Consider the following 60,525-nt stretch of genomic DNA (forward strand, 5'->3'; position numbering starts at 1 on the left):
TCCTTCAGTGATAAATTTTTCAGAAGTGAAATCTGTTATTTTGCGAACCTGAAACAAATTACATCCTGTTGCATCTGGCTGAATCAAACCAAACATTTTGAATTCTCACAATTCTTGAAATGCTAATAATGAACTACAAGTCTAACTCTTGTGCCCTCGCTCTGTAGCTGTTTCCCAGATGCCAGTCAGTATTTGCTTTGTCACAGCTTCGTCAAAATGGTAAATGTAACAGCATCAGCTAAACTTTAACTGTTATGGAACGACAATAAAGATGGTTCTGCTTACAATAATGACTAGAAAAGCCTGTTTTTTTCTCACTATACAGTATTGTGGCAGTGTATATCCAAACTCCTCCATAGCCAATCATCACTTCTAATATCAACTGTTATATTCAAGAGGTTGTTGACAGGTGGTGGAGCGTGTTCAAAACTGGGTTTCTGTCATTAATCTTGGTTTCATAATGGAATTACGTGTTTGATATAAGATGTTCCTTTTGTCAAATAGCAGATCCAGAAGTTGAAAACAATCTTTACTCTGCATATTTCTGTCTTTGATAAACATCCCTCTGTGAGATCTCTAAGCCCATTGTGCAGGTAAAAAGAGAGGAATTGCAGCATTTCTCTGAAGGCTGTGAGTCGTGAATGAATATGAGGTGATAGATTGTATTTAGAAGGACAAAATAAAAGAGAAAGGAAAGAAGGTGGTATGTAAGACAGACTTTCAAGGGCTGTTTGAAGGTTAAGACTTAGTTTTAAGGGTTAGGTTGGGGTTGGGGTTAGGCATTTAGTTGTGATGGCTGAGGTCGGCTAGGGCTAGGGATGTATTATGTCAGTGAGGTTCCTCACATGGATAAAAGTACAAATGTGAGTGTACTTGTGTGTGCATGCGTGCGTGCATGTGCGTTTGTGTGTCCAGTCTCTTATTCCACAGAGAAAAACCCCGTCAGTTTAACCTCATCGCCCACTCAGTGTTTTTCAAAACACCACAAAGTAACTCACATTACACTTACATAAAGAGGACTGCCTGGCCTGTTGTCTTCACCAGCATCACATTAACATTTATTATCAGATGCATGTTGCAAGATTGAGGACATGTTGCTCCCTCGAAGGGAAACTCTTCATCTCTTTCGCTGTTGGTGTGGGAGGTGTGCGTATGGCTTTGCTGAAATAACAAAACAATGTGACGAAGCTGCAGGGTTGCAGGTCAGCCATGTTAATCACACTAAGGCTGAAAGATAAAGATTTAAGCATCATATTCCTCACGGTGTCACCTGCACTGTACAGGCTATGTCTGGGTTTAGATCTGCTACATTTAGCTGGTTTTGGAAGGCATTGAGTTTGTGGTTATGCAATCCTGTCCTTTCATTGGTGGTGCTATAGTGATTGTTACCAAGGACGCATTTGAAGCCTGAGACGACTCGAGTAGGATTGTTACATAACGCTGCTTGTTTTTTTTGTGTTCTCTTGTCGCCTTGTTGCCTACTGAACCTGAGGGAGTGTGACGTCTGATTGGATGTTATCTTAACAAGCCCACGTGGGCACAGGTGCTACATAGTCCATTTTTAATGCAAAGACATACAAACTGTGTATCATTGGTGCTTTTGCAACTTAATGTTTATTGGGTAGTTTTTCAAAATACATTCCAAATAATGCATCAAAAACCCTCCTATGTTACTATGGATGCCGCTGCTTTTTTGGCAAGACTCGCCCTGCTCTGATTGGTTACTACTCGCTGCCTTTGTTGGCTGGGTTGGGTAGATTTAGGCATGGGGAGTGAGATTGGTTCAGGTAAGGGTAAGAATATCAGAGTAAGCCAATCACAGGCAGAGCAGGGCAAATCAGGATGAGTCTTGCAGGAAAAGCAACAAATTCACCCACTCGATCAGTATTCTTTTTTTTTTTTTTTTTTTTTTAACTCTGTCTTTGGTCTCCACCAACTCCTGAGTGAAATTTATGGTTCTTTAGTGGCTGATCGCTCTACTGTGCTCACCTGCTTCTCGCTACCTGTGTCTGTCTGTGGTTTGGTGGTAAGCAGGTACAGTACTCTTGGTTTTTTGCAACAGCTGCTGGCTGCAGCCAAAAATGGCACTATGAGAGCAGTTATACTGAATCAAAACAGTAAAGTTGTGGGCTGGACAGCTACACAATGAGTTTAAACTCAATATAAAGTCTGACAAAGCCGGCGGAAGCTGCAGATGCACATTGTGTTCACATTGTCTTTCAAAACACTGTTGTAAACACTGTGATAAAAGTATTAATTACAGCCATTTTAGGGGATTGCTGGACATCAGGAAGCTCACCTCTTGTCTTTCTTGCAACGAGTTAGATGAGAAAGTTGATACCACTGTAATGTTTGTATGCTAAATATGAAGTTTCAGTCAGTTAGCTTAGCTTAGCATTAAGAATGGATTTAGGTGTAAAAACACGTGTGTAACTAAAAATGCAACATGTTGTTTGACGAGGAACAATGTGCCTGTTTACTTTTGTTCTAGGATGGCGAAGGGTTTACTCGCCCTACTCTGCGTCTGCTCGCCTTCCATGTTTGGGTTGGTTAGAGAATGATGATTGGATAGGATAGGGTAAGGATATCAGGTTAACCAATCAGAGGTAGAGTAGGGCGGGTTATTCCCTCGCCCTCTCCTAGAAAAAAAGTTGTCTGTTAGCTGGTCTTGGCCAGGTGCTGTGACTTCCTGGAGTATCTGCTGGTTGCCTGGCAACCTCACCAACGACACCAAAGCACGTCATTAACCCCAACTTGTCATTTTCATATTATGTTTTTTGGTTGGCGGACTTTCTTGCCTGTGGGCGCAGCCATGCTATCTGTTTCCCCTTGTTTGTGGTCTTTGGGCTAAAATAAGCTAAGCTAACCAGCTGCTGGTTGTAGCTTCATATTTAATGAGCGTATATCAGAGCTCGTCTGTATGCATGCTGGTTGTCAGAGTTTTTACAAACAGCAGGAGAAACACTGAGTGCTTCTCATTGTTGAAAGGAGAGATATTTTCAGTCTTAGGATCAGGGATCATCGTGCGAGGTTGGTCAGGATGTTGAGTGGTGGGCGGAGGCTGGCTGCGGGACTGTGGACTTCTGGAGAGGCATCCCCTGCGATGCTGCTGCCGCTGCGGATTCACGACAGCCGTAAGGATGCGTTCAAGTGAAAGGCAGGAGGTGGAGGGTCGGAGAGCAGCAGGTGCACAACGCGCAGTGGGCGGATGCTGGATGATTGACAGCAGGATCAAAGTGGATGTTGTTGTAGTGATGATGAGGAGGGGTGAGACCGGGGTGAGAAGTTGATGTGAGTCAGCCCTCTCAGGCACTTCCGTTGGCATCTTCAGGATGGACGGATGAAAGGCGGAGAGGGAGCCGACTCATCGTGTGGTCAGCTGACTCATCATATAGGAACGGATGCCGGGAAGGGAAGCACGTGCGGGCTGATGGGGGCTGGGCCTATGTGTGCATGTGTGTGTAATCTGCCTTTGGTCTTTGACAGAGGCACAATTATTCCATTTCCCGTCACAGCAGAGGAATGCAGGGTGAGATTCCTGCTCTGTGAGTCCTGCCCTCTCACCTGCCAGCACCATACGGATACTATTTCATCCCTCAGTCACCCCTCGGCCGGGGAATTCCTCAGTTTGTGTGGTTTTGCTCAAGGAGGAAGTTTGTATAAGCTGCGTTGTTCTGCTAATAATTAGATAGTTCAAGTTAAGGCTCATTGTTTTCTTTACACGCAATTAATTTTGCTTATTTGAGGGAGGTCAGGAGTCTAATCCTAAATGAGGGAAACAAAGGAAAAATGCTGCCATGTGCTGCTTTCACAGCATTTCAGTGCCGGTCATGTACAAGCATGGAGGAAATAAATCTGGAGGATTATGTGGGTGAAGTGTGTAAATGGAGTAATTGTTTGTTTGCGTTGGCGAGAGCAAGGATGCTTTGTCATGCTGGGTGTGTAATGTGTGTGTGCGTGTGTGTGTGTGAGCGAGAGTGAGCTGCTACTGTAAATTTGATTTACAGTATGGTTAATTATCTTCAAAGGCTTGCAAACCAGTCATATCTCTGCTGTCTGCATCTTTATAACTTACTGTAAATACAGATTTTGATGGAGTGCATCTGTGTCTATGTGCATGTGTGTTTCTGTGTGTGTGTGTGTGTGGGAGCCCGGGTTGACTCACAGTTACAATAATGACTCTGGCAGAGCAGTAGATGAACAACTCACACTGACTGTAAAGAGCAGAGAGAGAGGAGAGAGAGGAGAGAGGGCTGTGCTCTCCCTGGCATCTCCATCTCATAACTCCTCAGCCGCTCAGTGCGTTCACACACTCACAAACACACACACTCATATAGAGAGAAGACAAGCCTGAGGACTTCAGCACCTACAGCATAATACAGCACGTTTGTGTGCAGCACGGGACGGGACCAGCTTTCAGTCGGAGCAGCCAAGTGTGGAAATTTCTCCAGGGAGGAAATAACGCATCGTGCGGTGAGTGACGGATCATTTGCAACAGGTTAGTGTTAATCACTGGACCCATGTTTTTCAATTATTGTCATAAAGTCAGATGCTGTTTTGCTTACAGTCCTACTGTTTCACAATTTGTGTTTAATTGCACAATTTTATTTTATGGGGAAGTGATGTAGCAGTTTCACTTTCCGTCTATTTTTTCACCACAGTCACCTGTAGCCATGCTGAGTGACTGATTTGTCATGTCTTCTTCTTCCTCTTCGTGTCTTAAATGTATTAACTGAGAAACGAAATAACTCTGCCCAGAACTAGATGAACAGGTTTGTGTTGATGCTTGGAGGAAATTAACCAGTCATCTTTTCAGGAGGGAGATCCAGCATGGAGGCTTCGTATCTAGTGATCTCAAATGCATCAGATGTCGTCCTTCTGTCTCTTAGCCCTCTCAGTCAACACTCTGCCTCTGTACGCTCAGAAAAATGTGCCCCTTGCAAGTGTGCGCAATTGATTTTCAAGGCTCAACTTCCTTTATACTAAATTCTCTTACGTGTATGCATGTCCACGCAGTACTTCCTGTCTTTACGGTGCTCTCTTGGTCTCATATCTAAGTGTTGCATATGTGAGTGCCAGGTGACCACACCTGGATCCTGTCCTACATCGGTGCGGGTATATATAGCTACTGAACACACTCCCTGCAAACCTCATTCTGTCATTTAAATCCTTCGTGTGATGAAGTCTTCCTTTGTCTTCCCAGTCACTGATCTCAGGCAAGGCGATAAAGGTTCAGATTAATTAACGGCAGAGCGGCAAGTCTCTAAAATCCCCTGGTTACTCATCCTCCAACATCAAGTACGGTGACATTTATTTCCATATTTTGACAAAAGTAATTCAATTTCCCTTTCTCTTATGCACTTGCTGTCGTACATAGCCATCACCGTGCTGAGACAGATATATGTTTTGATAAACGGGAGGCTGTCCACTGGTGTTTGTGTTAGCTGCCTCTTCAAAATGAAAAGTCCAGGAAATATGACTCATCTGTCACAAGGTTGATTGCTTTAAGTAAAGGAGGCAGAGTTGTTGTCTTGGCACATGACGCACATCTCGCTTTAAGTGTTGACATCATAGACAGTATATGGACAAGGAGGTGGACTGACTAATCTTAAATCCAGAGTCGTATAGTTTGCAGCAGTTGGGGATGAGTTTCCTCCATCTGGCCGAATGCCCAGAGCCTTACAGGGTTTCTGATCCTAACAGCATCCTGTAGATTCCTATCACACTTCTCTTAAAGCAATAGTTATATGTTGTCTGTCTATTCAATGTGAATCTACAGCCAGCAGCCGGTTAGCTTAGCTTAGCATAAAGAGTGGAACCAGGTGGAAATGGCTAGCATGGCTCTTTGCAGATGTAAAAAAAAATCCACTTTCCAGCACCTCTAAAGCTCACTAAAATCACAACATGCCATTTTTGGATTTTGGCTAGCCAAGCAAGCTGTTTCCCACTGCTTTATGCTAAGCTAAGCTAACTGCTTGCTGGCTATACCTTCATATGTACCAGACAGATGTAAGAGCAGTATCAAACTTTTTATGGAACTCTTGGCAAAAAAGCAAATAAGTGCGAACAATTCCCCTTAATGTTGAACTACGCCTTTAACCCAAAGGAAGCAGGTTGATGATGCTAAGACGTGTCAGCACGTCACATGAGTAACAAAGACATTTCATTGGGTGCAGATCATCTGAGAATGATCCATCTGTGATTTTCTGCTTTGTAGCAACATAAAAGTGCTGTTTTTGCAGAGTAAAAGCTTCAAATAACCAGTTTCAGTCACCCCCAGGTGAGGTTGACGCATGTTCCCCTCACCCGCTGAGCTTCAAACTGACCTGGCTCATCAGTCAATGCTTCAGGAACCTTTGTGTCAGTTCTGCTTTGCCTTTGTGAACAAACCTCCATGTTCATGTCATGATGAATAGGAAACCTTTCTGCTCAAATCACTCCCTCCTTCCTTCCTCATCTCTCTGCCTCATGAGCACATGATTGCACATATTCATGGGGTTATACCTTCCGCCGTTAAGGATAATTGCTCTGCTTGCCCTAGGTGTGAACTCACTTAGGAGCATTCAGTCAGATACGCACATGAAGCTGCAACAAGATACATGCCACCTTCAGGAAGATCTCAAGGGAACAATATGTTACAATCATGATATCCTCTCCCTCCATGAAGCAGAATCTCCTACGACTTCTGCTCCTCATATCCGAGTGATGACTGACTGACTCATGCTCTGAATTCATGGGTGCATGATGACTCCAGACAAAAATATTGGAGTGATGAGAGACAAATTGATGACTGCAGTTTCTTTGGATGCCTCCCGGGGTCTCGCTCGTTTAGCTGTGGCTCAGTCATCATCCCAGTTTGTTGATGCGGAGCATTTACCATCAAACCCAGAGGAGGGTAGAATTTAATTTCCTTTCCCTTAACTCATCCAGGGTTGTTTTTTTTTTTTTTTTTTGTGATGTGGCGAGATTGCGCTGCGACAAATCTCTCCCTTGAATGGAAGCATGTATTATTGTATATCTTTTTGTCTCTGCGTGTTGTATTTATGTCTCTTTAGATGAGATTTGGCCTGTGAACATGATAGAGAGGAAGGGGAAGAGGAGGTGTGATGAAGTGTGCCATATGATAAACCTTCACCCGCTTCAGCTCCCGTTCAAATGCAGCCATCTGGGAACAAACATGAGTCATAGCTCCTGTGGTGGATTAGACCTGCTAGACCTGATACCTTTATGTCGCACATTTAATGTCAACAGTTTCCTGGTTATTTCTACAGCTCAGACCTGATGATACCACTATCCACTGCAGAGTTTTTTTTTTATCCGCCTCTTGCTTTTCTGCCAGCCAACTTGCTGCTGTGTCTGTGTTGTACCTGTTGTTTCACATTTTTGACCAGTTTTAACTTTACAGACTAACCTGAATGGAGGATTTGTAAGATGATGACTGATGTGAAAGGAGCAGCACTGAGGTGTTTACCCTTCTGGATTTATTCATACTTTGGCTTAGTGGACTTAGAGTAGGAGATTGATACCACTCTTATTCATGACCGTTGAATATGAAGCTACAGCCAGCAGCCAGTTAGCTTAGCTTAGCATAAACAACAGCGAGAAACAGAGGTGAGAAAATCCACCTCTAAAGCTCACTGATTAACATATTATATCTCTTTGTTTAATCCATACAAAGCCCAAAGTGTTTTAGTGAGCTTTAGAGGTGGTGGTAGGTGGATATTTTTTACCTTTGGAAATCACCAGACGAGATGTTTTCACCTGTCAGCAGCCGATGAGCTTCTCTTAGCATAAATCCAGCTACCAGCTCTCTAAAGCTCGATGAATAACATATATATCTTGTTTGTTTAACCCCAAAAATCATCATGCATACCTCTCTATAAAACCACAACTCTTGGATGAATTAAATGAGTGAGATATAGCATGTTAATCTGTGAACTTCCGAGATTCTGGCAGGATATTTTTTTTATTTTTTTTGTACCTTAAGGCAGAGCAGGGCAGCTCTTCCCTCTGGTCCCTGTCTTTATGCTAAGCTAAGCTAACCTGCTGCTGACTGTAGCTTGTTTTGCGCACTAGCATCAGAGTGGCATCAATCTCCTCATCTAACTCTGACCAAGAAAGTGAATAAGCACTTTTCACAAATTGTCAAACTGTTCCTTTAAAGACGTCCTTCCCAGCAGCTCCCCAGGTAGAGCGTGAGCTGGCTGCACTGGGCCATTTGCTGCATGTCATCCCTGCTCTCCCTGCCCTGCCTTTCCTGCCTCTCTCCAGGTGTCCCTGTGCCTGTACCAATGCTAAAATATCATCTCAGTCAAAAATAAAATTTTTGAGAGGTATCCTGATGTATGTTGCTCTGACACCTGATGTTGTTGTTTGTGTTGAGTTTGGTCTTCAGTGGAGGACTCTGGTGCTGCCTGCTGACCCAGGTGGGTGGAGTACCAGGAGAAACTGGGGGTTTCCTCCAACCTTTGCTGATGCTGTCGTTGTCAGAATACCCCTTGAACTTCTTGAGGTTCACCTGAAAATGTTCTTCCACCTCTAGGCGACTGGTTTGCCTCTGGCTTTCAGTGTAACCACACCCTCTGCTGTTCGTTTGGAGAATGGGCCACCGTGCAGCAAATACATGACAGCTGCCCTCTTCAAACAACCGCAACTTTTGACCCACATCTGCGCCCGATTAGCCACACATGGCTCAGCAGTCCATATTACACAATATCAAGGATCTGTTTTTCTGTCTTGCATTGCATGTCTCCAGCATAATGCACAGTCTATCGAATCAGAAGACTTGTTAACTGCACTCAGAAACTGATTTCATTTGGTGACGTAGATGTTTGTACCCAGTCTCTAGCACCATATGAAATCAGTGTTTTGGGAGGTGGACGATCAGCATGTACAGACGTTGTACATGAATAGACTGAAATGTGAGATCTTCTTTTAATGCCCAAAAGTAGGTCACATTTGTATACATTACTGTAGTCTCCTGCTTTGTTCACTAACTGGTCACAGCTGCTGTCCTGCTTCATGTTAAGTCTTCTTTCCCTCTCCGTGTCTCCCATTGACTCAAACATGTATTTATCATGAATTTCCTTTGTCGTTTAATGCACTTTGGACATTTAAGCAACTAAAATCCACTATGTCAATAGCCACTTACTATATAACTTTTCCTGAACAGTGGCTATAACCTCCAGTTAAGAAATGATGGTAAATGCAAAGATGTAGTGTAACAGTAGAGAAGAATCACAAAGTCCTGAATTCAGCCTTTTACTTTTTCTCTGGCTGTTACCAAAGGTTGATATACATATTTAGAAAATATGAAATTAACATGTATTTGATGTAATAAAAGTTTAAAATTCTCTTATGGTGTTTGTTGTGTTCTTCATGGATGTCAAAGCACCTCACAGTCAGAAAAAAATAACTCAATTGCAATAAAGCTATTCAGTGCAGCTACACTGCACGTCCCTGGTCTCCTTTCACTCTGTCAACTGGAGATAAGTGCTTTATTTCTCAAGGTTCACTCAAGATTTTCCAGATTCATCTGAAATCAATTGAAATGGTCAATTGTCAAAATAAATGGCATACGAGATGTTGAAAAGACTCAACATGTCATGGACTTAAAGGAGCAAATAAGTAAGATTCATTTCGTTCTTGACCTTGGAAACCGTAGACAAAATAGTCATGGAACTGTAGATGTTCAAATCATTCTTTGTTAGCCACAAGTATGAAGATACAGTACATTTGTTCCATAAGGAGCAATGTCAAAATGGCCTCTCCACCCAGACTTTATGAAGACACTATACAGCAGTGATGTCAGGCACCACATTTCATGTGGCCGACAGGGATGTTGATTAAAGTGGAATGGATGACCCCATTGAGGTGATCATGTGCTCGTGAAGGACAGAGCTATAGGGTCCACGGAGCTCATCGTGTCCTGTTTGACTGATGGTCAGGTTGCCCTATAGGGGACGGTGAAACAGGCACACAGTGTATCTATAAAATCTAACCCTTAAATGGAGCATAAGAAGAGGTTGATTGCATATCACCAGTCTTGAGATGATATCTTATGTTGATGAAATGCCAATAAATTTGGAAGGTATTAATGACATCATAGTTTTCATCCAGTGTTTGACTTTATAGTGAAATGAAAATTTGTAGAGTTGTAGAGTATACATCAAACATGAGAGCAGTTAGAGGCAAACACCCTGATGCAATATTTATATGATAACATTCATTTTCATAATATTTACATCCCTGTCTCTGCACACAAACGAGTATTCAAATGAGACATTTTCCAAACTACTCTTTTGTTTTCTCTGTAATGTTGTAAGTCTATGCTTTCTCTTACTTCAGGCCCCCAGCTGAGCTCACACACACACTGACGGGTGTGGCAAAATTCACAAGGAACGCCCCCAAAACACCTGTTTGGATCATTCCACAGGTAAACAGGTTTATTGGTAACAGGTGATGGTATCATGATTGGGTATGAAGGGTCAGTCATTCACAAGCGAGGATGGAGCGATGTCCACAACACATGATGGATATTACTACGTGGGCTCGGGAACACGTCGTAAAACCGATGTTGGTAAACCCAGTTTGTCTGCACATGATTGCATTTTGTTTTTTCATTTCACACAGCATCCCGACTTTTTTGGAATCTGGGTTGTATTTCTATTTTTCCACGCTGAATTGATAGTTTCTGTTTTATGCAATCCACTCTTGTTTAATTCATTGATAACAGAGAATGTATTTATACACGATATCTTTTGCAGTTTGTTTATTTCCCGTTATTCCCCGCTGGTAAAAAAACAAAACAAAACATGAGGCTGCATTCACGGTCGTTTTACGGAAGTCTCCTTGGCCCCTCCCACCTCAGAGTATCCTAGCAGCCGAGCTCTGAGACCTCTCCTGATTGGTCAGTTTTTAAGAATCCGCCATATTCAAACTTCCGCCGTGGTGTGTGTTCTGTTGTCATCGATCTTCTGCTTTCTTTATACACATCGGGCCAGTTTTCGTACGTCTGGACTTTGTCGTTTGTTCGCTTCCCCATAACTACGTCTCGGTAAAATTGATTTACAAACGAAGCCTCCTGCAAAATGGAAGAAAATGAAGAAGTAAGTGGAGGGGCGGTGGAAGACAAAAGGCATAAACTGCGCAGGATGTCATCGAGGACGTCCACGACCAGTATTATCAGCGCTGCAGAGCCCTCTCCTCAAACACTCCGGAGAAACAACTCCAAGAAGTGAGTAAATCATGTGAAAACAAAAGGGATATTGTTATATAGAATTATGGATTTAGAAGCCCTGTATAAAATGCAATGTGCGTTTGGCACACTTCGAGCTAACGTGTTAGTCGACTGTGACGGGTAGGGCTGGTATTGTAACTGGCAAACGATGCTTTCAAGTGCGCCTCGGAGGCCATAATGTCGAATATTGTGACCACGATTTGCCTGCATGAAACTGCGTTTGGTTTAAGTACATGTGCCATAACAGAAACTAAAAGTAAGTTAACGTATTACATAATGAACGTCTGCAGTTAGCTGGCTGGTTAGTGGATTAATATTTTATAATTCATTATTCATTATTGGTGAATCTATTAGCCGATCGATTAATAAAGTGGATTCTGAGTTATTGTTTAATGTATATGGTTTTAAAAAGCGTCCATCACAATCTCTGAAAGCCCCCAAAAGATGTCTTCATATGTCTTCTATTGTTTTACCAACAGTCTAAAACCCTAAAATATGCTTTTGATAATAATGTGAAAAAGCAAGTAGAAGCAAACCTTTGTTAATTGGCTGCATTTATAGATTAATCAGCAGCACCTGATGGAATGGTTTTATCTATATAGATAAAGTTGAACTTACTTAGTTTCTTTTAATATCTGCAGATCAGGTTAGTATTGTTTAGACTGAGCAAAAGTGGAGTGATTTTGATATCTCTGCCTGTATTTTACTTAAATTTAACAGGCTCTTGAATAGCAACACAATAAAATGTCATCGTCTTCTTTAAACTCAGTTTCCATTAGAAAGTTATGTCTGCTTAGTTAAACCAGGACTTACCTAGAAACACATAGACTTGTGAAAATGCAACCTGCAGATAAAGTTGAAAAAAAAATACTTCAAATACATCCCTGCATTCCCAGAAAGTAGTAATTTACAAAGTTCAAAAAATCTCAGAATATTTTAACAAACCAGTTGTTTCGCTTGTAATTCTTATTCTGTTTATATGTTGACATGCTTTTTTGTCCCCTACCAGTCGCATGTCAGTGACTTGGCCGTTATTTCCAACATGACTTGAGGGCAGGATTACAAGAAGTAGGCTGTGTAGCAGAGCGTTCAGCTGACTTTGGCCTTGACAGCACCCTCAGGGCATCATTCACTAAGAAGACGACATTGTAACTCTCTGTAGCGGCTTTGTTTTGTCACCATAACTAACCTTTTTTCCTCAGCAGCAGAGAGCACTCCAGCTCCTTAGATGGTTTTGAATATTAACACCGCTCAGTCATCCTCCACAGCGTTGGACATATTTGGAACATAACAGTGACTGGAACAAAAATGACCTCCAAAAGGCATCCATCATATTAACAGAGCTGAAATGCACTCTATAAAAACAATGATTCTGTCTGTCTTCTCCTGGATAAATTTCTTTGACCCTTGTCATAGACGCACTACCTCAAATTAACCAGACTGTTGTTTTTGGTATGGAGGTGAAGTTCAGTCACGATTGCGTGCCTTGACTCGCCGTTTGTGGTGTGTCTCAGCAGCCATTGTGTGCACGTATGATTAGATTCTGTCCCTTTTGTCAATAGAAGACAAAGAAACATCGTCAGCAGAGCTTTCGTCACCATACAGACAGTTAAATAAATACACGAGCCAAGCTGTCACTCTGCAATAGCAGATTTGATAGATATAACTTCCTTTCACTGTGCTTGACCGTTGCTTATTTGTCTCATTTCCTGCAGACCTCCACTGCAGAGAGGAAGCTCCTTCACCTTTCTCACTCCTGGGACTCCGTGGGACTTCAGTCTCGTGAGTCAATGTTGAAAACGTAACACCATCACGTTGGACTGCAGCGATCACGTTCTCGTACTACGATCAGTTAAAATAGAAGCATGGCTGTCATATATAGAGCCATCTGTGTGACTCTTGATTCATATCTTGTACTTGTATCACGAACACATGGAACTCCATATTATAGATTAAGTATTTCGGGCTGTGAGCTTTACATTTATGTTGCAGATGTTGCTGCTTGCTGATCTTACATGTGAAAGTAACCAGTGTGTATTCTTAATGTTGCTGCAGAAGAGAAAACGCAAAGAAAAGGAGGATGACACAGTCAGTCTGTCCAGCTTCGACCTCAAGGTGAGATTCAGGGCAGCCTCCTGTCTGTGTGTTATGTAGCACCCTTGAACGTGTCCTCACAATAAACTTTAATCCTCCTGCATGACTCAGGTACTCGCCACAGACGGCCATGAATGCTCTTGTGTGTTATAAGCTCGGGATAATCCCACTATCCCTTCGACTGGCACAAGTGTCTGTCTGAGGAAATGATAATGGTGAAAGAAAATCCGAGCCGTTGTCCCTTGGCATGATCAGTCTCTTGGCTTTGTGAAAGTGGTTTAATGCACTTTCCATACAACATCATTGACTTACATTTCCAGTTTGACACCATCATATTAAACTTTGATAAAAGTTAGCAATAATATTTGAGAGCGAAATAACACAGTGGACTTTTTAGAATCGTTTCTGAGCTGCATAAATCACACTAAACAAGAGCAGTGCTTTAGAATATCACACATTATATTGTAAGTAATGAAGTAAAAGGTAGATGTTACAGAAACAGGAAATATCTCCTTTCTGCTGCAAAATAGCATTTTTTTAAAATCAGGTGTTGAACAAAATCACTACATTCTACGCCTCAGTGCCATCAAGTGGAGCTGAAAAGTTTCCGTGATTCGCAGGAACCCAGTAACAAGCGTGTGCGACCGCTGGTCAAAGTTTCCTCCCTCGTCAACTTGATATCTCCTTCAAAGAATGGAGCAGTGCGGCGCTTTGGCCAAACCATCCAGGTAAATGTCACACTCCTGTGTCAATCTGCAAAATTACCAAGTACAAATTGAAATGAGTAGAATTCGTGTATGACTTTATTATTATTTTTTTCCTAGTCAATGTCATTACGTGGTGATACCAAGTCGCCAGGGATATCTCTGAAAGGCAGCAGCAAGACGGCGGGTCCCACTCCGACTAAACGCAGAAACAGCACGCTGTGGTCGGAGACGCTGGACGTCCATCAGAAGAGCACATTCTCCACCAAGGAGATCAAGAGACAAGAGGTTCTGCATCTCAATCTTTGTGAAGTTTAGAGCACGGTCATGTTAAAAGTACAGAGCAGGAAAAAGTAACTCCTCCTGACGCGGTTTCTCTTGTTTCTTCTCCAGGCGATTTATGAGCTTTACAGGGGAGAGCAGGATCTTATCGAAGATCTCCAACTTGCACGAAAGGTTCGAGCATTTTTAATTAATTTAATTATCAAATGAAAACATTTAAGCTCAAGTTGTGCTCATAATGCTGCGTGTTTCCTTTAGGCATACCACGATCCCATGCTGAAACTCTCCATCATGACAGAGGAGGAACTGGCTCACATATTTGGGGATCTGGATGCATACATCCCCTTACATGAGGGTAAGTGACCTCTAACCATTCCTGGTCTTGGCCTGCTTTAACTGATGTCTCCCCTTAATAACAAGTGTTTCTGACTATGTGTGCTTTTTTTGTATCTGCAGACTTACTGATGAAACTGACGCAGGGAACTGGCCCTGATGGAACAGTAGCTCAGATTGGACAGATAGTCATAGACTGGGTATGTATGGCAGCATAATGACCCTTACCTAGACTGTTTGTTGATGTTAAATTACACCAATTCTCTTCAAATCTGATCAGTTTCAACATGCAAAAAGATGGTACCTGTTATTGTATCTTCTCAGCTGCCTGGTCTGAACGCATACAGAGACTACTGCAGCAACCAGCTTGCAGCCAAAGCCCTGCTGGACCAGAAAAAGCAGGACAGGCGGGTGCAGGATTTCCTGCAGCGCTGCCTAGAGTCACCGTTCAGCAGGAAGCTGGATCTCTGGAGCTTCTTGGACATCCCACGTTCACGCCTGGTGAAATATCCACTGCTGCTGCGAGAGATCCTCAGACACACTCCTTCTGATCACCCAGATGTAGCCAGTCTGGAGAGAGCTGTATGTTACCCACATTACATACTGTTGCAATCACAGACAGATGTGATAAATAACACAGCTGTTAATTCACTGATTATTTAGTCTTGTGTGTTTGCCAAATAGCACAACTGAAAAGTCCTTCTTTAATTATCCAGATCACCATAATCCAGGAAATTCTGTCTGATATCAACATGAGAAAAGGGGAATCTGAGTGTCAGTATTATATAGACAAACTGGAGTATCTGGATGATAAGCAGCGGGACCCTCTCATAGACAACTGTAAGACCCTACTTTGTCACGGAGAGCTGCGGAACAAGAGTGGCTCGGTGAGAATCTCTTTATCATGACCATCCACACGCCATAACATTATCTACATGTTGTTTGTCTTGTATTAAAATACGTTTCTTTCTCTTTTGCTGTGTTACTTCACAGAGGCTGCATGTCTTCCTCTTCTCTGAGCTCTTGGTTCTGACCCGGCCGGTGACCCGGAACGACAGGAGCTGCTTCCAGGTGTATCGACAGCCCATCCCAGTTCGGGACTTGGCTCTAGAGGACCTGCAGGATGGAGAGATCCGCATGGGGGGGTCCTTCAGAGGAGCTTTCACCAATGGAGAGAAAGGTGGGTTGAGTTGTGCTCCACCTGCTCATTGATTGTGTGCAGTGGCTCATTTGTGCTGAGGCATTTTCTCTTTCTATTTATTTTTATATGCGAGAAGACATATCATGAACGAAATATGCAATCAACACCATGGCTGAGCAGTTCTGCCAAACACAGATTCACACAGCCAGTGTTGCATATGTCACCTACCTCAGGCTATGGTGAAACAAGGGGTATCAGGGGAGATACCAGGTGTAGCTATGTGTTGGTGTTTAGCAAGTTTCACTATTTGGCAGACGTGTTCTGTTTTCGGTTGCAAGAGGAGAAATGGTGAGTCCTTGTGTGTTGCTAAAGGATCTGAAAATCATAGAGCCAAACTGTAGCCTGCAGCAGCCTTTTTCCAGAGCACTGTGGTGCTTACTTATAGTGAAGTCCAAAGCTGTTCCATCCATTTATCCCGGGGACACAGTGAGTACAAGCCAACATGTTGGTCAGCCAGTAAGCTACTACTTAGATCCACACATATTACTTGATGGCAAAGGTGTAGAGTTGCATCTAAGCACGTGACTGATTTTTTTTTTTTTTTTTTGGCAAAGTTTACACCCCCTAAAAACTATATGAGCAGGTGAATGCAAATACTCTTGCATAGGCCCAAGAACTGTAGAGATCCCACCTAAATAAGCTGCAAGAAGAACCTCAGCAGTAGTGACATTAGCATACTGTTAAATAAACTTAAAGTAAACATACACATTATCCAGTGTCAGTACTGGCATTACAGGAAAATGAAAAAAACCCAGTTATGGCACAACATTTGTGATGCAGGAAATGCTGTGTCAGCAGATGGATGCACAGTGACTGAAACTAAAAGAAAATGGTGTGACATGAAAATGGAAGCAATAAAAAACACATTGCCCAAGCCAAGCACTCCATGGTGACAACTGGAGGAGGACAGAAGGAGGAGGAGGGGGCAGTCTCACAAGTAGACCTAAGAATTCAAGAAGTAATTGGAGAGGTGGCACTGACAGATGTCACAGACGCTCCACTTGACAGCGATGCCTCTCCAGGCACATCCGTTTCTGAAGCCCCAGACACAGTGATCCATGGCCAGTCGCGTCTGGGACTCTCTGTTCTTGGCGAGTGTGCTTTCAACCACTAAAAGTTTCTCATACCCAAGAGGAGAGCAAAAATGAGAAAACACTGGTGAATACCAGAATTTAGTGGGTGCTAACAAAATAAGAACAAACCATGGATACTAACAAAAATAAGAGGAAACTTGTTTCTATTGTATATCGCTTCCTGCATGAGGCTCATTGAATACTCTCACTACATGAGACCCCTTTCACATTACATAATCCTTTGATCCATGAAAATATTAATTACAGTGGTCTTAAATTGTATTTACTGTGCTGACAAGTGGCCTTGAACAATAAGGAGGAATCCGACTAAATACTATATAGAGAGTACAGTATTTTGGGTGGAGTATGACAGTTAGTTGGTTCCTGCAGGATTGGAGTTCACAATCCTGATCACATGGGGAAAGAAACGCTTGAAGGAATTTTTTTTTTCTTTCTGTCCCTCTAGCTAAGAACGTTTTTCGCGTCAGCTCTGTGGATCCATCCCATGGCCAATCCCACACCCTGCACGTCAACGACGTCTACCACAAGCAGCAGTGGCTCAACTGTCTACGCACTGCGATGGCCCAACAGCAGGGGGCTCCACCAAGACTTCAGCAGAGAGAAGCTGTCAGAGCCAAGCGTCACTCCTCCACGATCTCAGCCAGCATTTGTGACGAGGAGACAGACGAGAACTGCCCACCTGTCTCTGGCCCTAAACTCAGGCCTCAGACACTCTCCAAAACCAGACTGGACCAGAAGTTACAAGGCTCAGTAAAGAGGAAGGAGACTGGAGTGTAGACATTTAACCTGACGCAAGGGTAAACAAAGGGTTCCTCTCAGACAGGCGCATGAGCGCAACATGCGTCCTGTTTGGTCACGTGTCTGTCGGAGAATTTTCATACAACCACTGTTTTTGTGCTTTTGCTTTGTCCTTGTAGCTGCACTGAAAAATCCTTTGCAATCATTTCCGTCCAAATGTGTATCAAATTTTAGTCTTTAAAAATTGTGATTTAGTCTACAAAAAAGTGCCATGGGACAGTGTGACTGTATGAAAGGTATGTTATAGAGGTTGACCCATTGTGGATTTTTAAAGGCTGATATAACAATAGTTTGGAGCAGGTGTATGGAGCCTTCATGCAAAACGCTGATGTATGCCACCACGTACTGATGGAGGCAGCCATCGGCCACTCTCAGAGCCAAGGTCATCCAATACGGATAGTTTGTAAAATGTCTTATTGCTGGCAATTAGTTGGTTGACCTCTAATATGTTTACACCCTCTAAATGTGTGTGGAATTAGGTTTTTATGTGTCTGCTTAAGTTAAAACAACTTTGTACCACTTGTAGCTCATGAAATGCAGCTTCATCAGTCATTCCAGTGTCGACACATTTAAACTTCTCACTTTTTTTTGCTAGAATTTAAATGTCAGTGCATCTATATTGTAGGCATCGTGTGTGCTGTTGTAAGTCTTATCTGTGCCAAGATAAGGTGTCAAGAACCTGAGAAATCATGATAGCCACCAGAGCAGGAAGCCATTTGGGGAGACGAGTCTAAAAATGTCAGCGATTAGATAGAAGATAATGAGCAGAGCGTGACACTGGCCGCTGAGATTAGGTAAAAACATTTCTTGGGGGAAAAAAATAATGAATCTAGATGTTTTCAGTGAAAAGTTGTTTATAGAAAAACAAAACAAAAAAAATAAAACATTTAGTTTGTATATTTTAAAAGAGTCCTGAGTGTGATTGACTGTGCGATTATGTTACAACACACCAACATCTTGGTTGTACTTTGACCCCTCAGTCACTTCCTTTTTAATGTTGACACTGAAGTGTGTTGCAACGTTTGTCAGACACACAGAAGCTGGGATAAAAGTTTGCTCCTTTCCTCTTAGCGGGGTGAAAACTGATCCTTGATGTAGTTTTATGAATTTTTCAGTTCAGAATGAAGCAATTATGAGCTTTTAAAAAAGGTCTCGAGTTTTCCACTTGATATACAACCTTGAAACATTTAAAAAGCTATTCAAGAAAATTACTTGCAACCGTGAATTATTTTCTTCTTCATATCAAATCCTGATGACTGCTTGGTGAGACTTGTGGCTATGCAGTTGACACTTAGGTTGGAGTCATTAAAACTCATTTTTTAACATACATAAAAACAATTTATGTAAAATAAGATGGAGAATAGAACCTACAAAAATAAGATAAAACTAAGTATGGAAAGGTCTCCAAACTCTTAATCCTTTAACACAATGGCAGTCAGCAATTTGGGGTGAGACTTAATAGGCGAGAAGGCGAGTATTTCGCCTTGTATCCACACTCCAATCATTGCCTCTGAAGCAAACAAGCATAACAGAGTCTCCCACTTTCCTGCGATGTTATTTGCATTAACATTGCTGCATTTACATACCTGCAAAAGTAGAGTTACAAGTACATAAACTATGGCTAAAAACATGTGCTGTTATGCTTGTCTTGGTTGATTATACTCACCCTTCAAAAAAAAAAGAAGATGTGCTTTATTATACTGGACTTAAACAGACTTGTTTATGCTAAAAATGACAGCATTAATGTGTTTAAAATCCATGGAAACAGCTAAATGATTGCAGAGTTTCATTAGGAAACACTTGCGGAACGACAGACTTCAGTGATGATGATGATGATGACTTCCTCCAGCATCAATAGCTCTTAGAGTTAAAGAGATGGGCTCCCAGGATAGTTTGACTCATCAGGTTCACTAGATTGTAATTTGGGTGCAGTGCAAGTCCTTCTAAAACCACAGCTTCACACCAAATCACTTATCCATTTGACTACAGGGACCTCTCACACTGTCAGCCATTAAACCTGCAGCATTTAGAGCTCATGGTGAGCTACCAACACCAGCAGCTTCTCAACAACCTTCCTGAAATCAGCATTCTCAAAACGTGTGTTTCTGCTGAAGTAACACACTGTTGGATGTGCAGTTTACAGCTGCTTATGTTGGATGTCCATGCAGTGTCTCTGGTAGGGTTCACTGGTGAGGAGAGCATTGAGAATCTATAAAGTAAAAGTACTTCAATAGAAAACAACTCAAGTAAAAGTGAAAATTACAATTATTACAATTACAGCAAGCAGCTCATCATGTAGCTGTTGTTATATTTTGGAGTGATTTACAGTGATAACAAACTGAGGGTGTTTGCTCTTTACCACAACTTCTCTTTGAGATCACATATCTGGTTAAACACTGTTTCTGTTGCTGTAATTAATGATCACTATCACACATTTTTCACCTGATACCTGTCAGGCTCTGGAGCAGCGGCTCATGTTCAGACATGTTTTTGTGGAAGTCATACTGAATGGATGCATTTGTTACCTGCTCGTGGGTGCGTCTCATTTCCATTTCAGCTTGTGGCTGCAGATTGCTCTCATCTAATCTTCGGTAGGTAATGTTGCTCTCTGACCGACCACCCTGATATCTCTGCCCTGGATGTCAGTCCAGTGACAACCTTTTATTTGCCTCTCAGCAGCCTGTGTATGCCTGACCGCTTTGCAAATGGGATTTGTCTGGGAGGCCTGTTCAAAGGGTTGTTGTCCAACCATTTACAGACTCCCTACTGAATATTCATCAGGTTTTGGTGAGCTCTCTTCTCACCCAGTTCTGTATAGAAAACCTACTGTTATTACTTACTCACTTACTGCTCAATGGTCCATTATTATGGGTGGCAATGCAATATTTTCATGCAGACTTGTTTGAAAAGTCTAGACTGAATTACTTCATAATGCTACTGTAGTTTTGACATGTACCCCCCTTTAGTGCATTAATTTCCTGAAAGGAAAAACAAACAAAAAAATGTGATTTTTCTTGTTGTTCAGACAAAATAGAAGAGACAACACTGACAGGATCCGTTTTTAAAATAGTCCAGTAGTGCTCTATGTATTTACACAAATTTAATAGAGATAGAACCATCTGCATTATTTACAAATTTACATTAAAAATACAGTTACAGAATATATACAAATAAATACAGTGATATAATCCTGTAATTAAAACTACTTCATGTTCCACCTGGGTTCAATAAGGTATTAAAGCATTTCTATGATGAAATCACTTACTTGGTAACGATGAATCAGCCAAGTTCATGTTCAAGCTGCATTAAATAATACTTATTAACACTGACTCAAATGACTCCAAGTAATGTTAGTGTTGCGAGAGCCTCTGGGAGCTAATTGTTAAGGCCATCCCACACAGGTGTGCTCAGTCATTGTGGCTTATCTGACCTCTGCTCAGGCTGCAGGTTGGCTGGTCCGATCCTCAGATGACACCGCTGTCCCAGAGTGCTCTATAACTCAAGGACAGCGCCCACACAGTCCTGAAGGAAGTCCGATCTGCCAAAATAACTAACATCACCTGTGTGGGTTTACCATGGGTGTGCGTGGCCTTTAATAGCTAGTTGTTTTAATCTTTTGGCCTTCATGCAGACCATCTGTTTGAGTCTCATCTCTCTTAACAAGCTAATGACAAACCAGCTGTGCATCACCTGCTGAGTGACTTTCAATCATTCCCGTCCACTCTCAGATAACAGGTAAAACTGGAGACCATCTTACAATGGGATCGCAAGGTGAGTGTGAGGCTGTCCACAATGCACAAGGATGGCTGCACAAATGTGTGCGTGGGGTATGACAACAGAGTAAAGGAACAAAACAGAATAATGTGATGGCGTCGCAACCATGCTTGCATGGCACGTTACAGAGTAAAGATCAAAATGAAACAGACTTCCAAGATGAGTGTGGTCTGACCCATGCGTACTGAGTACTCATGACAAGCGTCGTGGCTGGTGTGATCCAATCAGAAGATGGTCTTCAAGTTAGGAAATCTCTGTGCATCCTAGTGTGCAACAATAATTAGTCTGGCATTGTTGAGACATTTCAGCTGTGCTGCATTTCTGTCGATTTCAGCATCATGTGACTGTCCAGAGAGCGAACCAGCAGAGAGACAGTAGACATAACTGGTCTAGATTTAAACTTCTAAGTGCTGCATCTTAAAGTTTCCCACAGGTGATTAAATTTCAATAACCGGAGGTGGAATGTATAAAAGAAAACTTATGATGCGATTGGGCAAACCCAGCTTGGACACAACTTCACGTGCTCTTGTGCCGAGAGCCCCTCTCACAGCCACTCTGCTGATCTGCTGTAGACTGAGGGGGGTATCTAAGGAAGAGAAAACAACAGAGCTCACATTTTACCTCTTAGATGATCTATATCCTGACAGGAAACTTTAAATAACCTAACTTACTCTCATAGAACTCAAGGCAGAGATACGAGGGAGATCCCAGACTGGTGTAGTGGATGGGTTTCTTGTTCAGGTTATCTCTGGCGTACACACTCCCCCCAAACTCCACAAGTAGCTCAATCAAGTCGACGTGTTTTGTTTTGGCTGCGTGATGAAGGGCCGTCTCATGTAGCTTGGCAGCATTCACGTTTGCCCCTTTGGCAAAGAAAAGACAAAACTGCATGAGACAAAACTCCTTGTCTGTTGCATTTGTGTTTATACACTAAATTTAAATGCAACCATAAATCACTATATAAAGGAATATCATTAGCAGTAAGCATAAAAACAAACAAGTGGTCACACCGCTCCATCCCTGATGAGGAAGGAGCAGTGTGGCAAACTCGAAGTAATGCAGCACAGTGGGAATAACTGTGTTATTTACGTTTTACACCGTGTTCCAACTTTTTTGGAATCAGGGTTGCACTTTAAGAGTTTGCAGAAAAGCTGGGAGATAAGTCAGTGTAATGCAACGCCGGTTCCTATTAGCTTTAACTGTTAACAGCATTAGAACTATTTTCAGGTCTGTGCACAGGGACAGCTTCTTCTTTAACTTCCACTTTAATGACTTCTTCAACCTCTAGACAAAAGATCACTGGCAACAAATGTGCACATTAAAATAGCAAATTATCCATATCATTTTTTTTTACCCCAAAATATTATGCCAAACTAGTTCTAGCAAGCTCTGACAAACATTAACTCACCTGCACTGAGGAGAACTTTGGCGCAGTCATAATGTTGCCTTGCACAGGCCACATGAAGCGGTGTCCCGTAGTGGCAGTCATGGGCCTCCATGAAAGCTCCTTGATCAATCATGAGCTGAACACAATCTGAATTGCCTATTATAAGAGAGAGGCAGAGTCTGAACACTCCACAGCAGAGCGGCTTTGCAACCATGGCTGGGAAATAAATCCCAGGAGGACGAGAGTCACATAAAAGTAAATTAAAGAAATGCCAGTTAATAGAAATACAGCCGGGTCTGTCGTTTGAATATCAAACACTGTCGACTTTCAAGGAAGCCGTAAAATGTTTGTGATTTCATCCTTCATCGATCACAGAGGCTGTTGTTCAGCTTGAATAGATTTTGACTGGAGTTTCACTTTAAAGCTTTCTCCTTGGTAGTAATTTCTGTTTTTAAATCAATGCTGCAATCATCCGAGAGTGTTTCAGCACCTTAGCATGCACGGCCAGAACGACCGTGTCCTACAGTCTTACTGGTAATTGAGTAATTAGGTTTCTGTGTTTTTGCTACATCTTGACAGGCTTTTTTAAGTAAATCAATAACTCAATATCTAAGAGCTCTAGTGCTGCATTCTGCGTTCCTAGTTCTGCTCTCTCTCTTCCTTTTTTGTCTTCCAAAGCCTCTGAGAGACATTTTCAAAGTTTGCTACGACAGTAATGTTGGCTAATATTTTCCAACTGGTTACAACATGAGGCAAATTAGTGAAAAATGCGCTCTCAGCACTATTTAGGAAGGTCGCTGAGGAACTTAGTGTACTTATGGCCTGCCTTGGTGACTCATTTATTCACTGTTTTGGAAAAGTAACTGGGTCTCCAAGACTTTAACACAAACGCTGTGTGGAATCAGGTCCAGGAATACAGGACTGGTGAAACAAAGACATCTTAATGGACAAATAATGGCTCAAAATACATTCCTGTGTGACATATGTAATGAGACGCACCTCCCATGCAAGCCTCATGAAGAGGTGAGAAGGTAAACAGCGGAGGATTCACTGTTGCTCCGTACTCCAGCAGCAGCTTCACACATTCGAGGCTACCGGCTGCACAGGCATCACACAGCGGAGTGCTGCCATCGATGTTACGAGCATCCACCTGGAGGGCAGAGAGCAACGATTAAGTCAAAAATACACCGGTCAATCGGGCACTGATAAAGAAAGCTTTCCACTTGGCTTGAATCTCCAGAGGAGCCCTTCTCTCGGTGCACATCACTGGCACCATCTCACCTGTGCACCAGCGTCCAGCAGCAGTCTGACGCACTGGGTCTGTCCCTGTATGCACGCCTCATGCAGGGGAGTGATGGAGTCAACCGCCACGATGTTCACTGCTGCTCCTCCCTCGATCAGCTGCTGCAGCTGGAGGGCCTTGCCCTGCGCAGCAGCCTCATGCACTGCTGACCGGTCCGTCCAGAATCCAAGACCATGAGCTGTAAATATGTGAAGCCAGATGAGACTAAACCTTTCTATTCATGATGGTCTTTGAGTGTTGACTTGTGAGTGACTGCATTCTTTCTTCAAGTTCAGATTTATTTTGTCATTCCAGCCATAGCACAAATATTTTTCTCTTTTGTTTGGCCTCAACCATAAAGTGGGGTAAAAAATCCACAGTAAGCTTTAGTTCCAATTCCTCATGCAACAGAGATGAAAGTACACATTTAGGTCTTCATCCTGTAATAAATGTACTTCTACGAATTTCCACGGTTTAAAAACTTCACTAGAAACTCAGGGAACGACGATCTTGACCATCTACATCAGCTGGCACAGAAAGAGGCTCCATAAAACCACTTACAGTGTGATGCAAATCATCACACCTGAACCAGTGTAATGGCCTGCATTACACTGTGAAGTGCAGAATCAGGTCCACTGACCTGTACATTCAGTCAATATTTTATCATTTAATGTGTAAAGTAGGTTAATCTAGCTCTTTTTAGTGAGCCAGATCATTAGTCTCAGCTCAGTCAAATGTAGGCATGTTTTGACCTATGATTGGTATCTGTGCTCATATCATTTAAATTAGTCTAAGTCTTATAACTTCCAGCAGATCGTGCTTTTACATTATGCTCAGTATAAAAACATATTTATAATGTTAAAACATCAAAAACTATTACACACGTGCATTGAACATTTTATTTATGTTGCACTATGCATACAAAAGTCTCACCGTGCCTGGTTATAGGATCATCCTGTTATTCTGACTTGTACTCATTTAGTAAAAAGGGAAAGAAGAGAAGAGGATATCCGCTTTCAGACAGGAGCCGGATAACACATCCCTTCAGTATGTCACATACAGAGCAGAGCTAACGCTGCTGGCCTCTCCCACCGGCTTGCTGTCACACTAATGTCAGCCACCTCAGCAGCGCGTGCTGGCTCACCTTAACCCAGCTGAGTGTCTGACACAGCCTGACAGCTTGACACCTTGAAATGAAAAGCAATAAAAGCGATTCATTGTCGCTGCCGACCCCGTCCGGTGCCTCGCTTAGCTTATTTCTGTTTCAGACTTGGGTTACTGTTGGTCATCACTCTAAGCTACTTACCGATTTCCCCATACAAGGACGGTCTGGCCCGAGTGATCTCCATGTCATGTTACCGTTTTACTCTGCGTTAAGCCCGTTTATTCAGCCAAACGTGTTATTCTTTTCGAAGCAAACGAATAAAGCCTGAAAGGGCAGCATTATTCTACAAAACACTTCGAGCTGCCGGGTGCTCGGCGAGAGCGGCTGACGTCCAGGCCAGATAAACAAAGGCTTGGAATTCTGGGATATGTAGGCGATTAAACCACAAGGGACGGAGAGCAGCGCTGTGCAAAAGGACAGTGAAGATAAAATAAAATAACACTTTATTAACATTTACAAGAGAGTACAATGTTTTTCAGTATTGCACATTGGATAAAAAAGTATGTAGCGGTACGTAAAACATTATTGCTAATGGAAAAAATGTAAAAATTGTACAGGGAATGGAGAATTGCACATGGGTTTAGACTTACACATGGTTCAAGTAGTGTTTTTCACTATTGCACATGGGTTTAAAAAATGTGTAGCAGTATATAGAGGAAAAAATATATATGCATAGACTTGATTCAAGAAGACAGGAATGTAATATTGAAGAAAAAATGCAATATTGCACTAGATATTGCATGAGATGTAATGGCATGATGACACAATAGTGCAAAACGGTGCAGGACAGTATGTAAACACAGTGCTGCATTAGACAGAACTAGAGTTAAACAGTCTGATCGCAGTTCGATTGAAGGACCTGCGGTAGCATTCCTTCTTGAAGAATGGATTCAGCAGTCTGATCCTGAAGGAGCTGCTTTGGGCCCCCTACCGTCTCATGCAGGGGGTGGGATGGGTTGTCCATGATTGATGTCAGCTTGGCTAACATCCTCCTCTCACCCACCTCCTCGATGGTGTCCAGAGGACAGTCCAGGACAGAGAGGGATCAAACCTGGGATAACCTGCCACCTAAATTACAGCTAAGCTCCACAGTGATGGACACATAACATGCAGAATAGTTTGTTTCTGTGCTGTTACTTTTGTTATGGGGGGGTTGCTTGTCATTAGTGATCAGGTGTGGATGGAACTGCTGACATGTTGCTGAGGTTGACCCCTGATTCCTGATGGTGAGGAATACACCACAGGTCCACATTTTTTTGGGGTTATTTTTGGCTGTGTCCTTCAACATGTTAGGACTGAAATGAAACAATAATCAGGAGTTTAAAGTGCAGACTTCCAGCTTTAGTATAAGCATATTTCTTATTTTGTCATCATGTTATTTTGTCTGAATTTAGGGTTATAGGAACCTGTCTAATAACTTGTCCAGTCTGTCAAATGACTATAATTACTACACGGTTCACTTGATGTATCTGAAAATACAAATTTAAGAAGTCCAGAGTCATTGTTTAATTTCAGATGCTGTGCTGGAGTTGAGAGACAAAATAACAAATCATGCCCGTGTACAAAAACATGCGGATCTAACTGTAGCCGTCTGCTCTCACTTCTGCAATCTCAACCTCATGAAAATGTTTGGCTAACACTGGCTTCGATGTGTATTTATGTTAGTTTAGTTTCATGTTCCTTAACCTTAGGGTTAGGGTTCTCACTCTCCAGCTGCAACAGGCTCGACTCACCTCAGGACCCAGTCTCCTCTGGGGCCTATGACGTGGCCCTTCTTCTGGCGGTGGACTGTTGTCACCAGAAAATTCAAGTAAATGCATTCTCATTTGTGTGTCTGGACAGTGATCATCCTGTGAACTTTATTGAGCGCTCATGGGCAGGTGTCCAGATCTCCTTTTCTTTCTACAGGTGGAAGAACACAGTGGCTATTTTGAACACTTGGATGCCTTTTCTGGTCTGCTTTCAGCCATCTTTCTCTCCTTGTGGGCAGTTAAATGGGTTTCTTTGAAGACTGCCCATTCAAGGAAAAACTTAATGACATTCTCCCTGGATATATTGTTTAATAAAATGTTTTGCTGAATGTCATTGGTTGCCTTGTTTATTTTGCACTATTGACCAAACTCCTTTCTTGGCTTGAATCGAGCAGTTGCTGCTGGCATTCATTGATATTCATTTGTGCATGTTAATGTGAATGTCTGAACTTTAGGATTTGAATAATTCTAATCACAGAAGCATAAGAAAAATATGAACGCATGCATACTGTGAATCAGTGGTGGAAGAAGTACTCAGATCTTTTACTTAATTAAAAGTAACAACACCACAAAGTAGAAATACTCTGTAACAAGTAAAATCCTGCATTCCACATTTTACTTCAGTAAAATTTTACTTGGTCAAAGTTGTGAGAACTCAAAGCTCTTCGGGTGCCCAAACTTCTGCTGCTCTTGCTTCATTTGTTTTTCATTGTAAAATGGTACGAAACACAAACAATACACTAATCTTGCTGAAAATGTTAAAAATAAATAAATAAATAAATAAATAATTCGTGTTTAAAATTATGACTTTTGGAAATCTGATCATCTTTTACTGACCTAGTTATGAAGACTAACAGAAGTTTTGACCATGAGTGTCCCAACTTGTGTGTACATGGAGAGATTAATGCTGACGACATCAAAACTATGAAAGAACACAGGTGGAAGCATGTATTAAACATTGTTAAACAAAGCAAAATATGTTTTATATTTTGGGATTCTTTGAAATTGCCACCGTCTGCCTTGATGACAGCTCTGCACACTGACATTATCGTAAACAGCTGACACACCTGGAGTGGTTTTCAGCAAACAGGTGTGACTTGTCAAAAGTTAATTACTGGAGCTTCTCGCCCTTTTAATGCTTTGACACGTTGTGTTGTGTTATGCCGAGGTAGTGTTGGTATAAAGTAAACAGCCTTATTCATCTACTGTAGTGATCCATATTATGGCAAGAACTGCTGAACAAAGTGAAGAGAGACAACAGTCCATCGTTACGTCAAAGCATGAAGGTCAGTCTATCTTCAAAAGCAGGACATATTACTGTGCCAGAAGAATGTCATGTTTTTTATCTTAAATATCTTAATAAGACTGTATTGATCCCACACTGGGGAAATTAAGTCCTGACAGCCAGCCAAGTATTACAAAAAGCAAAAACAGTCGCACAAAAGGGTCAGTGTACAGGATACAGAAAAGAAAAACAACTAAGTATTATGTAAATTATGTACAGATTATAAAAATCCTACTGCCCATAAGAAGTGCTATTGCTATACTCTCATGAGAAAGATTTGAGGGGTTTTCCAAGCATGTACTGATCTTTGTGATTGCCTGTATTCAAAGCAGCACATACAGTTTCTATTCCCTGATTGTTTAGTGGAACTTGTGAAGGTCATACCAGGTTTGTGGTTTGTTGACTCTGATAACATGCAGAATTAGCAATCCAGCTTCCATCAGAAATACTGGTTTACACACACAAATACTTCACCTCAAATATAGCCAGCAGCAGAAAAACTTGTACCGAAGGTTTGGTGCTGCTTCAGCGTGACAGCTGACAAACTCTCAGCTGGATTTCATTGATAAATACACCAAACGCACTGATCCCGACCTCCCCTGCAGCCCGTGGGCTTCCACTACGCTGTGTGGCGTTCATGACCTTCCAAAATCGACGAGCTGCATCGCCGGTTGGAGGGTAGATACACAGGTTTTACAATACCAGTTTACCTACATCTAGCAATCATTAATGTGTCACTGGAGGCAGGAAAACGCACGCAGGAGAGGTGAACGGCAGGCGCAAACGAGGCTCGTCGGAGCTTCAGCTACCGCCTCACCACCGCCACAGTTTGGTGTTCACTTTCAAGATGGATGCTTTCGCCTCGATAGGTTTCTGTTTCTTTTTCGCAGCCCACTTTACATGAGTCCATGCTGGCTGGGAGGAGACTGCACACCTTTGATAATTACGCGGATTGATTACCTATGAAACGACAAAAGTGGATTTAGTGGATTTTTTTTTGTTTCTACGCGTTTGGACTGACGGTTTTTTTTTTTTTTTTTTTTCTTAACTTCCTGGTTGTCGCGTGAACATGTCTGTAGAAACGGTGGCTAAAGCCCAAGTTTGTCTGAGAAGGTCGTTGGATTCAGGATACATGAGTCTCAACAACTCTGTCGTAATGTTTAAAACCAGAGACAGCCGTTTTCAGCGAAGGGCGAAGGGAGAACGACAGGTTTCCTAAGTGTTCAGCAATGGAAAGTGGAAATGGTGGCGCTTCGAGTAAAGGTGGTGAGCTTTTTTCCCCCTCCTCGGTTAACTTTCACTTTTAGATGAACAAAAAATGTCGATTCCTCCTCGGCTCACGACACTTGAGGCGTAAACCCACAGTTTATATGTGAGGAGACGGAAAAGGACTCGTAGAAAAGCTGTCCTCTCTCACGGTACAAACAGTCCCAGGCTTGCGAAATAACTCGGAAAACTTTTCCCCCCCAGTTGAAGGCGAGTACGTGTAAATTCACCATGTTGCTAACAGAATTTGCTCATGTTTGTGTTTCTGTCCACTTTTAGGTGTTTTTCTACCATTGTCAGCAACTTCTGACGTGTTTCACAGCAATGTTTTGGTTCCATTGAAAAGTGCGTACTTGTATGAGGAGTCAAAGCAACTCTTCAGTTACGAGTCTGCTGCTTTAATAAATAATCCGGCCCTGGAGAAGAAGGTCAGTCCTGGTCATGTTCCTCATGTGCCACCATTTAAATGTCGTTAAACATTAAGACACACTAATGGTTGAAGGCAAATTTAATCAATAGCTGCGCTTGTTTGATGTCAGAGGTAAATATATTTGTAAAATATCCCCTTCTTTGGATTGCTGTACCTTTTTACTAGATTTATTTAATATATTCCATCCTTATTATATCAGAAAACCAGGACACAGATGAATGCGTAAAAGTAGAACCTGCCCTTTTTACGCTATAAGAACAAACATCTTGCAACTTTCAAGTTGATCTCTTGGCTTTAACTTGTCTTTTGCATCAGTATAACGATTTCCGAGCAAAGAGAAGAGAGTTAGGATACTCAGAAGAGGAGCTGAAGGAGTCGTACGGGTTTTTGCTGTTTGACGACGTTGACAAGGTAAAGATTTGAAAGACAGCACACCTGAGAAAATATTTTTCCAACAAACCCTCAGATCTTACTGATAATGATCTTTATTTAATTAAAGGCTAATGCGCTCGGAGAAACTGGTGTGCTCACTGGAAACAGCACATGCACAGCTCTGGGAGATCCCTCCAATGGTAAATTGAGATGATTTTTTTTCCTTCGCCTCATACAGCTGCTACACCAACCAGTGCTGAGATCACTGTGACATTTTACTCTGTGCAGCCCAGCCTTGAACAAACAAGAGGTCATATTTCTATGCAGAAAACAGCCACTTAAGAGTTTTACACCACATTTGCTGAAACATAATTTGGATATACTTACTGGTTACTTGGTTTAAAAAAAGAAGAAGCAGAGAATTACATTAAGCTCACAAAAGTGTCCACAATACTGTCCGGGCAGGCGGTCTGTCCAAAATATATGGAGTGCAGGTCAATCTAAGGAGCAGTCCGTGCTGAGTGTCTGGTGCTCCTATGCGTTTGAAAGTGAAAGCAAGTTGAAGGTATTGAGCTATACTCAACTCACTTTCAGTTTCATAGTGGAATAATTTCTGCTGTGAAAAGGAAACTGTACATTAGCGCAGTTCAGGATATGAAGTGTGTCGGAGGTCGAAAGGCAATGAATTCAGAGTTTGTCTGTTTCACTGTTCATTCCAACGTGGATCTCCTTTATCTTTAACATGTGTTCCTTTAAATTTCTTTTTCTTTTTCTTTAAAATGTTTGAAATGCTGCCCCTCAAGGGTTTTGTCAGTTATCCCTCAACCCACTCGAGGCTGTGATAAGTGTGGAACTTATCAAGAATAAACAGTGGTCAAAGTCCTTTTTTTATGGAGCTGTTTTTCTGTGAACAGTACTATGAAACCACGATGGAATGGCTCATGAAAACAAGACCTCCACTGTGTCACATGGAATTGGATATAGCAGTGTTGCAGTGTTATCTGTGTTTAGCATCACATGTGTGCTTGTTGTGATCTTTTCCAGTTCCTGTGCAGATTGCAGTAGTTTTCAGAAATATCTAATATGTTGTACCTTTCTTTACTTTGATGGCACACTGGTGATAAGGGAGTTTAAAAGACCCATCTGACCTGCTAAACCAGTTATTGGCTCTTTCCCTTGCCTCAGATTCCCAACCTGTTGTTTTCAGTGACTGAAGGAATTTGAGAGTGTAAGACATTTTTTCAAAACTGGTTCAGATTTCACCTCCCTCATATCCTTCAGCTAGCTGTTGTTAGGGTCCTGTCAATCAAGCAAACAAGTTCACCAATGTCTCGTACTTTAAAGCCTAAAATGAAGCTTTTCCTCACCAGGAAGTATCAGAAGAAGTGAAACTACTACGATCTAAGCATTTAGTGGCCATTACTCAAGTCACTTTTTTATTTTGAGTTAGCTCAAAGTGCTTTCCAGTCAAGGCAGTTAGAATCTGCCTCAGTACTGGTAGACATGATTAAAGGAATGATGCATAAAAAGCAATAGTACATAATATAATGCAGAGAAGGTGAGGCTAAAATGGACAAAGATCTTAAACTTAGAAACCGAGAAATGGGAAGTTAGGAGCCAACAACAGATTAAAACAGTATGAGGATGTTTGGAAATAAAGGTGGAACCACGAGGCACCTTTAGACTGAATTAAAAGCAAGAGGAGAAGATAAATAGAAAAGATTTCTCTTTATTACGGCTTATTGATATAGGCGTGTAACAGAATTGAACGTTGTCTCGGGTCATTCAGATAGTTAAATGTGTGTCCTTGACTCATCCGACGTCAAGGTGTGGCCTTGCTGCTGTAGGAGTGTCAGCTGTTTGGAAAGCCACTGCAAAGTTACGAGTTTAACATTGTGGTGTTATACGATCCTCAAATCTTAGTAAACAACCCTCCCTGTATTTGTTTTAAACTGACTGCACATTTAGTGAGCTTTCTTTGTTTTCTCAGGTGTTTACATTTCAGTGTTCTCCGACTGTTTGGATCTAAATCGCTGGTACCATGAGAAATCTGGATACATCGCCATCATCAGGCTGACAAAGGTACTGAAAAATTCAATCATTAAATATTTGAGTTAGGTGGTCATTGTGTTTTCATGGAAAGAAAATATTTTATGAACAAAATCATTGTCATCTGTTGTTACCAACAGGGGCGGGTTAAAAAAGTTTCTGAGAACTACACCCAGAATTTCACTGCACCCACTGAGGGGTTTGATTGTCACGTGTCAGAAGAGTTGCATTCAGTATCTGCCAAAACCAGCTCCTTTGTTGCCTTTGAGAGGGCCCAGGTAAGAAGAGACATGTGACTGGAGAAGAAAGCTTTTATGTAGAGCTACAAATGCACAACAATGTTGGTGCACATATTTTACATTAACACAAAACAAACTATACTTAGTTCACTGAAATGTTACCAGTATCATTTGTTTTAATGCCCACATGTGGTGTTTGTGCTGTCCTTGTTAACACAATATTGGTGAGCACCTTAATGCATGAGTACATGGTAAGAAGGAAAAATGGCAGCGACACCTGGCAGCTCACATGCCTCTTGTTTGGACCTTGCAGTATTACATGTATGAGCTGCTAAATGATGGAAGCAGTGAGACGGCCCGATCTCCCAGTGCTGCCTGTCCTTTTGCCATTGTATCATTTACTTATAAGGATACCAAAGGATGCCAAACACCTGTAACACCACATGAGAAAAGGTAATGAATCACTACTGCCACACAAGCTCGGCCCTGGTTGTCATACTATTTGCTCGACCAAATGCCATTTCATACATATTGAGAATAGTACGATTTTATATTTTCCCTTTATTTGTCTTTTTCAGTGGGGAGAAAAAACTGGGTAAGTAACTTAGCAATTCTGGTAGGTTTTCTCCATATATGTTTCTGAGGAGCGTTAACTTAATCCAAGAACATTTGTCCTCAGAATTCATCCAGTTTAGCATGTAGTTGTAATGATTCCTGGGATTAGCCTTTGTCATCACTGCAAGTGCATCTGCACAAACTAATTTCTGCTGGTTTAGCTTTTATTTCAGCAAAAAAAAAAATAGATGTTTGTCCATTTCTCTTGGAAAGTGCGACACTGAGCATCTATTTCCATTTTGTTGACAGTCAGCATGATGCGTTGATGTGATACCAACATGTGACCAGAGTTGCACTCAGGGACGTCTCAGAGGAACTTGTTTATCTAGTATTTTATGTTATTTTCTTTAGCAAAAAAGGCAATTGCCTTTTTGCATTTATGAATTTACCTGGCGGACCAGATAAAACAAAGACAAGGTTTTTTTTTGTTTGTTTGTTTTTTTAAGCAATTGTTTTCTTTGCTGTTTTTTTTTTCGTTCCCCAGTTTATCATTACTTTCCGTGGAGAGGTCAGCTTCAAATAGGCACTCTTCTCTATGCTGTTGGCCTGAGGTCTACAGCAGGGGCCTCCATTCCTGCAGAACTGTAAGTTAAATGTTGACATAGAAAATACACACAGTATAATTAAATGGCTACTAAAATCTTAATTATTACTACTAATTTAGATTATATACTGGAACGTATTTGAGGCACTTTGTCTTATTTTTACATTTAAGGCCACCAGTGGTGAAAATTCATGGAGCCATTTCCATGTTAGAGCTGCGACAGCTGTTGCCAAGGGCTGTCTTTGAAACCTGCTTCTCTGGTGAAGGTGTGCTGTTAGAAGAAATATCAGCTTTATTACACAGAAGTTACATTTTCAAGGGATATTTGAACATAATTCCTTGATATACTGAATGTATCATTGATTAATATGTTTGTTTGTTTTGCTGTCTTTCAGTCTTTCTGGATGGGTTTTACTGCAGTCTGTATGAGTTTGTTTCTTCTGAGACAGAACAAACCAACTCACTGTCCCAGCTTCTGTGGGAGATCAAGGAGAAAGATGTTGTGAGTCCCTGTTAATTCGATCAGCCAATAGTTAATGTGCTGAAAGTTTCCCGTCCATCATGACAGTTGGGCTCCTTTTTGTATCAGTTTACAGTGCGTGACAATATGTTGTTGAATTTCACTTTTTTCCAACATCCAAAAACTGGACCTGACGACAAACTTGCTAATCTTTGTACAGGCTCTCACTATCCCCCTGAATGATGGTGGTTTTCTTATCCTGTTGCCCTCCTCCCATTTCCTCACATATGATGGTACGATGAACGAACAGAACTTGCTTAATTTAATCTTCGTTAACAACCATAATTCAACTTCATATCAGCCACATGTCTCTGTTTTTTCCAGATACTGGGTCCAGTGCAGCTGAGGTCCTGCAAGGCATGTTTGTGTTTTCAGATTCACGAGTTATACATGGAGGTAATTGCACAATGTATTTAACAGTGGATATGTTAATTTGCGTTCTCACATTACTTTAATGGAAGGTCATTTGCCCTGCTCAGTGACTATTCTAATTTGTCCTTGTTTAGGATTAATGACATTTCTCTCTTACATGCTCTTTCTTCATCAATCACAGATATAAAATTAGGACAGAGAAACCCTGCCATTTCATCTGAAATCCTGCGGGCCCTACCAGTACTAAGTTACGCAGAGGGTGAAGTTGAGAAAACACCTACTGACCCAAATGAAGAACTGTCTGAAGTATTTGTGCAGCATATGCAAAGTTATGCAGCACTGATAAATCCTGGGTTGGCATTAAGTCCCTCGAGGGATACCAGCAGCTTTCCAGATCAGTATGATGTTCCAGATGCTGACAAGCACCTCTACTTACTCCCAGAATGGACTGACAGGGCATGGCAGAACTTCAGGTCATACCTGAGCAAACCAGTCTCTTTTGAACTGCCAGTGTCAAAGGCTTCAGAAATCCTGGCTGCTGGACAAGAGGAGCGAATAGAAGACCTTGATGATGGTGTCTACATCTGTCTGTCATCTCCTGAGGATGCACCAGCCAGTCATGTTGGTGTGGAATCAGAGGACCAGTTAACAGGCCAGGAAGCTGCTGTAAATGTTGAAGCAACTTTGGACCATTGTATAACAAGTGTTGAAGCACAGGTTGACATAACAACTGCGCCTCAAAATATTGCACCAGATGATTTGCGACCTGGAGATGTTACCAAAGACACTGAAAAATCTGAACTGACTGTGTTTATCAAAACTGATGACATAGGAACAAGAAACCTCCTGACTACCTGTACAGCTGATAACCTTCCTACAGAGATGATTGTCAGCATCACTTCGGCAGAGCGAACTGTCACTGATGGAAGTTTAAGTGTGATCGGTACTGAGTCTGCAACAAAGCATATTGACTTTAAACTTTCTGGTTTTCCAGCAGCCAGGTTACAAATGGCAGGACTGAACTCTATGAGTGATGAGACTGATAAAACCAAACAGGTTTTTAATTGCCCCGAGGTCACCAATCTCTCAAAAACAAAGCATAAGAAACTACACAGGGGACATTCCAAAGGCCAGAGACATGCACCGAAAGTTTGCATTGAGACTCCAGTGCCAGTGGAAGATGACGACTTGAGCCTGAAGGAAGACCAGTCCAAGGTTTCAACAGGCCACCCACAGTTGAGTAATCCTTCAAATGTTGATTGGAGGAAAGCGCGAAGGCGAAAGCGCAAATTTGGAACACTATCATCAAAAAATAAAAAGGTAAGATCTGCCACTGTTGGTCTACCAGTAACGGAAGAGAAAAAAGCAGACCCTGGACAGCAGAACTTTGAAAGCACCATTTTAATGGAACTTGGAGCTTGTCCTTTGAGAAAGAAGACGGAGCGCTGGGACTTAAAACCAGTTATCAGTGAATGTGGACGAATCTTGGTTCCTCACGGCTCTATAGATGTCGCTGATCAGATTAAGAATTTAAAGGTTAAACTTCCTTTGACAAAAGATGAACCGTGCCCTGAAAAACTGTTGGTTGATGCCACCATGAATGCTCATGACACAGTTGAAATGCAACAAGAGTCTAGCACTGCTCCAGAGACAACAGTAGATGAACCAGGGGTGACAACATCTGAGGGTGAAGGGAGTCATCCTCAAAATGTCAGTAATGTCAATCATGAACACATTATTTTGAGAACGTCAGATGGTAATGGTTCATTAACTTTGAATCCAGAGAGTACTGAGCATTCTTCAAAGGATGATGGCACAGACACTCCTCCCTTAAAAACTTTTCAAGAAAAACACATGGATACCCCCTCGCCAAGAAACTGTGCAACAAAGGGTGAATTTCTGTTGAATAAACTGAAATCAGTTCTTCTAAGGGGTAACAGAAAAACAGGTACTCTTGGGTCTGAGAAAATGACTGCAGATACTGCCCCCAACACTGAGCCTTGTCTCAAGAAGGCCAAAGTTGACTCAGACTTTGGGATGCTAAAGACTGATGATGCAGTTAACTTTCTCCAGGACACCAGTTTGGGTGTCAAGGAAGTGTCTAATATGCTTTCAGTTGACCCTCTTTTTGCATATGCCCTAGGCCTGACTCCTAAAGAGACAGGAGATAAGATACAGAAATCTGAGGGTCAGGACACCCAACAAAGAAAAGACTCATCGGAGACAGAAGAAAAAAACAGTTTAGACAAACAACCTCAAATCACACAAAGGCCTCTATCGATTTTTCCAAGAAGGGGTAGGATTAAAACACTCAAAAAACATCAAGGCATCTCTGCAGAATATGTTAAAAGGAACTGTAAGTCATATTTCAAAAATCTGATATTTGGAATTCTTCTTTTTCTGTATGATGTATGAAATCTCTTTAATATTGTGCATGACATTGAATCTGACTAATCCTTTTCTTGGCTCTGTCACTTCTGCAAGTGTCTTCAGCATGCTATCACTGCACTTTGCTCAGTAATTACTAGTCCATAGTTTGCTTTTGCTCTCCTCCTATTTTCGCTGCATTTTGCCAGTCCTATGCTTCTGCACCCAAACACTGGTTTAGTTTCCATGTTGGTGACAAGTTCCTAGTAGCAATAAATTGGTGTATTTCAAATGCTTTGAATGTGCTACTTTTCTATTTTCATGCAGTTTCTCTTTTTTCTTCTCTGTTTTGTCTTTACAGGGTGGTTGCATTTTCAAACCCCGGCTTGTTTGGCCAGTGAAAAACTCAAATACAAAGAGTGTACTAGGGATAAATCTGTCAGGAAGACTGTTAAGGAAAAAAGTAACAGTGCTTGCTCATCTACAGATGCTTTGAACTTACTTGCTGACTTGGCACTCGGTGCCAATAATGACCAGGTTCTACCACAACCAGACCCGGCACTTCAGAGAAAACCTGAGCCAAGTTTGAAGAATTGTGACCTTACAAAAGATGTTACCACGGTTGAACAAGAGTCAGTTCTTCATGCACTGCTTAGACAACCTGCTACTAGATCCATTCAGCCTCTTGAGTCTCCTTCACCAAGTCATCTTGTGGGAGGCAGTGAATTGGTTGGTTTGATCGCTAAAGAACATGCTTACTCATTTCACCCGTCTTCCTCTCTACTGTTGGATTTGTCAGGTACACCTTTCCAGGTACCCCCTTTAAGTGGTTCTACCAGACTGCTGCACCATCATCAGACAATGTCTGGTGAAACTAAAACACCACACCCCTCTGTCATTCAGGAGGACAGAAGGGAACAGAACCACAGGACTCCGGAGTACCTGAAAAAACGCAATGTGTGCAGTAGAAAGTTCAGGCGCTCCCGTACCTTTGTTAACAAGGACGGATCTGTCCAAATCACAAAGCAATGCAAAGAAAACTATGACTTTAATTTAGACAGCAAGTTTACAAGTGACTCGAAGGATAGAGCGATCATCCGAGGCTTACATGGGTATGTACTTTTTTTTAATCTGTCTATTTGAGAAAGGAGTAGATTCAACATTGAGTTAAAATGTATCTTTTCATGTAATTTCATTGCTGTACTTGTTTGTATGTGGTTGATAAATGGGCAGCATGTGATAAAGCTTACTTTAAGTTTGGCTAATGATCATAAATTATTCAATTGAAAGATATTTTTTGTACATTTCATATCTTTGATAGCCCATGGGATTTCTCCATTCAAGACACCAGTGAAGAGGTGCAGCTCATTGTCCACATGTGGATAGGTCTGTTCTACAGCCGGTCAACGGCCCGGTTCTTCCATGTTGACTCAGACTGTACAAACCCAAGTCCAGAAGAAAGTGATTCTTTGGAAATGTCCACTGGAATGATACCAGCCCCAGCTCAGTCTGAGCTCAAGGCCAATTCATCTGCTCCTTGCCTGAATGTAACAGATACTTCAGACAAAGCTTTGGACCTCAGCAAAAAGGATGACTTTGTCTTGGATCAAGGATCTGTGATTTTAGACTTGTCACAAAGAAACTCCAATGCCGAGATTGTTACTTCAGGTTCACAAGTCAACAGAAAAGAGACATCTGTGTCTGGTGAACAGAAAGGGACTAGTGACACATTGAAGACACTCAAGTCATTGGTGGAACTGCAGACAGCAAGCCCATTTCAGGTTTGGGACTAATATGATTACACTACTGACAAACTTATGTATTTCATGTTTTGTCATGATGTCAAGAACAGAAGAGGCCACAACTTCATTATTTGGGCTCAGACTGGCAAAGCCGCATGTGGCCAAGTCCAGATGATCGGCGATCCTGTGTAGTCTCCATTCCAAGGCCTCCTGAAGATGTTGTACTGATGTTTGTCTACTTATTTTCAAGAGCCAAGCGTAGTGTCTTATGTTCATACTGGTCCCGCGTACTCGTAAAGTGCACAATATCCAGGTGGACTTCACATACCACACTGTTGATGTATAATATACTGGGATTTGTATGGTATGTGTACTTGAGATTTTTTTGGACTTTAGCCATAAAACACAATTCTGGGTGATTTCTGACTGATGCACCTGCATGTCAGCCAGCAACAATCTGACCTCTTTATACTTTTGTTAATGTTGACACTCATTTTTGGTTAGAATTCAACTTAACATGGGTAGCTTCCTTTTGTAATCATGATATACTGTATTCATTGTTTGAGTTGCAGATGCATCATGACAATCATGACAAAATTTTCTTTAAAATTATGTATTTCTAATATTCAGTTTCCTCTTTCTTTTTACAGTGTTACAGAAATGCTGTAGACTGCACAGAAATTGTCAGTGAGGTGGATGATGTCAGAAGCACCTATGAAAGTAAAAGGACTTGTACCCCTTTGGAAAAAGCTGGCCCCCCGGAGCACACAGATGTACCTTCTTTAAAAGATTTCATTTCTGTACAGGAAGAAATGCAAAGTGTCTCCGTTCAGCTGGAAAGTCCTCAGACTGCCTCAGACATGTGCCGTGTGTCACATGAATGCAACAATGAGAAGACGGATATGAAAGGTGGTGTTGACCATTCAGAAGCTACGGAGATGAAATTAATGCAAAAACAGCGAAGGGATTCCTCCACAGAGGTAGACTCCAACAAAAAAGCAGCAAATGTGGTTCATACAATTGAGCATGATGAAAGTGAATCTCAAAATGGGGAAAACTGGAAATTGAAAGAAAAGCAGTACCAGGAAGGCCATATGGACTTTTCTCCAAAAGATTTTCATACAGATGATAATTCAACAAACAAAGAATCTCGTGTAATCTGCAATGGAAATCTAGTAGACAGTGTGACACAGGTATCTAGGGAGGAACCTAAAGCTGTCTCTCCAGGCATGGCTGAAAATGTTAATGACGATATGGATTGTTGCGCAGTACGTGATGATGAAGTGATCAAAGATTATCATTTTGGAAAAGAGGATGGACGAGATGAGAAAGACTGTTACATTTCACATGTGGAAGCTGACAGTGATTTGAATGATCAACCATTACCTATTTTGTGTGATGACCCAGACTCTGTAAAGAGGGATTCCAACACAGAGTGTAATGGCCAAGCACCTTTGGATGAGCAACCATCTCAAGCAAATAACGATGCCTGCCGTGATTTGCAGTTGAGAAAGCTGTCTGCGAATGGCCATGCATTGACAGATGAGCATTCCGTTTCAGAGACAGTTCCTCACGCATCATCCAAAATGGAGCCTATTCATAAAGACCCTGCAGTTGAGGGAAATTCAGAAAATTCTGTTTTTGGTGCAGATTTGTCTAATCAACCATTACTTACATATGATGGCCCAGAATCAGTAAAGAAGGATGGCATCGCCGAGTGTAATCTCCAAGCACCATTGGATGAGCAACCATGTCAAGCAGACAACAAAGAAGATGCTTGCTGTGATCTGCAGTTGAGAAATGTGGATGCCAGTGGCAGTGGAGTGACAGATGATCGTGCCTTTTCAGAAACAGCTACTCATCTTTCATTGGAAATGGATCCTACTTATAATGAACCTGTCATTGAGGAAAATTCAGAAAATGATATTTGTTTGGCAGATAAGGCACATTATCAGAGGGCAGCATTAGATGGGTCTTCTGCAGATGGGTCTGTTCCCCAGACAAATGACAGTGTTGAAACAGGAAGCCAAAACAAAGTAATGTCAAACTTCAGCTTAAGAAGTGATGAACATGAAGACCGGGATACCAGATCAATTGAGGGAGAGCAAAATGTTGAAATCACATCTCAAAAAGAGCTTCTTTATCATCAGTCTCATTCACCTCTGTTTGAGACTGTAACAAGGTGTGAATCTGAGATGACATTGACAAAAGGAGTTGATATCAAAAGTGATGAAACAAACAAAGGATTGGAAAAAATCCATGGTCCAGTCGTAATTCCATTTATTGGAATAGACCCCTCAGGAGAAGCTACAGTACAAGCACGTGACTCACATTCACAAGGCAAGGTTGAAGAAGTTCAAGGCCAGAAAGAAATATTAAGCAGTGAAACTACCTACCCTGAAATTGTCCTACCCACAGAGGTATGTAGTACATCTCCTGTGTACGATAAAAAGACAGAACTGTCTGCTGGCACAGTGTCACTATCACTTTTTGATGTGAATGAAGCTAAACAGCCAGAGATCTCAGGAAGTGAGTCTGATGACCGGAGCCCTACTCCAACTATGGATGAGGAACCATATCAGTATGTAACTTGTTCTGCCCCTATTAGTAGTACTAGTAGTTCTACCTTTAAGGATAGTGAAACCCTCAAAAACATGACTAAGCCATGTCTTAGCAGAAGCTCAGTACTTACAAAGGAGGAGATGCCTCTTGAAAGAAAACACAAGCCTACTGTTTACAGTGTTCCCAACCCACATCATGGTCTTCATCCTGATCTTGAACTAAGAACTCTAAGAGTTCTGCAAAGTATAGACAAGCTCCTCTCCAAATCGAGTCACAATGACACATCCAGCCAGATGAAAACGGCCAATACGAAACGCTTTCTTGATCAGACAGATAAACTACAGGAGACGTCCATAGGGCAAGACTGTCATCTCCACACATTATTTCCCTCCACTGAGTGTTTGCAAGTCATTAAATCAAATATTGACCAAGATAATCATAAATCAGCTAAGAATGATGAAATTCACACAGATTGCATCTCTAATGACAGAGTAATTGAAAATTCTGTACTGTCAGATTTGTCTAAAAATAAACAGACTACATCCCCTGTAATCACATACAACAAACCAGCTTCCATGCTCTTGGAGAAAAAGACAGAAAGCCTCAAGGGAATTTCGGGAGGGCTAAATTATGATAAGCAAGAGGCCAGTGAACTTTCTCCAAAGAACACTTGGTTATCAAGTGTTGGTGACAGTACATGTAACTCATCTAAGGCTACATTTGCATGTCAAGATTCCTTATATCAATACAAAGAAACAGACGTTTCAAAGTCCAACAAGATTCCCGCATTTCTTCCCATACAGTCTTTTGAATCTACAAAAAACAAAGTTGATGGAAGCCATAGTTTGTTGACAAATAGTTTAGTTGAGAAAGTTGGGCGAACAACTAAAGAGATAATTGAGATGGACCAGACAGACTGCTCAAACACATCAACTTTCGTTGGGGATTACAAAGATGATAGCATGATAGACGACAGACCTATCCAGGAACCTCAAAGCTCACTCACATGTACAGTCTATAACGTTAGTCAGAAGAGATCTGAGTCTTTTCTGGAGCAGATTTCTAAGAGGTGCCTACAAGATGACCTCACTCAGGCATCAATGGAGCAGGAGTGCCTTATCTTCTCAGAACAAATGAAACAGCTTTTAAAGAGGAGTAAGAGGGGACCTATCCACCAACTGGACGCACATAACAAATTGAATTTGTCTTGCTCCAGTCCTGTGACTGTATGCTTTTCCAGTCTAGAGGAGCAGGACGATTCAGTGGATCACTTGGACATGCTGTCACTTGTTGGACAGAAAATCAAGGTCGACATGTTTGACCAGAAAGACCTGACGGACACCACAGAGGAAGAAAGTTCTTTGCATCTTCAGAAGTTACCTCAACGAAACCCATTGGAACATGCTGGAGTTTCTAGTGTGACTGCTGAATGTGCCAGGCTGTACACTGCAATGATGAATGACGTTTGTGATGTCAAAAAGGTCCCATCTAGACCTAAGCACTCAAGAATGGAGTTACTCAGTTACTCAAGTTATTATAAGAGTGCTCCAAGTAACCATACTGACTTCTGTGATCACATGATGAAAGAGGAAGATGAGAGTAATCTGAATGCCACCGTGAAGAAATCTTGTACAACCAAGTACAGATTCTACATACTTGTGACGTCAGATGATACCTTCTTTGAGGAAACCAAGGTAAGATGAGGTTTCATTAAACTTCCAATGCAATATTTCTATTTCTATCAACTATTATCTTCCACCAAAAATTTCTGTACAAAATATCCCAGTACAAACTTGCTGTTTCCTCCTGAATGAAGTTGTGGTCTGCTTTGAATCAGAGAAAGTTTTCACAGCAGAAAAAAATGATCAAATATCTATGGAAATGTCTGAAGTCCATGTCAAACTTTCTTCAAAATATGGTTAAATACCATTTTTCCTTAAATTATGACCATAGACTTCACTTTCCTCAACTGCAGAAAGGAAGAGGCCTTTATTTGAAGTAGGCTTGTATTAGACGCAGGCCTTTATTTCTAATTTCCTCTGTTTGATAAGTAGAACTGGTCATGTTTTAGTATGCTATTGGGATCACTGTATTATGTAAATACAGTAGTAATTTTGCCACGGGGCATGTCTACCACCACTGGACGTAAAGATCTAATCAAAACAATGCTGAATTCAAAGATACCATAGAGCCCTTTAATAACTCAAATAGTTGAGAAAGTCAAGGAAGCAATTCACTTTTAATGTCAAAGTTGTGTAAGACTTGCTAATAGAAAATGACTTTTAAAGTTTAATTTCTCCTCAATTTCTCAAAAGGCTCAGTTGGAGGCAGAGGGCCATACTGCTGTACAGCCATCTGAGTTCTTCCTTAATGAGGAAAGTTCTTCATCTCTATTCATCATCCTCAGGAATGAAGACATTGCACAGCACATTTGTGAGGTAATTGGTCAGCTGATGAAAAATCATGACAGGATTTTTGCAATAGATAATCATAAATTAATGAATCTGTTCTCTCTCATCTCAGGTCCCACATTTGCTCGAGCTGAAGAAGTCAGCAGGTGTCCAGTTTGCTGGAATTGATGAACCAGATGATATTGTGAATCTCACCCATCAGGAGCTGTTCATGAGGGGTGGTTTTGTTATGGTCGACAGAGCAGCACAGGAGTCCCTCAGCCTTTGTATGTTAACTGAATACCCACGTTTTGCTCTTTGAGGTCTTGTCATGTAAGCATCTTATAAGCTTAACTCATGATTTCAACTTTGTACAAATTTGAAGGCAATATGAAAGAAATGTCCAAAATCTTGCAAGAACTAAGAAGGGAGGGGAAGTGGAAATGGATGTTACACTACAGAGACATCCGTCGGCTGAAAGAAAATGCGAGGTAACCATCTGTGATTTGGGTTTGATTCTTCTTTTTTTTTTTTCTTTTTTAAATTTTTTTTATTACAACTTTTCCACAGCTAAAACACATTATGCAAAATGAGATGAAAATGAACAGGACAACAGAACAAAACTGGGCACATAGAGGGTGACAATACAAGAAAAATAATACAAACTAGTAAATAGAAAGAAAAAATGGCATCAAATATAAATTCAAAAATACAATGTGAATGGGATGGCACATTTTCAACTGGGTAACCACTCACTACTTTCAATTTCCTGTTTTCAAAAAGGAGAAACAAAGAACATTCCCACATCAAATGAAGAAAAGTAGCTGCTTCATTTTTAAACCCCCAGCAGTGATTATTATCCACAAGCCCACTGCAGCTAACTGATCTCATGGCATCAGCTGCTATGTTTTTCCATATATTCTGTATTTGCGTTCAGATCCTTTTCCCAAGTTTCAGTTACAGCAGCAGTGTTTGCCATAATTTCATGAAAGATTGATGCTAATTGTGCACTTTGGAAAAGCATTTCTGTTAAAGTATTGCCTCTCTGAATGCGATGTTTCTCTTCCCTTATACAGGTTGAGTGCAGATGCAAAAGAGAAGAGAAACTTCTTTAACTGGTGCCAAGAAGTTGGAATATTGGAGGTCTTGCCTTACCACAAGTGTGACCTCATGTCAAGAGATCAGCCTGACTATCTCACATGTTTGGTGCATTTGCAGGTCCAGAATATATCAGCCCGCTATCATATTTTTATAACCGGTGAGACACAACAGCACAAATACATTAATTATTTTTTAAGATGTTGTTTGCAAGATTTTATAAACAAATATTATTATTATTATTATTATTATTATTATTATTATTATTATTATTATTATTATTATTCCATGAATTAACAGCAGTTGCTTTTATTGCCTCAGTGGCTCAAAACCAACCATGGTAACTGGACAAATTCCCAAGGTAAAGGTTTCAGTTATTGTACAGTGCAACAGGAATAACATGCTTTTCTTATTTGCACAGATACAACAGCAGATGACGCATTTGGAAAGAAAGGAATTTTGACAATGACCTTGAACTCTTTCCTGACGTCTTCTCCCAGCAAAACATTTTCAGTCTGACCTGAAAAAGTAAGAAGGACAAACTTAAGTTGTGCTTATTCAAGTACACAACCATCAAAAGAGAGCAAGAAAACAGTAGTTGACCAGTAATGGTGATTTCAGATGTACGACATTGTTCGTTTTCTTCAGTGCATCCAGCAATAATTACTGATGTACATATGATTTATTTGTCCATTTGATGGTTACGTTATTTGTACTGTTACTGCTACATGTCAAGCCAAGTTATTTTATTTATCTTATCTCATTGTACAGCACTGTGGTCAACCATTTTTTTTTAAATGTGTTTTATAATGATAATAATTATAATAAAAGTTATTTGTATGTCATTTTTCACAGAGGAAACGCTGCTCAAAGTGCTTTACAACAAAGAAACGACATGCAACAAGTACTTCACATAAAAAAGACAATGAACATAAAAACGGGTACAAAATTATTTCACATATGATGGATATTAAACCCACTTGATAATCAGAAAAATAAGGATGCAAATTCGATAAAGACAATGCATACTATAAGATGGAAAATAAAACCCACTGAAGAAAAAACTAAAGTTAAAAGTGGAGCACAAAGAATGAAAGAAATAAAATGGGAATTTTTTAAAAATGTGCATTAGTGTGACGGAAAACGCAGAAGTTTCAGGCCTGTATCAGGAAAGCTAAGACTAAATTTAAACCTGGGACTGCTTGAAAGCAAATAGTGAACAAGGGATTTAGCAGTTATTCTAATATAAGTCCAGGATGCTGATGAATGGCATCGTTTACTTGTTGTGTAAATTCAAAGTTGTAATTCTTGTTTAATGATCCCTTGTTTGTGGTCAAAAGTCTGTTCAAAGATTTTTTTTCTTTTCTTTTCGTTGGTACAAATTTATTTTAGTACTTAATCCAAGCCTTGCAACAAAGCTACATCAGGCTGTTTTCAAGTGGTCTGCATTAGTATTATGTACATATTTAAGTTAAGTAATGTACATTGGTTGCTGATGATGGTTCGTGTGTTACTCAAGTGTTGAATTGTACCCCAACAATTTAAACAGTTACCAGTAAGTGCTAAACATGCATTTTTCATAACATTTACTGTACAATGCAATGACTGAGAATAAAGAGGTTTATGACATTACTGTAAAACTACAGTCTGTTTTGAAGAATGAGCATTATTAAAATGCCACATCCAGTAAAAGAATAGGCCTACATAAAATAGTTATTTGCATAATATGAATGAAAACAAAATAAAATGCAACTTGGCATGAGATGTGGTTTTATGTATATCCAGTCAAATATCAACAACAGTGTTTTCATGTAAAATGATGCCTTAAAACATGCAGTATAAGTTAACTTCATTTAACCAGGAGAGGGCCTCACTGAGAATAAAAGTGTCTAACAGGAGTGTCCTGGATGAGACAGCAGCAGCACAATAAATGCACAGGTTACCAAACCTTAAAAATCAGACTTGTAATGAATTAGATGCATTTTGAAGAGCAGATGTGATCAGAAGGACAATGTCATATTGATAAACAATGAGTTGAGTACAGTAAAATGGATCACCATTTATCCTTATCCATTGCAACCTAGTAAAATAGACTCAGCACAACGTTCCCAAGATCTACTGAGTTGGTATCTCTTCAGTTTGGTATTTGGAAGTCTAGGTCTTATGTATATATATGAATTTTTCATACAAAGGGCATGAAATTATTCGGTAGAGCCCCCACTCGGTTGTGTCTTGTAAATAATAGATGTTTTGCTGTTTGACCAACAGTAGCTAGAATTAATGGAAATAAAGGAACAGATGGGGTGCAACCCTAAAAAACAAATGTGACGAGTGTCCATGTGAAAATAGCAGTAGCATTTTGTTTGCGCCTTACTTTGCCGCTCGTTTCTATTTGCTCTTTATATACTCCCTCCAGATCTCGGGAGTATTAGGTTGGTGAGCACGACAGATCTCGCGAGAATGTGCTGCTGAGACAGACAGATCTCGAATGAAGTTAATTTTCTCCTTCACGGTTTAAAAATTACTATTTGGCGTCAAAGTGTTCGAAAGATATGTGGCTTGTGTGACCAATATTCACTTCGGTGGCTGTAGGGCGAAAGATTTGGTCCTAATCTACTCACATTCACTTTTCGCATTAAAGTAAAGCTACCGCAGCTCTTCTAAAGGGAAGGAATTAGTGGCGACGCTAAATTGAACAGACACAGGACATAACTCTTAAATGCGCCGTGTCATTTCTGAGCAGTCTGCTGATACATGCTGTGGATTTGTAATGTCACGTAAACCGTTTGTTTTCGTGAACAGCCGAATTATGCGTTGTTTTAACTGCTGCTACCGCAATGGATTGTGGGACGGCATTATCTCCTTTCCTGCCGTAAAGGATGGTTCAGTGTATCCTAAGCCAAAAGGACATGAGAAAGGAAGCACTGAAGTACCTTTCCTTTGCCTTTCGAACGTTCTAACAGCCCTTATCATGGCTGCCACTTAAATACTCCCGAGTCATTTCACTCAGTTAGTTAGTTCCCAATATTAAAAAAACACCAATGATTGTCGGTCTGTTGTGTAGATAAAAAAAAATCTTTCTATGGAAGTCGTTTGAATCCTGTTCTTCACCCAAGACTCCAGTAATCACTTTAGCGGTCCAACAGAGGAACTGCCGCAGTCTGCGTACACTGAAGTGACTTCTGCTTTGACACGCTGAGTTCCTGCGTATCATCACGCAGGGATGAACCGCTCGAACGCAGCAGAGCCGTGTAGGCAGACACTGACATGTGCGCATGTGCGGACCAGATTCCGGGGATGGGTCTATCGATGGAATCAAGATGGCGACTCTGGCGAAAGCGCCAATATATTTACTGAAGTAGATGTCCAAAATTGACCGCGGTAGCGGGTTTTCTCTAGCCCCTAGGGGGTTCCGTGAAACATGAAGACCGGGAGCATGTTTTGGAAGAAGAACTGACCGGAATTAATACCGTAACAAAGTCAGCGAGATGTGCGAGAGCTATGCCCGCTCGCTGCTGCGTGTTTCGGTGGCGCAGATCTGCCAGGCTCTGGGCTGGGATGCGGTTCAGCTCACTGCGTGCGATCTCCTGTCCGATGTGCTGCATCGATATATCCAGCAGTTAGCCAGGGCCTGCCATCGGTACTCTGAGCTCTGTAAGTGTTTGGTTTAGTGCCCCGATTACTTTTTTAACGCATAAACTTGAAGCAGTCGATCACGTTGTTGTTGACTGGTCCTGTAAGTGGCGCCCCCTAGCAACGGTTGATGTGTCAGAAAGTACAGTACCGACATGGCTAAGCAGCCTCCATGTAGTATTATTATTATTGTGGCTATGATGCTGTCCAGCTGTGGTCATCACATCGTGAGTAGTAGATGTCACATGCTTTAGCACCTAAGTTTTGTCTTATCTGTAAAAAGATTAAATCAGTCTGGTACCTGTTGAGCATTACTTCTTGCTTCAGGTTGAATGTCAGCATCAGTCAGGGCGCCTCCTTGTATGTGCAGCACAATCACAAGAATGTAGTCCAGCTTTTCTTCCAGACTAATATCAACCCTAACATTATGGTTTAGTTAACAAGAGGCATGCTCAGTGTGTGCTGAGGTTTAATGGCTTGTTTTGATGCTGTATTTCAGATGGAAGAACAGATCCAGTCCTGGACGATGTCAGCCAGGCCTTCAGGCTGCTCGGGGTGAGTCTGAGCGAACTGGAGGACTACGTCCACAACCTGGAGCCTGTGGCCTTCATCCATCAAACACCGATCTTTCCTGTTAGCAAAAACAATGTGCTGCAGTTTCCTCAGTCCGGAGCCCGAGATGCAGAGGAAAGGAAGGATTACATTCCAGATTACTTGCCACCCCTTGTCTCCTTACAAGAAGGTCAGTGCATAAATGGCTGTATGAACATCTGTATGTGTGTGCGTGCATGTGTTCAGTGTTTCCCGCAGATCGATAGACAGCATGTTTTCAAGTGATGCACAGTTGATAGAATATACATAATATACCTGCCAGTATTGGGTACAGCTATCTAAAACTGATTTATCATATGTTCATGGTGGCTATAATGATCTGTTTTTATTGTTATTTCATGTGTTTTATCCACTGTTTATATCAATGAGGGTTGACTAGATCTTAGAACACCTCCCAGCATGGTACATGCCAGAAAACAGATTAAGACAGTTGTCTAATTGCTTTACCACTTTTTTGTTTACTCTGTACTTTCGTTTGGGTCATTTCATGGTTTTGATGTCTTCAGCACTACTGTACAATGCAGAAAATGATAGAAATAAAGAAAGAGCATTGAATGAGAAGGTGTATTCAAGCATTTGAGAATCCTTGGAGATTAATTCAAAACTGTACTCAACTCATTGTTTGTCCCTTTCCTTTCTAGAAGAGGAGGAGGAGGAGGTCCTTGCTGACATGGGCACCTCAGCTGAAGCCATGCAGGTGGCACTGGAAGAGGATGAAGAGGAAATGGACGAAGATGAGACGGTCAACGATGAGAACCATCCACTGAAGAGGCACCTAGACAGTCCTGATGCAGCTATGGGTATGATGCCTACCTCCAAGAGACCACGCATGTACCCTGGCCTCAGCCCAGAATGGGGGGTTGAGCCGCGGGAGCCCCTTACCTCTCTCAACCCTCAACGTGTTCCCCCAGGCATGCTGCCTTCTCATGATAGCCTTGACCCCCTCTCACCTGAAACACCCTCTGGAGCCCTGCCTTCCTTCAGACCTCTGCCAGTTGTACCAAAACACTCTGATCAAAAGGGCCTCACCACTCCAGGAAGAAAGCCCAAGGTCTCATCCCCTGGCAGACAACGGACTAAGTCCCCAAAAGGGGTCATTCCTGTTCCAGTGGGCAGTAGTCCCATCCATTCTCCAAAACCGTCTAAAGAACGGAAGAAATCCCCAGGAAGGACGAAGAGTCCTAAAAGCCCCAAGAGCCCAAAGATGGGCACAGCCAAAGCATCCCAACCCCAGAGCAAGACAGATGCTGTGCATAAGCTACCGCTGTCTGCGCTGAGTGAGAGGATGGGAAAAGAGAACATCCATATGCGTCTTAATGTAGAGGACAGAGAGTTAGCTGAGGGCCCCTTCAAGAAACTAGAGCCCGATAACACAGCTATCGATGACTCCATTGACGCTGTGATTGCCAGAGCGTGTGCTGAACGGGAGCCTGATCCTTTTGCGTTCTCCTCGGGCTCTGATTCGGACAGCAATGGGTTCTCCAGCCCCAGGAGGCTGACCATCATGGAGCCGTCTACACCTAAAATCCTGATCGGGGCGAGCAACTCTATAAAAGACACGTCGACACCACTTCACGTACAGGCACACGCAGGCATAGGAAATTGGACTATGGATGATTCAATCAATGAGGTGATCCGAAAGGTCAACCAGGGGGGTCCGTCCGCACCCCCGCCAAACCAAGGAGAATACGTGTCCTCAGGATCGGCCTCACCACCTACTCCTGAACCTCTGCTCAAAGTGTTTGAGGAGAAGAGCAAGATCGCGTCGTCAGTCGATGTGAAGAAAAAGCTGAAGAAGGAGCTAAAAACTAAAATGAAGAAGAAGGAGAAAGACAAGCCGAAAGACAAGGACCGGGAAAAGGACAAGGGCAAAGTGAAAGAGAAGAACAAGGAGAAGAACAGGGATAAAAACAAGGAGTTTTCCAAGGATGGCAAGATGGCCTGGAAGGAGTTTGGACTGAAGGATGTTGAGCTCTTTGCTCAGCGAGACTTTCCTCTGCCCGAGGGTTCCATCAAAATAAAATCCAGAGACGGAGACGCCCCGAAGAAAGAGAAGGAGAAACACAAAGACAAAAAGAAGGATAAAGAAAAAAGTAAAAAGGACAAAGATAAGAGGGACAAGGGTAAAGACCGGAGCAAGGAGGACAGGCAGAAACAATCTGCGTTGGCCCCCTTCGCTCTGGGTGAAGTCCCACCACTGTTCAGCCCCTCTGCCTGCCTGCGCATACCCTCCATGCTTCCGCCTTTGGCCCCGATCCTCCAAGATAAGGACATAAAGAGCAAGGAGAAGGACAAGAAGAAAGACAAGAAGGAGAAGAAGAAAAAGAAAGATAAGGAGAAGGATAAGGAGCGAGAGAAGGCCAAAGAAAAGGAGAGGGAGAAGGAAGAGAAGAGGAAAGAAAAGGAGAGGGAAAAGGAAAAACGAGAAAAGGAGAAAGAGAAAGAAAAGGAGAGAATTCGATTGGAGAAGGTAACTTTTGTTTTGATGTTTTGCATCTTATTATGTGGTGTGTTCAGGGGTCACTGAAATGTATCTGATCCTTCCTGTTTCCAGGTGAAAATAGAGACTCCAGCAGCTTTACCGTCTCCAGTCATCCCCAGACTGACGCTCAGGGTGGGAGCAGGCCAGGACAAAATGTAAGTATTGAATAGATGTTTCTCGTGATATTTCTGGTAATATTTCTTCCATCACCTCTTTGCATTTTATGTGAGGTTATTTTTTTTTTTTCTTACACTGCAAAAGACTTGAAGATGTTTGTTTCTGCAGCAGTATCACAGGGCAGGGCTGGGTCTCAAAGAACAATAAGAAACATTTGAATCAAAAAAAAAATATACAAAGCAGATCTTGAAATGAAGAAGTAAATGTTAGTAAGAAGTTTAAATAGACTCTCACTCTCAGTGGCATGCAGACGTTTGGGCACCCCTGTAGAAGGTGGACTGATCTCCAAACAGAATAAAGTCAAAGTTGCAAAGAAACGTTCTTCACGCGCTCCTCGAAGCAGCTGCCTGGCAAAATTAAAGCGACTGATGCCTACAGAGCAGGAGGTATCTGTAAGAATCTATAAGAAGACAGCAAAGCATTTTCATGGAGCCATTTCCTCAGTTTGTAATGTAATCAAAGAAATGGCCATTAACAGGAACAGTAGAGGTCAAGCTGAGGTCTGGAAGACCAAGAAGACTTTCAGAGAGAACAGTTTGCTGGATTGCTAGAGAGGCAAATCAAAACCTCGGCTGACTGTAAGAGACCTTCATGAGCATTTAGCAAAATGTGGAGTGGTGGTGCTCTGTTCTACTGCGCAGCAACACCTTCATTCATGCAAGAGGCATCAGTAGGAAACTTTTTCTGCATCCTCAACACAAAAATCAGCATCAGAAGTTTGTATTAGAACATCTAAAAAAGCCTGGTACATGTTGGAAATGAGTCCTCTGGACCGAGGAAGTTAAAAGAGTTTAAAATGTGTTTGGAGAAAAAGGGTGTAAGTTTCATGAAAAGAGGGCCTCTGTAACTGTCGAGCATGGCGGTGGATCGATCACGCTTTGGGCTTGTGTTGCAGCCTGCAGCATGAGGAACATTTCACAGGAAGAGGGAAGAATAGATTCAATTAAACACCAAGAAATTCTGGAAGTAAACATCACACAGTCTGTATTAAAAAAAAAAAAAAAAAAAAAAAAAAAAGCTGAAGTTGAAAAGAGGATGGCTTCTACAACAGGATAATGATCTTAAACGCACCTCAAAGTCCACAATGAACTTCCTCAGGAGGCACAAACTGAAGGTTTTGCCGTCCCCCCGACTTGAACATTGAAAATCTGTGGGTAGACCACAAAAGAGCAGCACATCTCACTAGAAACTAGAAGAATGGGCAAAAGTCCCCACAACAAGAACCAAAGGACTCAAAGCTGCAAGAAGTGTTTACAAGCTGTGATAGTAGCTGACCAAATATCTATTTTTTGATCTTCTTCACATGATATAAGTAGCCATAGTTAAGTCTTCTGTGTGTGTGTTAACCTGTATTTGTCTCCATCCATCACCAGTGTTATCAGCAAGGTGGTTCCAAATTCAGAGCCCAAGACGCCAACACCCAAGACCCCCGCCGCCAAGTCTGGACCTGGGAATCGTCCTCGGACGCCCCCACCACCCCCAATACTCTCCCCAATCGTGCCCATTCTGCCCCCGCCCGCCTCTCCACTTCCACCAGCTCCTGCACCTTCATCGTTGCTCTCTCCCGGCCCGATGCTCTCTCCCGCGGCGTCCCTCAAAACACCGGTCCGCAGCGTAGTGACTGAGACCGTCAGCACCTACGTGGTGAGTGCTCAGCTCTGGGCTTTTGTTTGTTGGTACATGCAGTGTGTCATCGAGCAGTGTGTTGCTAAGGCTTTCTGTTAAATTTGCCTAAGATCCGAGATGAATGGGGCAACCAGATCTGGATTTGTCCTGGATGCAACAAACCTGATGATGGCAGTCCCATGATAGGATGTGATGACTGCGATGACTGGTATCATTGGTAAGAGACTTGTTTCCTTGTATTTGCTTTTCTGCTCAGGTTGTGTTTATATGAAGGATTTTAGTTCTGCATAGTTGGTGGTTAAGTTTGTGACCGTCAAATTACAGCCTTCTCTGTGTGTGCCTGTTGAAAATTTGGGTTGTAGTAGTATAAAAAAAGTCATGTGTCGTACAAGACATGCAGATTTTTGTTTTTTATTTTGAAAAATGTAAAAATGATGGCTCAAAAGTTGATTAAGGTAAGTTTATAATGTTTAGAATTTACTTAAATCAACCATTCGTAGTAATCGTTGTACGCTTAATGTTATCCTCAATCAAGATGGGTCGGGTACTGGATAATTCCTGGATAACTGCAGCTTGTCTTTGACTGAAATGCACATGTAAAGGAACAGTGTAGCTTGTTTGAAGTTTCCAGAGACATAATGTCACCAAACTTCAAATCAACAGGTCAACACGCGTTTTTTTTTTGTCCATTCAGATCTTTGTTCAGTGTTACTGAATCTCACAGACAAAACATGATACTTGATACAAATGAGAGACTGAAATGACGTCTCCCATCTCTGGTTCTCGTTTGTCATTTCTCAGCAATTGTTCCCCTGCCAAATCTGTCCAAGTGGAGCTCTCACACTTTTTGCAGTTTGGCCTTCTGACAGTTTCTTTGTGCAGTTCACTTGTACACCACTGTCCTAAGTACAGACAGCTGGACACACATTTGTTAATGATCACATTACTTACAATCCAAAACTAGCTACTCAACAACTTTGCTATCACAGCCAAACATCAAGCAAGTGCAACAACACCAGACAAAACTGAGTAAGCTGGCTAATATTCCACACTAGTCCAGCAGCAAAAAGGCCAGTTCGGCTTCTGTCGTGCAGCCATTTATTTCCTGACACTCTTGCCAAGTAAAGGCCAGACTGATATTTGCTCTTGTCCGGCCTAATGCCTGATCACTGTCTCTTTTTCCTCTTCTTAGCTTCCTCCATCACTGTGCTCTTCAGCCTCTTTTTCTCTGCTATGATGTCAGTAGTAGCCGCAGGACATTAGAGGGAAAACCAGAAAACATCTTCTCATAAAATATGTTCCCGTTTCACCAAAATCAGCGACATAGTTGGTGGTGTGTGATGTAGGGCCGTAGAGAGTTACCGAAGTTTTGCAGAAGATCGTATGCACTCAACCCAAGTTACATCGCGCAACAACAGGGTTTCAGGGCCAGAGTGGGAATGAAAGAGGCACCGTTCTCCCTATTACAAGTCAGTGTACCATCAAAATGATTTCGAAACTGTTATTTTAAGGGAAAACAGAGACATACAGCAATGTTGCTTTAATAATGCCACACAGAGTTCACAATTCGTTATATACCTTGGTTTTGAGATCATAGTTCAGTAAGTGTAAACGGTACAGAACAAATGTCAGCATTCAATGGGGGCTCGTTGGCCATAATTCTTCCTAAATACTGGAATGTTGTCAATAAGAAAAAATAAACAACAGAAATAAGTAGCGCAGATGTCAGTGTTGCTCCATTGTAAGAACCTGACCTATTGATTATTTCTGAGCAGCTGCAGCTCGCCCTCAAATTCTCTATTCTCTGCTGCCACGTGTGGTCCCACATCCACTGATAAACACTCCTTTAGCATTAGTGCTTTGACGAGGTCCAAATCTGCGTGAACGCTGTGGGGGAGCAGGATCTGCCTTTCGGCCTTTTTTTGTCTCCTTCCGTGTTTGAAGTGTTTCCACAGACAAACCCGACTTTGATTAAACAATGTCGGCACGTGCTTATTGTCAGATCTGCTCATCTTCCTCCGTTTTTGCCGTACTTAACCAGGAAGCTGTTAATGCTCCCGTACAGTGTATCTAAATGTCACGGGAGCGTCCTCCATGGCATTCAGCTGGCAGCGGCGCTACATTAGCTTGACTAAAACGGATAACCGGGATAAGCCAACTAGCATGCTACAACTGGTGCACTGCCAAAACTTTCAGGGTAAAACTCGCTCTGTCTTTGGGTCTCAGCTCCTGTGAGTCCAAGGAAATGGCAAACTGAACATCTTGTACTGAAAGGTTTGGGATGAATCCATGTGTCGTTACACCCCTAATATACATGTCATTTGTGTATCATACTGACATATAAAAGCTCTTTTTTTCCAGAAAGTGTAGAATTGGTGAGGTGTCTTGGTTTCTAAGTAATGCTTGAAGCATCTCCATATTTTCTGGAATATGTGTAGGTGGCCTTTAGCAGCATACGTCAGCTTTTCCGTGGCCGGGCGGCTTGACAGGCTCCCCAAGCTTTGATTAACAGCTTGTTCCATTTAAGGCCGAGTATTGAGTTTATTTGATTAGTAATTATTTTGGGCACACTGAACTGAAGAAAGTCTCATACTGAACTGAACGTCCTGTAACGGTCTGGCATCATTTCATGTGGTGTCTCACTCCTCTTAGAAATGTGAAAAATAGCCGCATCGTCGGCATCTCCTCGCTAACCTGAACTCTTCTTCTCTTGTGTGGTCAGGCCTTGTGTCGGGATCCTCACAGCCCCTCCAGAGGACCAGCAGTGGTTCTGTGTTAAATGTTCCAGCAAGAAGAAGGACAAAAAACACAAGAAAAGGAAACACAAACTGCATTAAGGCTATGCAAAAAGCACATATTTTGGACTTTTTTTGGACTTGAAGCCATCATTGAACACTCGTGGCACTGCTGTAAAATAAAAATTAAAAAAAAGTTTCAGATCATGGCTGATACTAACATCTGTTGATTTTTTTAATGATGTCAGCCATGATGCTTTGTGAGTTGGTAAGAAAAAAAAAAAGGCTTTAACCAGCACATATCCAGCCTTAGTTCTCATGTGGGCTCTGTGGTTTTCTCTTTTCACCTATAAATTGTTTGCTCGTTGTTTTGGATGTCCAGTCATTGGAGATCATGACAGTTATGTTTGTATAAGGAGACCATGACGATATGTCTGACATGAAAGCTCAACAAAGCAGAACCAGAGAACAACTAACATCCATCGTCTTTATTTCTGTTTCCTTCTTGAATGACCTCTCAGTCAAACCTTGCCCCGGTTTTCTGCAGTATCACTGAAATGTCATGTATATAATAACGATGGTATCAGGTGTGTATAAATGTGTCAATACCAACTTCCAAGCCAAGTGCATTTTGGATGCTGACTTGTTAAATCCATTTTCAAATATTGGTTTTTAACTCGAATGATTTTCTGTAATTTCTGTACATTTTTTAAATTTAAAGTTTGTATTTTTATTTTTTCTTCATATGGATGGAGTTATACTGTAGCTGTGCTTGTAATGTAATTCATTTCGCTGATATTTCAATATTAAAGATGAACAGTCTGTGTACTCACAGACTTTAAGACATAAAGCTCATTACCATCAAATTTTAGCTGTTTTATGTCGAACCTTTCTTAGCATCCTGGGCAGAATCTCTGTGTTAAACCCTTTTTTCCCCCCCAGCAGCTGTTTCTTTTCATTTGCTTTACATGTAGAATAGATTGAAGTCGTGTTCACAAACCGAGTTTCAGATGTTGGATTTTGTTCCTGCTGAACGACAGCAGTTGAATTTGTCGAAGCAGTTGGTTACAGATCAAGTTCAGGAACCTCCCTTGCAGCAATCTGCGCAATGCATTAGCCTAGATTTTGGGGCTGTTCTGCTGAGTTGTCACACAGCGCTTCACCTACATGTGATATGTGGGAGAGCGCTAGACAGTCACATTGCACAGGGCGACTGATTGTTGATTGTGAGGAGCGGATTTCTTGGAGTGTGTCTAAAAACGTGTCCTGTGCCGTTTGCGGCAGAGTTGTTTTTGCTTTTCCCTCAATGACCACATGGTGTCATTCTTCAAGCAGACACTGGCATGCAGCTCGTGGCATGTATAGACACCACGGCAGGCTCACAGAAAACATGTTTCGCCACATCATGAATGTCAGAAATGTAACAGGTGCCTCTTAGTTAATGCATGTGGAATCCTTACTTTGCAAAGCATGCCTTTAAGTAAAACCAGCCCCAGAAGTGCCATCCTTTATGAGAGAACCTATAGACGACCGTAAACATGAATTACAGCCCCTCAGAGGCAGTTAAGACTTAGATTTCTCTAAAAAAGACTGCACTTTTAGATGGTAAAGTGTGTCTCCCCAGTTACAGATGCCCTATCATTTTTCTGATGCAGGTTTTACATGTCGAATTTTTGCCATTCTTTCAAGACAAATGCGTCTGTGAAAGGTTTGCAGGAGGAGTTCTCTGCTGCTGTTTGTATAGCAGAGGGTTTGATTACCCCAAAAGGTCTACATGTTGATCAGATTCTCTGTGCATCTGTTAATTTTTGGGAACAATAACAGGCCGGTGCAGGCTGACCTTAGTTTGTCGATAGCATAGCATATCAGAAATGCAGTTTGGTGCAAAACTATTTAATGATTTATGAGAAGTGGAGGTACTTTAAAATCAATTCTTTGACAGAGTGATGTGCAGAGCAGCTTCTGTTCTGAATGAGCTGCAGCTGTCAGAGAGCTCTGTGGAAAACCTGAGAAAAGCCCATTAAAGTGCTACAGCCTGCTCGGTAAAAGCATGAATTTGTTTATTAAGTCCTGTTCAGACACAAATTCTCTAATTCTGATGTATTTTTTCTGTGTTAACAAGCTGACTTTTGTCTTGATTGATGTGAATATTTAGATCTGAATCCACCAGGATGCATTTCAGTCCTGCTTTGTTGCAAAAAATTGGATTATTTCAGTTTTACCCTCATTAAATTGAAGGAAATTGTGGCACGCCCGGTCACTAACTTGTCCAATGTCCTTATGTGGTGATCATAGTCACAGAGACAACAGGATTGAACCACAGGCGCTCAGACACTGTCTGCACGACTTCCTGACTCATTCACTTTTTAAACTTGTGAAATATGCCTTTTACTTATTCACCCCTCTCGCTCTCTCTCTCTCCCCATGTCTTCCGATAACTGTAAATCAAAGAGGAAGTTGAAAACATGATGTGTGTCCAAAGCAAAGGGGAACTAAAATGACTTCTGCCCATGCAAAGCAAGCTGACATTTCAATATGGTTTAGCTTCTTATCAGATGAAATGCATTCACTCATGCAAACCCTCATGAAAAGTCAATTCACAGAATTAGTGGGGGGAATACAGTATGTACAATTCAGTGACAATTATCTGCAAATATGTCAGGTTTCAACCAAAACATGCAACTTGCATGAATTAAAATGTCAGGGAGGTCACAGCAGTATCCTCCGCTGAGCAGCATCTAATGCTAAGATGCTAACTCCCCCGCTGTCTGTCTCCCTCTTCAATCACGCGTGCTGGTGTCAGGTCTCGTTCAGTCACAAGCTTTATTCTAGCATCTGTTGGATCATAAATTCTTACTGCCCCGTGCCAGTAAAGATAGAGCTCTAGCACGTCTGACATAAAAAAAGGATTAAGTGTTTATTTTGTTATTAGGCAAAAATGTTTTCACCGTGTCCTGATGCATCTACGCCGCCTCGTTAACAGGATATAATGCTGCTGTAATACAGAATATGCTCCTTATTCATACACAAACAGGTGATATGTTTCAAATTCAAGTGGCAAATTAATTTCACTTCTTTGGTGTAGTCTGCATTAGTGCACGCTCCAGAGCACAATGTGCACCGAGCTGTAACAGTTTCAGTTCTAACCCACGAAAACACAGACGGCATTTGTTTGTGCACGAGTCCCGAAGGAGCCCACAAGTGGTAAAAAGGGAAAGCTGATGGCTGCTTTCACTCATCACAAGGCCACCTGCAGTGCTGTAAACATGTTCTGCCATTTGACTTATTACATGACAGGCATGAAAGCACTTTTCTCGACCGCGGCACGCACACCAACCTAACACCACCTTTGCCTTCGCCGTGGATGTGAACAGGACGTGACTGATTTCTCACAGCATCGGTATTGTTCACATACCGTGTTGTGTTGCCTAATTTTACTTCTGGAACCTCTTTGGAATGAGCTTTCAGCCTGATCGCATTAGAGCACATGACATTATCATCTTGAACGTTTTTTGTGCTCTTACATGTTGGTAGATCAGATCAGAGGGAAAGACTGTCAATTATTTTGTGCCTTACATGATGCCTCTAGCACTGACAGTCATACTAAGCAGCAACACATCATAAAGAACTGGATTTCAGTGTTTAAAATATTCATGTCAGCAGCACGAGCAGGCCAGAAATGAAGAGGATTTTGTGCAATGATCAGAGGACGTGGAGCCCCTTCATGCTGCTTTTCTCAGCTCTGATACCAGCACACTCTGACATGACCCTGTTTTCAGATGACTTTCCTACTTTATGTCACATTACTCTAACAGGACACAACACCTATGGGAGAATGAGACCTAGATTTAAGTTCTCCTGGGTTTTGTGCAAGGAATATTGTGACAAATGACTTTCACATTTTTAATCGGATGGCGTGGTGACAGGAAAAAAACATGCTTGAAGTGTGTTAGCTATGAGTATAATGAATACGTGTTCTGCAAAGTTCAGCTGCTTCAGAAACGGGTTTGCCTTCATCATATTCCAAACTCTACGGCTCAGAACATAAGCAAATGAGCTGTTTCCAATGCAAATGAACGTGCTAGGCTTTCCTTGGTAAAACTCTGTTGTTGAGCCTCTTCAGTGTTCTCTGAATCCTGCAGTCAGTCAGTTGATGATTAGGGCTTCCAGTAATTCAACTGTAATGTGGGGACCTATTTCCTGTCCTAGATCATTCTGTAGAATAACATACAGGTAAACGTCACTTACGTAAACACACATTATGCTCTGGAATACTGTAGAGAAGAGTCACAGGCAGTTAACTTT

At 41.7% G+C, this 60,525-nt stretch overlaps 4 protein-coding genes across 5 annotated transcripts; 3 read left to right on the forward strand and 1 right to left on the reverse strand.

The window, feature by feature from the left end:
• Positions 1 to 10,930: 10,930 nt before the first annotated feature.
• Positions 10,931 to 18,649, forward strand: LOC143322769 (neuroepithelial cell-transforming gene 1 protein-like). Its single transcript, XM_076734185.1, has 12 exons — positions 10,931 to 11,236; positions 12,955 to 13,021; positions 13,295 to 13,354; positions 13,954 to 14,061; positions 14,158 to 14,325; positions 14,431 to 14,493; positions 14,578 to 14,674; positions 14,776 to 14,852; positions 14,977 to 15,234; positions 15,369 to 15,539; positions 15,646 to 15,832; positions 17,393 to 18,649. The coding sequence occupies exons 1-12, from the start codon at positions 11,091 to 11,093 to the stop codon at positions 17,722 to 17,724; spliced, it is 1,734 nt and encodes a 577-aa protein (XP_076590300.1). The 5' UTR covers positions 10,931 to 11,090; the 3' UTR covers positions 17,725 to 18,649.
• A 2,183-nt stretch (positions 18,650 to 20,832) lies between these two features.
• Positions 20,833 to 25,707, reverse strand: LOC143322653 (ankyrin repeat and SOCS box protein 13-like). The gene is made up of 6 exons (XM_076733979.1): positions 25,495 to 25,707; positions 24,188 to 24,387; positions 23,906 to 24,056; positions 22,928 to 23,062; positions 22,191 to 22,382; positions 20,833 to 22,105 (listed from the first exon to the last, which is right to left on the reverse strand). Exons 1-6 carry the CDS (start codon positions 25,535 to 25,537, stop codon positions 21,957 to 21,959), a joined length of 870 nt encoding a protein of 289 aa, XP_076590094.1. The 5' UTR covers positions 25,538 to 25,707; the 3' UTR covers positions 20,833 to 21,956.
• A 3,268-nt stretch (positions 25,708 to 28,975) lies between these two features.
• tasor2 (transcription activation suppressor family member 2) lies at positions 28,976 to 48,138 on the forward strand. 2 transcript variants are annotated; one of them, XM_076734083.1, is made up of 23 exons: positions 28,976 to 29,652; positions 29,935 to 30,083; positions 30,401 to 30,496; positions 30,585 to 30,657; positions 32,448 to 32,539; positions 32,647 to 32,784; positions 33,059 to 33,198; positions 33,324 to 33,340; positions 33,845 to 33,944; positions 34,076 to 34,170; positions 34,300 to 34,406; positions 34,585 to 34,657; positions 34,749 to 34,820; positions 34,978 to 37,152; positions 37,525 to 38,275; positions 38,485 to 38,944; positions 39,556 to 43,161; positions 43,783 to 43,905; positions 43,991 to 44,144; positions 44,243 to 44,348; positions 44,934 to 45,115; positions 45,377 to 45,483; positions 45,811 to 48,138. In XM_076734083.1, exons 1-22 carry the CDS (start codon positions 29,619 to 29,621, stop codon positions 45,472 to 45,474), a joined length of 8,841 nt encoding a protein of 2,946 aa, XP_076590198.1. In that variant the 5' UTR covers positions 28,976 to 29,618; the 3' UTR covers positions 45,475 to 45,483; positions 45,811 to 48,138. The 2 variants fall into 2 exon arrangements, with proteins under 2 accessions (XP_076590198.1, XP_076590197.1); XM_076734082.1 differs by lacking the exon at positions 45,811 to 48,138 and having other exon boundaries at positions 45,377 to 45,802.
• A 103-nt stretch (positions 48,139 to 48,241) lies between these two features.
• On the forward strand, positions 48,242 to 58,480 carry taf3 (TAF3 RNA polymerase II, TATA box binding protein (TBP)-associated facto). Its single transcript, XM_076734084.1, has 7 exons — positions 48,242 to 48,609; positions 49,088 to 49,330; positions 49,842 to 51,670; positions 51,755 to 51,837; positions 53,233 to 53,503; positions 53,596 to 53,702; positions 56,208 to 58,480. Exons 1-7 carry the CDS (start codon positions 48,444 to 48,446, stop codon positions 56,320 to 56,322), a joined length of 2,814 nt encoding a protein of 937 aa, XP_076590199.1. The 5' UTR covers positions 48,242 to 48,443; the 3' UTR covers positions 56,323 to 58,480.
• Positions 58,481 to 60,525: the final 2,045 nt, after the last annotated feature.

The sequence above is a fragment of the Chaetodon auriga genome, chromosome 6 (genome assembly GCF_051107435.1).
Source record: "Chaetodon auriga isolate fChaAug3 chromosome 6, fChaAug3.hap1, whole genome shotgun sequence".
Taxonomy (NCBI): Eukaryota; Metazoa; Chordata; class Actinopteri; order Chaetodontiformes; family Chaetodontidae; genus Chaetodon; species Chaetodon auriga.

Excerpts from the sequence above, each read along its gene's own strand:
- LOC143322769 (XM_076734185.1), top strand. The coding sequence starts at position 11,091 with ATGGAAGAAAATGAAGAAGTAAGTGGAGGGGCGGTGGAAGACAAAAGG. Across the intron at positions 13,022-13,294 it reads CTCCGTGGGACTTCAGTCTC|AAGAGAAAACGCAAAGAAAA; the intron begins GTGAGTCAATGT and ends ATGTTGCTGCAG. Across the intron at positions 14,675-14,775 it reads ATACATCCCCTTACATGAGG|ACTTACTGATGAAACTGACG; the intron begins GTAAGTGACCTC and ends TTGTATCTGCAG.
- LOC143322653 (XM_076733979.1), bottom strand. The coding sequence starts at position 25,537 with ATGGAGATCACTCGGGCCAGACCGTCCTTGTATGGGGAAATCG. Across the intron at positions 23,063-23,905 it reads TCATGAGGCTTGCATGGGAG|GCAATTCAGATTGTGTTCAG; the intron begins GTGCGTCTCATT and ends CTCTTATAATAG. Across the intron at positions 22,106-22,190 it reads CTGCCTTGAGTTCTATGAGA|ATACCCCCCTCAGTCTACAG; the intron begins GTAAGTTAGGTT and ends TCTCTTCCTTAG.
- tasor2 (XM_076734083.1), top strand. The coding sequence starts at position 29,619 with ATGGAAAGTGGAAATGGTGGCGCTTCGAGTAAAG. Across the intron at positions 30,084-30,400 it reads ATCCGGCCCTGGAGAAGAAG|TATAACGATTTCCGAGCAAA; the intron begins GTCAGTCCTGGT and ends CTTTTGCATCAG. Across the intron at positions 30,497-30,584 it reads TGTTTGACGACGTTGACAAG|GCTAATGCGCTCGGAGAAAC; the intron begins GTAAAGATTTGA and ends ATTTAATTAAAG.
- taf3 (XM_076734084.1), top strand. The coding sequence starts at position 48,444 with ATGTGCGAGAGCTATGCCCGCTCGCTGCTGCGTGTTTCGGTGGCGCAG. Across the intron at positions 48,610-49,087 it reads CCATCGGTACTCTGAGCTCT|ATGGAAGAACAGATCCAGTC; the intron begins GTAAGTGTTTGG and ends GCTGTATTTCAG. Across the intron at positions 53,703-56,207 it reads TGCGATGACTGGTATCATTG|GCCTTGTGTCGGGATCCTCA; the intron begins GTAAGAGACTTG and ends TTGTGTGGTCAG.